The 72089-nt window shown below is 42.5% G+C and overlaps 1 protein-coding gene across 2 annotated transcripts; it reads left to right on the top strand.

Moving 5' to 3' along the window:
- Positions 1–28982: 28982 nt before the first annotated feature.
- Positions 28983–58463, top strand: NUF2 (NUF2 component of NDC80 kinetochore complex). Of its 2 annotated transcripts, XM_049634596.1 has the most exons (14): positions 28984–29102; positions 32386–32534; positions 33838–33912; positions 34871–34947; positions 35444–35505; positions 40194–40291; positions 41437–41510; positions 42808–42904; positions 44188–44250; positions 47476–47613; positions 49607–49747; positions 50903–51078; positions 52173–52308; positions 58115–58463. In XM_049634596.1, the coding sequence occupies exons 2-14, from the start codon at positions 32412–32414 to the stop codon at positions 58247–58249; spliced, it is 1395 nt and encodes a 464-aa protein (XP_049490553.1). In that variant the 5' UTR covers positions 28984–29102; positions 32386–32411; the 3' UTR covers positions 58250–58463. The 2 variants fall into 2 exon arrangements, with proteins under 2 accessions (XP_049490554.1, XP_049490553.1); XM_049634597.1 differs by lacking the exon at positions 58115–58463 and having other exon boundaries at positions 28983–29102; positions 50903–51070; positions 52173–52269.
- The last annotated feature ends 13626 nt before the right edge of the window (positions 58464–72089 follow it).

Here is a 72089-nt window from a genome sequence, read left to right as displayed (position 1 = left end):
ACCCACACAGGTCAAACCCGTGTTGTTCGAGGGCTAACAGTATTTTCAACGTTAGGAATGCACAAAGTTAGCATGTATATACTTGGGGTCACTCTCCATAATTGCTCAGAGATATTTGAATTTTTGACAGAGTTTTTTTTTTTCTTTGCTTTGCTTAAAGACTTTGCAAGGAATAGCCTGCTATCCTGAGTGTTTGTGTTCCCCCCAAATTTATATGTTGGAGCTCTAATTCCCAATGTGATCGTATCTGGAGATGGGGTCTTTGGGAGGTAGATCATGAAGGAGCCCCCATGAATGATATTAGTGCCCTTCTAAGAAGAGACGCCAGAGAGATAATCTCTGTCTGCCATATGAGGATATAAGAAGGTGGCCATCTGCAAACCAGGAAGAAGGCTCTTACCGGGAACTGATAGGCCGGTACCTTGATCCTGGACTTCTCAGTTTCCAGAACAGTGAGAGGTAGATGTTCATTGTTTAAGTCACCCAGTCTAGAAGGTGTGTGAAAGCAGCCTGAACTGGTTAAGACATGGCTCTGTAGTTAGTTTCATCTGCGGGGGCTTCAGAAAGGGAATTTACTGGTCTAGAAAGGAGATTATTAGGCAAATAAACAGAGCTACTGGCAATCTTTCTTGAAAAACAATTTAAAAAATTCTACCGTTTTCATCATTAATGAAATTCATGCATCTGTTATTTGGATGTTTCTCCTCTGAGGACAACAGAAAAAGTCAAACGTCCTCTAGGGAATTAAGCATTTAAATTTCCCATAAACTTTTACTACTGAAAGCAGAGTTAATCAAGTCAGACGATGAGAAAGAAAAATAATCATTGTGTAACTCAGTTTTTGTCTAAATATACAAAGCCAGACTTGGCCAGAGACCTTGGTCTTTGCCCTTCCTCTTGATTTTTTAAGACTTTTTTTTAAATATAGCTTTTTTGAGTTTTATTCTAAATTTTTTGTCATATTCAAAGCATTTCCTCGAAGGGAGACCTCTGGCCTGTCATTGTAACTTGAAGTCCCAAACCTACTTTTAATCCTTTCTGACCATCCTGCTAATTGAGCATCTTTTAAGCCATAAAGCCAGAAACTAAATTAAGTGTTTCCTTTAGAAACTGGATACATTTAAAAGCACACAGTTTCCAGAAACCCATCTCTGACCCTAACTAATCCTTATCACTTTCTTTTCTAGTAACAGACACATCAGAACCTATAAATTTGGATCCAATAAAAGGCTGACTGAACCAATGGCTCTGAAGTTCTACTCCCTAGTCCTCTACTGTATTTAAACAACGCATGAATAATAGTAATCTGCCCATGGCTTTTGAGTACTTGAGAGAGAGTGGAGGTGAGAGAGGACATTAAGTTTTGTAATGGTATTACATAGTAGGAAGAGCCCTGGAATGGGAGTCATTTCAGCCATTTGTTGTTCCATTGTGCAACATGATTCCCAACACCATGGTTGTCAAAGATTTACCAAACATGACCCAACTCTAGTAATGCTTCTCAAGCCTTATCTTTCTAGACCTCACTGCTGCATTTGACATTGTTGACCATTCACTTCTTGAGATTCATCCCTCTCCTCTGGCATCTATAACAACAACTCTATCAACTGTCCCCTTTTCTTCTCTGATCATTTCTTTTTTTTTTTTTTAATTTTTTTGACGTTTATTTATTTTTGAGACAGAGAGAGACAGAGCATGAACGGGGGAGGGTCAGAGAGAGATAGGGAAACACAGAATCCGAAACAGGCTCCAGGCTCTGAGCTGTCAGCACAGAGCCTGACGCGGGGCTCCAACTCACAGACCACGAGATCATGACCTGAGCTGAAGTCGGACGCCCAACCAACTGAGCCACCCAGGTGCCCCGTCTGATCATTTCTTGATAGTTATGTTTGCATGTGGTTTACAGGTTTTCAGTCAATAGTCTTGGTTATTTCTGTAATCTCTTCAGTTATCTCATCCATGTTCATCATTTTGACTAAGACTCATAGAGTGATGACTCTCAGATACTACCCCAGTCTGACTCCTCCTGAACCAGAGACTCATAACCTTTTGGACATGTCAGCTTGGTTGTCCCACAGGCACCGCCAACTCACTGTGTTCAAATCTGAATTCATTTTTAATCCCAAACACAACATCTCCCGTGCCAGTACTTGGGCACCATCATCTGTGCAGAAACCTGAAAGCAAGCATCGTCTTCTCATCCCTGGAAATTCTACCTTTTCGTGTTTCTTTTTTATTTTAATGGGTTTCTTCCTAATTGCAGCTTTGTTGGAAGATAGCTAACTTTCCACAAAGTTCACCATGTTGAATGGCACAGCATGGTAGTTTTTAGTCTGCTGACAAAGTTACATATCGATCACCACAATCTAATCCCAGCACATTTACATCACACCGACAAAACCCTCCTTGCCCACTGGCAGTCACTTCCTACTTCCCCTTCCCCTCAGTCTCTTTCAATGATTAAGTCTACTTTTGATTTGGATTAGGGTCGAGTTGCACTGAGCCAGAAGGTTGATACCTGTCACTTTCCAATTCCGAATCCAATTGATTGGATTTTCCTATTCTGGACATTCGATATAAGTATAATCATATAATATGTGGCCTTTTGTACCTTACTTCTTCCTTGGCATAGGATTTTCAAGATCCATCCATACTGTAGAACATAACAGACTTTTATAGAAACAGAGAGTAGAACGGTGGGTGCCAGGGATTTGGGGGGGGAGGTGGGAAAATGCGGAGATGTAGGTCAAAGGGGACAAACTTCCTGTTGTAAGATGAATACGTTTCAAAATCTAATGTGCACCACGGTGACTGTAGTGAATAATACCGTATTGTATACTCGGTATTTCCAGAGAGTAGATCTTAAGCTTTCTCACCATGACAGCAAAAAACTATGTGGGGTGATGGGTGTGTGAATTACCTTGATTCTGGTAATCATTTCATAACGTACGTGTGGTCGGATCATCATGTTGTACACTTTAAAGATAGACAATTTTGTCATTTTTTTTCCTCAATCAGGCTGGAAAAAAATTAAATAATTAAAAAGGAATGAAGTTCTGCCTCCTCATATGTTTTAAACCTGCTCCTTTTTGGCATTTTTTGTTTATTGTTGTTGCATATTCCAGTTTGATCACTGTTCTAGGTTGTGGCTCCATCACGTCTTGCCTGGGCTGCTCTGATCCCTTCCTAACTGGTCACCTTTTCTCCATGATGCAAATAGAAGTTCAAGTAAATTCAAATGCATAATATTTCCAGGCTTAAAACCCTTTGCATGCCCCATATTTCTATTTTAAAGGATAAAGTCCAAGTGTCTGTCAATGATTCCCTGCAAGACCTGTTCCTGCCTCAGAAAACTATCACCACCTTCGGCCTCCACATTTTTCTTGTTGTTAGTTCCTGTATGCACAATACCCCTCTGCCTTTGCTACTTCTTTGCATTTCCCTAGGATACCTTTCCTCATGTTCTTGGCTTGGCTAACTCATGTATCATCTTTCCCAGAAAGGTTTTTCAGAAACTCAAGTCAGGCAATTCGTACACCTCTCTCATAGTACTTATGTTACCATACTCAAATTTTAAATCTAGGAAATGCATGGCTCTCCAATCAGATAGTGGGGTAATCAGATAAATGGGAAGATTTTTTTTTTAATCTTTTAAGAAATCTTTGTTCTCTGAGCATCTAAATACCAATGCATAGTAAGTACCTAATATAATTATGTTGCATTAAACTTAATCGTGATAGTGACTGTGACCTTGGAAAAGTCCACCTTTCTAAACATTATTTTTTATACTTTAAAGTGCTAGGGTTGGATTAGTTGGTTAGTTGGTCTCTTCCCGACCTAAAATTCTAATTATATAATTCTATTACCTTTTGGTTCAGTGAAGCTATGCCCCAATTCATATTTGATCTCACAAACAATATTTGACTATTCTCTCCTCCTATATAATTCTTGCCAGAGCTATTGTGCAAAATTTCTTCATCATTTACTAAGCCATCCGAATATATTTGTCTCTTTAGGATAATCTAATTATGTCTTTGTTGCTAACAGAAGTTTATGGATTCTCTTGTAATAAATAGCATATTTAATATTACCATATTCAATATTATATTCATCTCTCTCATGGCAAAAAATCCACATTCAAGTATCTTGTTCAGAAGATACGGCAGCTCATACAGGAAAAAATACATGAAGCTTTTATAGATCAAGACTTTAGGGCCTCCATAGCTGGAAGAGAAAAAGGTAAGCCTTTAAATATCATAAAAAGTGTTTCCATTCAATTCTTCTTTCCATAACTTCACCAGATGAAGGCTATTCTGTGAGATCAACCCAATTTGAATTTTTTTACTTACAAAAAAATTAAATACAGTCCTAGTCATGGCTGTTAAAATAAGAAGTATCACTTGAATAGAATTCTTTGGGCTTAGTAGTAGAGAGAAAAAGGCCCAAATTATGTTTATAAGTGGCAACCACCAGAATTTAATGATTTCAAATAACAGAAGAGTTGAGTCACACTCTGTTGTTCACCCCCTGGACTATATTGACTTAACCAAACGAATCAAAACATTTCTTTTGGAACTACATGGATCCCAGTGCTGCAGACTGTATTTTGAGAAAGAGAAACCAGTCCATTTTAAAAAAGTAGGGTCCTCTGTTGAATCAAAAGACTCAGCTACCTCATGTCAAATCTCTAGGTACAGCTTCATTGTTTTATTTAATGTGTTGTGAATTCCCAAGATAAAAGGCATAGATATGCCAACACAATTACTTTAAAAAATTTTTTTTGTTTAATGTTTATTTATTTTTGAGACAGAGAGAGACAGAGCATGAACGGGGGAGGGTCAGAGAGAGGGAGACACAGAATCTGAAACAGGCTCCAGGCTCTGAGCTGTCAGCACAGAGCCTGACGCGGGGCTCGAACCCACGAACCGCGAGATCATGACCTGAGCCGAAGTCGGACACTTAACTGACTGAGCCACCCAGGAGCTCCAATACAATTACTTTTTAAAACCCAAATGGAAATGGTTTTAATGTTGGACAACATTTAGGGTTAGACAAAATCTTTTCTATTTCCTCCGTCCTTATTTTTCTAGAAATCTGGAATTGTCAATAGGCCTAATAGCCATCTTATTTGTGGGACTGATACATCGATTCTTTGTGGTGCAGACTAGATGGTATTAAGGAAAGTATTGTGTGTTCAGGTTCCATCAGGCACATTATTCTGATAAAGAACCTTAAAAGTATTGGTATCATATATTTTTGCCGTTTAATCCTAGGTTGGCGGTAAAATCACTGGCCGTTGGAATCTGGGAGAATACGTTCCAAGGGAAATCAGGCACTTCTTTTTGGTTTGGTTTCTCGATTTATAATTTAGCCTGGATAATTTTCCTTTGTCTCAAATAACATTTTGGAGAGAACACGAACATTTTAAATAATGTCATTATTTGTCAAAGTAATTTGAGCATATTAAGGTCATTCAGAAAATATGCAAGAATAAAAAGAAGTACACGAAACTGGCCCATCAGCTGATCTCTGGAGGCACCTATAATAAATAATTAGGGCTAACCTGTGCCCATAGAGTTTTGTCCTGCCTTAAAAAAAAAAAAAGGATATTGTGAGCACTTCCTTTCTTAGCACTTTGAATAAAAAGGGAAGCACAAGATTTTCTGTAAAAAAATATATGACTGAAAACTAAAAATAGGAAAATAACCTGTTGCCTTAGTGGACTTAGCTCAAGAAACAAACAAATCATGTAAATTTGAAAAAAAGCAGGGAGCTTGAGCTATTTCCTCAGAAAGAGTTATAGAATCAGCAGAAACAGTGATGGTATTATGTTAGCCGGAAAACCAAAGGCATTACTGTGCTATGTAGGGAATTTGGAAACCAAATGAAATGGATCATCATTTAGGACCGTAATAACCAGAATTTTTGTCAGCTGATTCAACATACATATGTAGTCCAGAAAAGGGGCCAAAATGCTTGCACACTTTCCTCATCAGAATCCCCCACTGATTCAACAGAGACAAACTTAAATATTTTATAAAAATATTTATTTATTTTTGAGAGAGAGAGAGAGAGAGAGAGCACATGGGGGAGGGCAGAGAGAGAGAGAGAGAGAGACAGAGAGACAGAGACAGAGACAGAGAATCCCAAGCAGGCTCCTAGCTATTAGCACAGAGCCAGATGCAGGGCTCGAACTCATGAACTGTGAGATCATGGCCTGAGCCAAAATCAAGAGTCAGATGCTTAACCGACTGAGCCACCCAGGTATCCCCAAATTTAGATATTAATGGCTAACATTTATAAAATGCTTACTTGTCAGCCACTGTTCTAAGTAATTGACATGGACTAACTCATTTAATTCTTAAAATAACTCTTGGAAGTCAGGACTATTATCTTCCTCATTTAACAAGGTAGCAGATTCAACTTTAGCCATTTGATTCCAGAGAATCTCAACGCTAATCACCAGATTATCCTGCCTCCCAGATCGAGACATACAAGATCCTTACTCTCTCCCTCTGGTCTTCCTCCCCTTTTTTTCTTCTTTTTCTGCCCATCCCCACATACTTGAATCCATTTTGGAAACCCTCTAGGCATCAAGGTTTAAAGCAAATATCCGGGCTCCATCCTTGATGGATGACATCACATAGATACTGTGCATCTTCAGAGCAGGCATTTTGTTTCTTAAATTCCTCAGAGTATGGTATTTAGAAGACAGAACAAGAGTTCTTTCTCTTGACAATTGACTGCCCCTTGTTATTACCCTCACCAAGTCTCAATCTTTTTTTTTTTTTAAATCAGTTCTCCATTTCACGGAAATGGCCAGAGTAGAGAAAAAGGAATGAGGAAGAAAGAGAATTCTCTCTTACCACACATGTAATTGAGAACAGGGAGCAAAATGAAATAGATCCACAATTGTTTTGTAAAAAGACAATTTAATCATAATTGAGTTTAAGATGAACAAATTATTCTGATAGCATCTGTAACAGCACACATAATGTTTTGTTTTACCTTATTTTATTTTTTGAGCTGGGAACCATTGATCGCCAAGTCATTAAGGAACATATCAAAGGTCGGTTTTGCTTGGGAAAGGGAAAGAAAAACACTGCCATAACTGTTTATCATTATCCATTTGTAGATGGGACTTTTAATTTCTTTCATTTCATTTCTGATTGATTTGACAAATATTTACTGAGCACTAATAATATCCTAATGCAAGGAATGGAAGGGGACCCAGGGCAGAGCAATAGGAAGTGTAGAATGTACCTGTACATCATCTCGTTTGGGGTGATAGGTCAAGTACATACCTGTGTGTATATCACAACTAGTTAAATTCCAAATTACTGTTATGATTGCTACTATGCAGGTAAAGTAGATCATTACTTACCTTGTGGCTTCTGGCAGGAAGAAACAAATTCATACTTCCCTGTAAAAGGACACTCACGTTTCTGTGATGGAAGCATAAAACTGACAAGATGGCCTGTTGTGTGTTAACCTTGTCCCTACTCGGAAAGTCAAACACGTGTTTCCCAAGATGGTGAAGCCAGTAGTATGTTCTCTGTTTTCTCGGGGTAGGCACTGAAGGGATGGAAAAGGAGCCGTGTAGTGCAGCCCCTGGAAACCAGATGATCAAAGTGGACAGGGTGGTTGTACAAGAACGCATGTTCCTTTTCGATCCTTTTCTATCTTTGGGCAAGCGCTCGGTGTTTACAATGCCAGTCTTCTTTCCTTTACAGATTTTGCATCTGGTAGGAAAGACCTGTGGGGAAGCCAGTTGCAGAACAGCCTCTGTTCCTTTTGGTATCTTTCCCAATCTTGCAGGGCTTTGCCACACCATAGGAGAGTGACAGCAAAGAACTCAGAGGTCTTTGACCCTGGGCGGAGGTGCACCATGGCAGAGACTTTCCAGTTTGTCTCTGCTCTGCCTCCACAGTTTAGGTACGCCACACAGGTCCCTTCGCTTCTCCCTCTCTGCTTCATTTGTAGAATGAGGGTAGTAACATCAGCACGGGGTTATTATTGTAATACACAATAAAGGAGCACGTACGGAAATACCTTGAAAAATACGTACAAGGTACTGGTCTTTGCTGATGGAGACTCTGCAAGGAAAACCGAGATGTCTTCTCATGTAGGGAAACCATCTGTGGCACCGGGATGAACGTTTTTGAGAAATAATGGTTTGGATTCTGGTTCCCAGAGGCCTGTGCTATCTTCTGAGAAAATGTCACTCGTCTATGATTTTGATCTGGGTGTTATTCTTTCCTACCTGAAAGGCAAGCCAAGAGTTTTCTCCTACCAATGGTGTCTCCAGTGTTTCAGGTTACAACTTTCGTCGGTCATTGCTTGGGGAATATTTGGGAGAAGGGGCAGAAATTAACCTTGTAAGATGACTCATCCGTGTTTTCTTAAAAAAAAAAAAAAAGAAAAGAAAAGAAAAGCACACACTTACGAGGAGCACAGATTACTTCAGAATATCAAGTCCCACTTTTTTTTTTTAACGTTTTTATTATTTATTTTTGAGACAGAGAGAGACAGAGCATGAGCAGGGGAGGGGCAGAGAGAGAGGGAGACACAGAATGAAACCACGAGATCATGACCTGAATGGAAACCAAGAGTGAGACGCTTAACAACTGAGCCACCCAGGCGCCCCTATCGCGTTTAACTTGTACTTTTTTCAAGGTAAACAGTAAACTTGTCCCTCTTCTAGAGAGGCAGAAAGACAAGGAGGAAGAAGGGGGTCACGCTGATATCTGATTCCCAGAGGGTGACTGACACTAATGACTCCTGTGGGGAGTAAGGCTTGTCAAGCAGATGGGATGGAGGCCGATGGTCTCATCATCGTCACCTCAGCGTCACCTGGAACAGAGAGTGATGGCTTGTACGTGGGGGCCACCCAGACAAACGAGAGCTGCGTTCTAAAGCAGCCTATTCTCAGTGTCCCCAGACATCGAGCCTAAGATGCTTCCATCCTGAATGTGACTGATCCTAATTCCATGCTCTGTGACGGAGCGGCCTTCGCTGTCTCCACCTTGACTTCAAAATGTCCATCAGCGCTCAAGCACTAACCAGGTTTTCAAGCGCCACCTCCAAATCATTTGATAAAATTGTCGTGGGCGTCGCCTGACCATTCCGTTCTTCCTTCGTGTTGCGGTCTTATTTTTACGTCAGCTGTTTTAAGGCTGAAGGTGCTCTCACAGTTAGCTCCTGGGGGCTCTGACAGACCTCAGCAGGATTCATGAGTCTCACGGGAGACGCAGCTTGGAGAAGGGGAAGGTCACCTTTATCTAATTGGAAATAAATCTGAGAGTCTCACAAACACGAACCCAGAACATTATTAAAAACAAAGAAGGAAGCAGGGCCAAGAATGTTACCCAAGCAAATCACTCAAGGGCAGGTCTTCTGGGACTGGTAAAATCACGTACGTTTGCTTAAAGCCTGTAGGAGTCCTCCTGTGTCACAGCTGTGCGCTTACCGAGTTTATTGACCCCAAATACCAAGTATGAGAATAAAGCTAAGACACAACTCACGCTGTGCTGTGCATAGGAATGAGCTCAAAGCAAGCTGCAGGCCTGGCACGAAAGGCAAAGGACTGGGTAGTTTTTCTTCCACTGCAAATCTATTTTAGATGCTCGGTAATGGGGACAGGAATGAGGTTGAGGAGAAAAGATATGAATAAAGGTAGCTACTGGCAATAATTCATTTGTAAAAGAAAAACGCCCAAATGGGGAGGCATTATCTGTAAACACAATTTCAGCAGTCCTGGCTATATCAGACTTTGACAGGATGCTTTGGGTGACTGTTCCTCTTGGTGCTTTTCTCACAGATCTTAGAAATATATCATCAATCTTTGTGGCCCATTCTATGTCAACAACTGAGACAGAATTCTAGCGGACAAAACCAGAAACAAGAAGAATTAGCCAGAATGAGTCTCTACAATGAGTAAACTATTCTATTCCTGCTCCAGTCCCCCTTCTCTCGGGCTTTCACAGGCCATGAACACCAGACTCTGTTACCCCATCAAGCACAGAACATCCCTGAGATTCCCTGGTTCACCAGCTGAGCTAAAACTTTCACACCATCTGGACAGACCAGAGATAATTAAGTAGAAATGCCTACTTTCATTTAATAATTACCCAAAGACACTCAAGCTCTTCCCAGGATACCCATTCAAACTAGATGATGTTTCGGGGGCGGGGGGTGCCTGGGTGGCTCAGTCTTTTGAGCATCCAACTCTTGATTTCAGCTCAGGTCATGATCTCATGGTTCTTTGAATTGAGCCCCGTGTTGGGCTCTGTGCTGAAGTGTGGAGCCTGCTTGGGATTCAATCTCTCTCTCTCTCTCTCTCTCTCTCTCTCTCTGCCCCTCCCCTGCTCATTCTCTCTCTCTCTCTCTCTTTCAATAAATAAATATTTAAAAAAATGATATGATATTTCAGGACAGAAATCTAGTTTTCCTTTGGTATTGAGAAAATCATTTGAGAGCAAATGTTTCACCCAAACGTTCCAAATATTAGCTTCTTGGCTTTTCTTTTTCTTTCTTTCTTTCTTTCTTTCTTTCTTTCTTTCTTTCTTTCTTTTTTTCAGCTCAAGTGGGTAGGTTGTTCCTTATTTTAAAAGATTTATTTCTTCATAAAGAGAAAAAAATGAATATTTTGAAAGGAAGTTTTCTATCTCCTAACAGCATCTTCACCTGTTACCACAAAATAAGACACTTGAGGCTAGAGGGGAATAAGTAGTAAGTAAAATAATAATTCACTTAGCAGTTAGTATTTAGTGAGCTCCTCCTGTGTTCCAGATATATGTTGGACTTACTCATAACATCCAAGCATAACTAGAGCGTTGTCGGTCCCAATTATAGATAAGGAAACTGTGCTTCAGAAACCAGAAATAAGATCATACAGAGGGGAAATGTGGATTTGAACTCACAGCAAAGCTTGTGATCTTCTCATTTTATCCCATTTCCCCTCTACTTACTATATTTGTTTTTTTTTTTTTTTAATTTTTAAATTTTACTTATTTTGAGAGGGGGTGCGTAGGGGCAGAGAGAGGGGGGAAGAGAGATAGAATCCCAAGCAGGCTCTGTGCTGTCAGCAGAGGGCCCAGCTTGGGGCTTGAACTTACTAACCATGAAATCATGACCTGAGCTGAAACCGAGAGTCAGACACTTAACCAACGGAGCCACCCAGGGGCTCCTTTACTACATTTGTTAAGATGGGCGTTTTCTTTTGTGAACAGAGATGACGTTAACGGACCATTTTCTCTTGGAGATGATTGGTTGGGGACGATTCCTTCACACTCTCCCTTCTCTTGGTGTGAGGTGTCACCTCAGATCAAAAACCTTCAAGCACCCAGTACAACACCTGAGCCTCTTCAGATTTCCAGCCTCCATCCATCCTGTCTCTGGCCAGGCTCCTGTGGTGTGGCCCAACTCTACCTCTCCAATCCCTTCTGCCATGATTTACCTTCTCACAGGCAGACCACAGGCCCATGAAGTGACTAGTGCCTTCTCTTATTCTGTACTTTCCTACCTCCAAGACTTTTCTTTCTTTTTTTTTTTTTAATATGAAATTTATTGTCAAATTGGTTTCCATACAACACCCAGTGCTCCTCCCAAAAGGTGCCCTCCTCAATACCCATCCCCCACCCTCCCCTCCCTCCCTCCCTCCCTCCCCCCATCTACCCTCAGTTAGTTCTTAGTTTTTAAGAGTCTCTTATGCTTTGGCTCTCTCCCTCTCTAACCTCTTTTTTTTTTTTTCTTCCCCTCCCCCATGGACTTCTGTTAAGTTTCTCAGGATCCACATAAGAGGAAACCATATGGTATCTGTCTTTCTCTGTGTGGCTTATTTCACTTAGCATAACACTCTCCACTTCCATCCACGTTGCTACAAAGGGCCAGATTTCATTCTTTCTCATTGCCACGTAGTACTCCATTGTGTATATAAACCACAATGTCTTTATGCATTTGTCAGCTGATGGACATTTAGGCTCTTTCCATAATTTGGCTATTGTTGGAAGTGCTGCTATAAACACAAGGGTACACATGCCCCTATGCATCAGCATTCCTGTATCCCTTGGGTAAATTCTTAGCAGTGCTATTGCTGGGTCATAGGGTAGGTCTATTTTTAATTTTCTGAGGAACCTCCACACTGTTTTCCAGAGTGGCTGCACCAGTTTGCATTCCCGCCAACAGTGCAAGAGGGTTCCCGTTTCTCCACATCCTCTCCAGCATCTATAGTCTCCTGATTTGTTCATTTTAGCCACTCTGACTGGCGTGAGGTGATATCTGAGTGTGGTTTTGATTTGTATTTCCCTGATGAGGAGCGGCGTTGAGCATCTTTTCATGTGCCTGTTGGCCATCCGGATGTCTTCTTTAGAGAAGTGTCTATTCATGTTTTCTGCCCATTTCTTCACTGGATTATTTGTTTTTCGGGTGTGGAGTTTGGTGAGCTCTTTATAGATTTTGGATACTAGCCCTTTGTCTGGTATGTCATTTGCAAATATCTTTTCCCATTCCCTTGGTTGCCCTTTGCACAGCAACGGAAACAATCACCAAAACTAAAAGGCAACCTCCAAGACTTTTCTAGGGCCACCAACTCAGCCAGGAAGGCCCTTCTCCCTGCCCCTTCTGCCTTCATGAGACTCACTCCTGCCACTTTCCCAGCCCTCCTCCAAGGCTTCCCTTACTTCTCGTGGCTGGAAGCAATTTCTCCTCGTGCACTTTTAGAGCATTCTCTGTATATTTTGTGTAAACTTATTCCTTTTCACACTGTAATATGGTATTTATATTTGAGTCTTATTTCACACTTTAGAGCCAAGGGAGGGTCTGTACCCAATTCACTGTTTTCCACAGAGCCTAGCTTATAATTTTAAGGATGCTAGATTTAGAAAAAAACTATATATTTAAAAAGGACATCTACTTAAAATTGAATTTCAAATAAAGTGTAATTTTTAAGTATAATTGAATATATGGGGTGCCTGGGTAGCTCAGTTGGTTAAGCACTGGACTCTTGGGTTTTGGCTCAGGTCATGATCTCGTGGTTTGTGGGTTGGAGCCCCACATTGGGCTCTGTGCTGGCAGTGTGGATTCTGCTTGGGATCCTCTCTCTCTCCCTCTCTGCCCCTTCCTTGCTCACGCTTTCTCTGTCTCTCAAAATAAATAAATAGATAAACATTAAAAATATTTGAATATGTAAACTATTACATAGAACATACTTATATTTTTTAAAAAGTACCTATTCCTTATCTGAAATTCAAATGTAAGTAGGTATCCTGTATTTTACCTGGAAACTTTAAAAGTAGATATTCAAATTATTTAAAAAACTTTTTATTTATTATTTTTGAGAGCGTGAACAGGGAAGGAGCAGAGGGAGAGGGGGACAGAGGACCCAAAGTGGGCTCTGTGTTGACAGCAGAGAGCCCGATGTGGGGCTTGAACTCATGAACTGTAATATCATGGCCTGGGCTGAAGCCGGATGCTTAACCGACTGAGCCACCCAGGTCTCCCCTCACCACGTGGTTTTTGAATGAATGAATTTCATGCAAGTCTCCAAATCTGACTGCTGTATCATTATAAGCTCAAACAGTCATAAATTACAGATAGCTTTGGAAAGGGTCATAATGGCAATTAAGCCCAACCTTCTAGTTTTAGGATTATTTTTCAAAGCGGGCTCTCTCTGAGACTTGCTGCAAATCACACGACTAGCTGGTATTGTTTTAAAAATATAACATAGATCCCTGAAGCTTTAGAGAGCTCTAAGGTTGGAGAGAACTTGAACCTTCTGGACGTACTCAGTGGCTCCTTCTGGGGTTTCCATGTATGACTGTTTCAGCCTCTGTTTTGCTGCCCTTATGTCTCTTTACACATCTGCACATTGTTTCAAACTATGAAGTCTTAAGAATCGGGGGCGCCTGGGTGGCGCAGTCGGTTAAGCGTCCGACTTCAGCCAGGTCACGATCTCGCGGTCCGTGAGTTCGAGCCCCGCGTCAGGCTCTGGGCTGATGGCTCGGAGCCTGGAGCCTGTTTCCGATTCTGTGTCTCCCTCTCTCTCTGCCCCTCCCCCGTTCATGCTCTGTCTCTCTCTGTCCCAAAAATAAATAAAAAACGTTGAAAAAAAAAATTAAAAAAAAAAAGAATCAGGGACTGTCCTGTCTGTTGGGTCACTGGTCAATCCTGCACGCTAAATAGAATACAATTACAAAAAGACCCCTGCTATATGTCAATAGAACCAGGACGGACCTCAGGAAAGTGATGGAGGCCCCACCTCTCTGTCTCCTTGCCCTTTGGAAACTCAGCCCAGCCCACCAAGCTTCTGTCCTTACAGGGCCCTGGGTCTCTGGCCCTCCTTCCTCCCTTCGGAGGCTTCCTCCTGTCATCCGACTGCCAAGTGGAAAAACAACCTGACAAACTAAGCTGAACGTTAAATGCCGACATGGATTTAGTGGGTTTTGTGTGCACCTCCTCCAAGAACCAGCTCAAACGCTATACTTTGTGTGAGGACTCTATTGATTTCCCCCGGAGATTAACTGCTTCCTCTTGGGGGTCTATCACCACACTTCAATCAACTCCGTGGTATCATTCTTCACGGGCTGAAGTACAATTAGCTGTTTATAAACACGCACACACACACAGACACACACACACACACACACACACACAATGACCTCTTCAAGAACAGGGACAATACCTTCTTTATATGTGTGCTGCTAACATCTAATATAATGTCCATCTAATAATAGGCAATCAATATATATTTCTCCTATTTTGATAAGTTTATTGAATTGGGATTCCTAGGTGTATAACAGCCAATACAGTGACTCTCAAATGAGTAGAGGGTCAAGCACCGAAAATAGCCAGGAAAGAAGCTTTCTTCTTGTCTCATGTTCTAACGAGCCGTCTTCAGTTATGTCTAGCAGTCAGGCCTGGAGATTCCTTCTAAGAATAGGATTATGACTGGTTCAGGAGTGTTTACAATGCTAAGCATTATAAATCTTAAACTGTTTTTTTTCTTCTAAGTGTTGCCTCCAACGAAGCTGTTTTGAATCTCTCTCTTCTGTTTCTTTAATAGCATCGTGGGCAGATTCCATAACTTTCTGGCCACTTTTATTAAAACACAGACTTGTCAGTTCAAAACAGGAGGGGAGAGGGTGAGGTTCTTACCCTACTCTTATTCCTTCCTTCTGGGCCCATTTTCTTTGAAGTTGAGGGCAGGGAGGAGGGACAGGAGAATTAAAGGTCAGCTTATAAAACCATCCCTATCCTGGACCAAGGTATAAGGCATTTCTGGAATTCTCCTGGTTTGGAATGGCTCTGTCCTTCACTGGTGGCTTCTGTTGAACAAGTGCTGGTCTCTCCGTAAGGAAAGTGTCCTTCGTTTCTTGGAGAGGTGTTCACTTGTCCCAAGGCTAGTCTAAGTCCAGCCCTGCTGCCATATTTTTTTGGGGGGTAAGGGCTCCGTCCCTTGGTCCTATGGCTGCCTGAGCTGCTCTAGAGACCCTGCCCCCACCGAACCCCTGTATCCTGTCATTTGGAATGACAGATATGATGGGTTCTCTTCCTAAATACTTACGTTGGTGCCTTTGAGCCCTGCAGGTATAGGCTACACCAGCATACTTTCTGTATTCGTTAATATAAGAATAAGAATACAAATATAAGAATAAGAAATAGGCACTTTTGCCATGTTTACAAACATGCTCTTCCTCTGAATCCCTTGTCAGGTTTCCCTAAGGACTCCCTCCCCACGCTCCACCGTTTTCCAGTGGGAGCTCTACAGTGAGCTGCAGGCTGTACAGGTCAGCAAGGGACAAGGAGACAGACTCTCCCTTCTGTTGGCATCTCCAACTCTACCCAGGATTCTCTTGCAGCATATGCCCCTTGACCATCCTCTTAGGCAGCTTTTCTTAAGTAGGGTCAGCGGTCCTCCCCTGGTCAGCCGTGAGCGATGCTCTAAAACTACATCACCAGAGTTGCGCCTCCCCATGCTGGTCTAGAACTCCTTGCAGAACCCACTGTTAGCAAACCAGCCTGTTAGCAGCAGTCTGGGGCTTGGGCACATTTTAAAAGTTGTTTCTACGCTGACACTTTGTTATTCTTCTTTTTAAAATTTTTTTAAATATTTATTTAAATTTGAGAGAGAGAGAGAGAGAGAGAGAGACAGAGAGAGAGAGAGAACAAGCAGGGGAGGGGCAGAGAGAGACGGAGACACAGAATCCGAAGCAGGTTCCAGGCTCCGAGTTGTCAGCACAGAGCCCAACGCGGGGCTCGAACTCACGGACCATAAGATCATGACCTGAGCCAAAGTCGGATGCTCCCCTGACTGACCCACCCAGGTCCCCCAGTTATGCTTCTTTCAATTTTAATCTTCACGTAGTCACTAAGTGCCTAGTTTAGAATTCACAGACGCTGTCATTCCTGCGAAAATTAAGACAATCCTCTCTGCTCTGTTGGATACAACAGAGCATTTTTTTCTCTATGAAAGAGATCCAAAGTGTCACCAATTCTATCAACTTTCTGTTTGTTCCTTCTGAAGTTATCCAAGCAGTGCTTTCTAAGAGGATGGTTTCTAAGAAAAATAAAATGAATCACATATATTCAGCATGTTGCTCTCAAAGGGCATTAGTAATGCAAACATAATAAGTGATTAGTACTCAATTTTAAAAGTACAAATCCAGTAATTGTATTCTGCTCAGAGGGGAGCTGGCGCATTTGTCCTGGCTCAAGCCCTCAGGCTATTTATGGACCCTGTGCAGGAAGGCTTTTGGTTCATGATGTTGTGAACCTTGTTTTTTGGGGTTAAATGGTGTTCTCCAAGAGAGGTATATTGAAGTCCACATCTACAAAACCTCAGAATGTGACCTTATTTGGAAACAGGGTCTTTATGGGCATAATCAAGTTGAATGAGGTCATTAAAGTGGCCCTGATTCCAATATTACCCGTATCCTTAAAAGAATGGGAAATTTGGACACAGACGCACACAGACAAAGAATGTCATGTGAAGAGAAAAGCAGAGACCGGGGTGATACTTCTACAAGCCAAAGAAAACCAGAGACAGCCAGCAAACTACCAGAAGCCGGGGGGAAGCAGGGAACGGGTTCTTCCTCACAGCCTCCAAAGGAATCGATCCTGCTGACGCCTTGATCTTGGACTTCTGGTCTCCAGACTGTGAGACCATGAATTTCTGTTGTTAAAGGCAGCCTGTTTGTGGCACTTGTTATGGCAGCCCTAATCCATAAGGCCTTTCTCTTAATCTCTTAACTTCTAAACTCATGTACCAAGGGCACTCACCTCCCATTTGGGAGAAGCACCTATAGGAAACGAGGCTAAAACAGAGGGCAGAGCTCCTGGGATTCTGTGGCCGTGCTGCCCGAAGTGTGGTTTTCCTGCCCTTCCCCCTCCAGCCTCTTTACCTCACCCCCTTTCTGAGCCAAGAGACGTCATCACCCAGGAAAAATGAACTCTAGTGCATTCTTTGTTCTTTTCCCTGAAATGAAATTGTTTTCTCCAACATAAATGTAGAATTCTACATCGGCAAAGTGGCAAATAGTTGGGGAACGTAACATATTTGTGAAACAGAAATGAGAACTTTTTGGCTTTTTTTGGTGGAGGGGAAGCACCCATCTAGAAAAAGCCTCTGCTTTACTGAGAAGGAAACTGAAATAATAGAAAAAATATACGATGTCTGTCCTCCTCTGCATATTCTCTCCACCCCCACTCCCATTCCTGGCACAGAGCTTCTGAAACCGTCCTAATATCCTCAGTGAAAAGGACACTAGGAAGATGTTTTGTTCTAATATTTGGTTTTTGAGCCTAGTTCCTGACACAGGGCTCCTAAATCCTTTGGAATTTCTCGGGTGATAGAAGAATCTTTTGTTCTAATGAGATGACTCGTGGTGGGCTTCGTGGTGGGCTTCTGGATAGCTTCAGGATGGGGGCTGGTCACCAGGAAGACGAAGCCATGATTAGAAGCTTAGAATTTACAGCCCTTCCCCCATTCTCAGGGCAAGGAGAGGGATAAAGATTGAGTTAATGATCAATCATGCCTATGTGATGAAGTCTCCATAAACATTCCAATACTACGGGGTTCCGAGAGCTTCTGGTAGGTGAACACATCCACATATCAGAAGATAGTACCCCAATTCCATGGGGACAGAAGTTCCCAGACCTCGTTGTGTGTGTCTCTTCATCTGGCTGTTCACCTATATCTTTTATCATGTCCTTTGCTATATAATAAACCAGTAAATGTTTTTCCTGGAGTTCTTTGAGCCATTTTAGCAAATTATTGAACCTGAGGAAAGGGTCATGGAACCTCCAATTTATAGCTGGTTGGTCAGAAGCATGGGTGACAGCCTGGGGCTTGAGACTGGTATCTGAAGTAGGGCAGTCTTTGGGTTGAGTTTTTAAAGTTCTTTTTGTTTGCTTTTTAATTTTTTAATGTTTATTTATTTTTGAGAGAGAGAGAGAGAGAGAGAGAGAGAGAGACAGAGTGTGAGAGGGGGAAGGGCAGAGCGAGAGGGAGACGCAGAATCCGAAGCAGGCTCCAGGCTCCGAGCCGTCAGCACAGAGCCCGAAGCGGGGCTGGAACCCACAAACCGTGAAATCATGACCTGAGCCGAAGTCAGACGCTCAACTGACTGAGTCACCCAGGCGCCCCTTAGGGGCTGACACTAACCCCCCGGGGCAGATGGTGTCAGAACTGAATTGAATTGTAGGACACCCAGCTGGCACTGGAGAATTAGGTGGTGTGGAAAAAACCGCACACACTTGGTGACCAGCAGTGAAATGGAACGTTGACGGGAGTAACGGTCTTCCCTTGCCACTCACCTAGAGAAGAATAAAAAGTTAAGACATTATTTTGCACTGGCCAGTAATCTGCCCCAATTTGGGGTTCTGAAAATACAGTGCCTGACACATAGAAGTGTTCAATGAATTCCTGTTGACAGACAGTGATTATCACTATATTTATAATCTATACCAAATCTTTGCAGTCCTTGCCAAGTGTGATTTATCCTGGGGTTAGAGTCTTAGTTCTAACCATGCGGGTGGTTTGGCACCGTGCTTTCTGTCTCCAAGCCGAAAATGAAAACACAAGAGGGGTGAAATAAAATGTCCTCATTCCCTCACACAACTACACCCTTGCCGCAGTTGGTTAGGGGAGAAATAAAGTGATCTTGAGATAACTAATTCGTTGTCACTCCGGGTAGGAGTGATCTCTGAGCATAATATAGCTGTTTTATTTCTAAGAAATAAGGTCAAAATTATGTAAATACTATGACCATGAAGTTTTCATGTAGAGAAAATAGTGGTTTTCTTAAGGAAATTAATGCTTAGGGTGGGGATAAATTACTAAATGTGTTTTGTTTTAGTTCATATTAACTGCAGGAAAAAAAAAAAAAAAAAAAAAAACCCACCCTCGGAGGACAGCAGGTCAATGAACGGAACCAGAAGCAAGAGGCAATCAACAAACAGCTAAAGCAGTGAGATTTCCTTTTAAGACAAAGGGAGAGACTGGGAGGTCTTGGGACTTTCCTCCCTTTGGAGAGACGGTAGGTCCTGGAGAAACGGGGGCTGGGAGAGACCTGGAAGCTGTCAAATTGTGGAAGAACAGGGTTGGGTATGAGACGATATCTACACAGGACACCTCTGAAGGCCTAGAATACCCTTGTGAGACTGCCAGCCCACCCAAAAGCCTCCAGAGGGTCATAAGGCCTCGAACAATCAAACAACACAAGGAGGCAAATTAGTTAGGTCAAAGGTTCCATGGGCTAAACCCTTCCCGAAGGAACTGCTTAACGCCCCCCGGGGAACTCTCTCATTGGATGCGTGTGTGTGTATGGGGGGGGGGGGGGGCGGGTTGCAGTAGCTACGGACAGATCTTTTATTATGAGGTTACTCGGGGCCCAGTTTTGGTTCCCTGCTTTCTCAGATACATGACTAGGAGTAAACTGTTAACGTTTTCTTACGTGATTTACACTGTTGGCTTTTCATCGGAAAATGGGCCTAGAAACGACTTCAGGCAGCTGTGAGCATTCATGGGGTAGTGCACGGAGAGGGACTAGAACCTGGGAGAGCTTCTATGAATCTGAGTAATTACTAGTATTAGAACACCACAAGTAAAAGATGTATGAAAGGGAAATGTCTTAATGGGCTATCCTGGGAACACTATTCGGTATTAATTTTGAATTTATATGGCCAAACTCTATTGACCAGGTCGAATCTGCTTGATAACAGTATTTTTAGAATACTGTTACTTAGTACTTACGTAGAAGTTGTTGATAAAACGTGGAGTCTCTTTCTTGAGAGAAAACAGAATTAGGGTCTATGAAAAGATGTTTGCAATTGAGAAGTGATTTCCCTGTAAGGGTTCACTAACTACAATGTGTATTAGACTTACCCTGAAGGTTTACTTGTTTGTTTGTTTGTTTGTTTGTTTGTTTGTTTAGAGGGTGGGCAGAGAGAGAGAGAGAGAAAGAGAGACCAAGTAGGCTCCACATTCAGCACGGAGCCTGATACGGGGCTCAATTCCATGACCATGAGATCATGACCTGAGCCAACATCAAGACTGAGCCACCCGGGCACCCTTAGACTTACTCTAGGTAAGAGAAGTCACTAGCATAAAGGAACTAGCATAGGAATGACAACACGACACAAGAACTATTGTTCTTGACAAGCTCTTGACAAGAGCTATTTTTCCCCCCAAGTTTTCTGATTTGTGACACTGTTATTATTGGTCTCACTGTAACTTTCTTTTCCAAAATTTGTTATGAATGATACATTTTAACATTATTATTTATTAATAGTTTTTCAAGTTTTTTTTTTTTTTAATTCCAGTTAGCTAACATACAGTGTAATATTAATTTCAGGTGTAGAATTTAGCGATTCATCACTGACATACGACACCCAGTGCTCATCACAAGTGCCTTCCTTGGTACCCATCACCCATTTAACATATCCCACAACCCGCCTCCCCTCCAGTAACCCTCCATTTGCTCTACAGTTGAGAGTCTGTTTTCTGGTGTTCCTCTCTTCTTTGTCCCCCTACGTTCACCTGTTTTGTTTTTTAAATTCATTAATACTAATGTTTTTTCTTGCGACTCTCATAAACACCCTTGAAAAAACTGGAATTACCACAGGATGTTAAAATATCAACATTGGAAATACCAGAGTATAAAATTTGTATTTGGAAAAAAATGTCACATTGGACAAAGATTTTTATCAGTATCCAATTAGTTTGGGCTATTAATCCCTAAGGTATTCTACATTACCTAAGTTAAAACAAGATGTTGGTGTGAAAGTTGGGGAGAGGACACGAGAGGGGTTAGAACGTAACACACTATGTGTTTGCTCCCTTGGATCTGGTTTAGAGCTCATCGAAAATGAGCCAAGGACATGTATTTTATGGTTCTGACCTAAACATTCCATTTGAGTCCATAACAAAAATAAGGTTTAAACTGTTGCAAATGCACAGCTCAGTTCCCAAATCCACCAACAAAAGTGAACACAGCCAAGGAATGAAGGAGATCAATAGGTCTGGAACGATTAAAAGGCAGTAAAAGCAGCAGCTACTTTGACTTCAATCCTCTGTGTCTTCTTTAGCCTGAACTCTAAACTTGTAGTTTAAAACCAATAAATTTAGAATCTAATTATCCCCCCCAGAACATTGTGTGCGATGCTTATCACTCTAATTCTGTTGACTTATGTAAAAGAAAATGAAATAAAACTTTCAAAGGGCATAAGGTTAACGTTAATGCAACCACGCCACCCAGTGAATATGCCGTGCATACAAAAATGTTCCTAGAATTTAGCATTTTCTTTAAAATTAGTGCATTTTCAGTAGACCTACAGCCCCAACTTTTCCTATAAAATCATGCACTAAAATAGTAGTTCAAAACAATATAAGAGCATTATACATTTCTACCTACTCATGCAGAATTACAGTTAAAATGTTCAAAGCCTAGTCCAACCCTTGTAAATAAAGGGTTTTGCATATTCGATGTAACCTCTAATGTTGGCAAGCAATAGAGGTTAGATGACAGGTGAAGGAGGCCCATTGTTTTCTGTCTTATGAAATGTTAGGCAGGCACAAAACAATGACATGCCTTTGCAGTAGGAAATGTTGTCTACACCTCACAATAAGAAGTTTCAGAGATTTTGTCTGATGCCATTCAAGCAACATGAGCTCATAATTTCACTTCAGCTTGCTATTTGTGGTTAGTCATCATTTTTAAGAAATGAATGAATATTATTAATAATTCATAGAAGTGGGTTGAATAATGGCATCAGTGATACAGCGAAATAATTTGTGAATTAAGTGATGTGATGTGGTCAAAAATGCTGTCATGATTTCAGGTAGGATTACTATCCTACCTTCTACCAATCAGGCCATAGATACTGTTTTCAGTTTAAAGTTCACAAAAATTGAATAGACAACTTTTTTGGTCATCCTTTTATTTTGCTTAGAAATATAAGCCCTCTTAAGAGGGGGACGTATGAAGAACCAAACGAAGTACAATAAAAACCTTTCACTCTGACCCCCAGTTTCCCTGCTCAGAGGCTACTACTGTTATTACTACTTTCTTTTGTTAGAGGAATCATGTTTATTTATTTATTTTTTAAATGTTTATTTGCTTATTGAGAGAGAGAGAGAGAAAAACAGTACAAGCGGGGAAGGGGCAGAGGGAGAGGGAGACACAGGCTCCAGACTCTAATCTGTCAGCACAGAGCCCAACGTAGGGCTCGAACCCACAAAACATGAGATCATGACCTGAGCTAAAGTTGGAGGCTTAACTGGCTGAGCCACCCAGGCGCCCCAGATGAACCATGTTTAAAAAGGAATAGTTAATTTCAACAACAGACGTTAACGGGGTGTTCAGTTTGTGCCAGACGTAGCGTTAGGTGCTAGGGAATCAAGTCATTAAGAACCAGCCCCGTGAAGTGGTTGAGACAGACACAAAACAGATCATTTCCATGTAACATAAACTTTTATTTTTTTTTAAGTATGCAAAGAATCCACCGATCTCTTCCAATTGTCATGTATCTGGACATTTTCATGTGGATCTCCCACAGGCATCTTGAGCTTGACAGGTCCAAAACTCAACCACCACTCACCACCCAAAATGAGCTTCCCTCTGCAAATCAGAGAATGACACCCCATTTATCCAGGTGCTTGAGCCAGAAAACTCTCGCTAAACAGACATTTATCAAGCATCTACAACAACTACGGACTTGTGCTAGGCTATGAATATATGACGGTAAATAGGGTAGTTCTTGTCTTCAGCAAAACCTGTTTATGAGACTCTGTCCTTGCTTTCTCATACTTCTGCCCTCCTTGTCCAATCAGTCATCAAGTTCTGCCTCTTCTACTTCTTAAATTCCTCTGAGACCTATTTCCATTACACTGGCAATACCCTAGGACAGGCTGCCCTCTTCTTTTCTCTGGATTACTACACTGATGTCCCAGTTGGTTTCTCTCCCTCTTGGACTGGTTTCCTTGCCAATCCTGAATTCCATTTTTCTCACAAATTTCAGAGTCATCATCTAAAATACAGACCTAATCATGTTTATATTAAACCTAAACCTACAAACTTTCCATCACCTTTAGGAAGAAGTCCAAACTCCTTAACTAGTCCTAACTCCTTATGACTAGAATACTCTTCATGATCTGGTCCCTATTTACCTTCTCAGTCCTGAGTCTACAATCTGTGTTCACAGACTGTGCTCTCCTGTCATGCGTGGGCCTTCATACGAGTTGCTACCTATATCTTCAATGCTTGCCTCCCCTCCACCCCTACCTTTAACCTGGCCAATTTCTAGATATTCTCAAGCATGAAGCCAGTGAGACTGAACTGCATTAAAAAAATTTTTTTTTATTACTTGCCTCCTTTCCCTATGAGAATATAAGATTGGTCAGGTCAACTATTAGATTGGTTTTTACCACATTTGTTTGTTCACTATTCTATTTCTAGTATCTAGCTCAGTATCTGGCATAAAATTAGGGGCTTAATATTTTTGTATGAATAAATGATTGCTGGGGGCAAGTCAACTAATTCAGACTGTGGAATAGGTAAAAACTTCTTGAAAGACATCTGAAAAATAAGTAAGGATAAGTAAGAGTCAGGCAAAGAAATCAGGATAGTTCAGAGAGTCAACAAACATAAGTCTCAAAGTATAAAACAGCCTCATGAACGGGAAGTAGGTGTGATGGGGAGGTGAGGTTGGAAACATAGATAGTGACAAGATCATGGAGGTCCCAGCAAGCCAGGCTATGGAGTTAAGACTTGATGTTGGAGGTGAGAAGAAGGATTGGCAGAAGAAATCTAAGCAGACAAGTGAAATGGTCAGGTTTACATTTGAAACTGATCATTCTGGCTGCTACTTATAAGATGAAGTTGGGGATGTGGGCAGGGGTGGTAAGGCTAGAGACAGCACTGAGATAGTTGAAATGAAAGGGTCAAGTTAAATTTGGAATGGCTCATGCGCCCTCCCAATGTAACTATTTAGAAGGCAAAGAAATTATTGAAGGAGTCACCAGGAGGACATGACCGCTGGTTGACCTACGAGTTGGACGCTGGCAACTGGAGGCTCCCCCCTGACCACCCTGCCCGTCCTTGGAACGTGCATCCAGCTTGCCTTCCCCCCTCCCAGAGGAGGTTCCAAGGACGCAGCCTTGTGACAGTGATGTGGTGTGGAGAGCCATCTGGATTGTATATGTGACTGAAGGATTCTATATAAACTGTTAAGATTTGGCAGGCAAGTGTGGAGGTCCACTCCTCTTGTGGGCACCCAAGACAAGCCTTGTGTGTAAATTCCCTTGCCGATTCAATGTGCTATGTACCAACCTGGAGTGGCCCATCTCCCCCAGCCCTCCAAGTATGGGTCTGGTTACACCCAGGTTACACCCGGCCAAGGAGTTTGTGAACCAACAGAAATAAAAGCCTGAATCTCAAGGGAGAAGTCAGGAATAGCAATAGATTTAGGCTCCATGAGCAAACGGATTAAAAAAGTGAGAGTGGATGATAATCCCAAGGAGAAAATATAGACAAAACAACAACAACAACAACAACAACAACAGGTTGGAACTTACACTGGTTAAGACAGAGAAAGAGCCAGCTAAGAAGTGGGAGGCAGGTAGAAGAAACAGGGAGGGAAGCAAAGGGAATTAAGTTTCAAGGAGGGTCTGTCTGCTCTATGGTAACAAATGTAGCCCAGAGGTCTAGAAAGAGAAGCACCGATGCATAGCATTGGTGGAGGTGGTATATTTCATTTTCTGAAATAAGCAAGGAGGTACATGTGGCAGGGAGGGAAAGGGAGAGGCAGGAATGTGTTGCCTGATGGCTTGAGTTTTCTCACTTCCCTGGAAACAAGACTACAGGGAATGTGTGTGGCCCCTAGACAATCTCTGTTCACATGAATGGGTGCCTGATGGCAAGTAGGGAGTAGGATCCAGTCTTAGGATTTCCCCTATTTTCTACCACCCTAGACCAAGTGAAGCGACTTTTCATCCTTACTTATCTCCTCCAAACAAAGCAGAGCAACAATTTGGAACCCAGCACTTAAAAAAGGGATTTACTTTAACCCAAAGTACTAGCTTTGTGTTACAGGATGCCATCGTCTAGCTGAGCATCCCCATCACGTGACTCAAAGGTCTGTTCAGTCCTTACAGGTCTGTCACACAATCTCTCTGCACTCTAGGGAGGGAACATGAAATGGAAATGAGAAAAGGTACAGGCATAAAAACTGCAGGTGAACGTGCATGTGTGTGAAGTGCTTGAAAAATACCTTTGGCCACACTGGCCCCCTCCTCCTAGAGAGAAGGAGGGGCTGGGAAGGGGTTGAGGGAAGTGGTAGTTTGTTACAAAGTTTCCTGAAAGCTGTTAAGATGGGAAACTGAGGAATGATTAATTAAAGGCGTGTCAAGAATCAAGAGGTGAGCTGAAGCTGGAGACCAAGACTCTGTCATCTGTCCCCATGTATTATTTCCTCGAGGGTGCCAGGGTAGGGATTTGTGGGATCCATTCAGGGGTAGTTTTGACAGCACCCGGGTCAGAGGCACCGGACGCAGGGAGTTTGGATGCTGATAAACCCTGCAGTTTAGGCTGGGAAGGGAGGCAATGGCCTGAGGGCTAACAAGGATAATGAAATAAAAGTATAGATATTAGAGCATGTGAGGGTACACAGGTACCGAAAAACAAGATGCCACAGTTGTAAAGAATGCTATAGGTTTAATTGTCTGCTGTAGTTAGTGTCTTTCTGGATGATGATGAAAACTCTAGAGATTTCTACCCTTCCAGTCTCTACCTCACTACCTCACACTGCTCAGTGGCAGGCAACTGAATTTCTTTTCTTTTTAAGAAATGTTTACTTATTATTGAGAAACAGAGACAGAACATGAGCAGGGGAGGGGCTGAGAGAGAGGGAGCCACAGGATCAGAAGCAGGCTCCAGGCTCTGAGCTGTCAACACAGAACCTGATGCGGGGCTCAAACTCACAAACTGCAAGATCATGACCTGAGCCAAAGTCGGACGCTTAACCGACTGAGCCACCCAGGCACCCCTGGGCAACTGAATTTCTAAAAAATCACTTACCCTTGTAACTGAGTTGATTTTAATAAATACCCATTTGCTTTTTCACACTTTTCATTCTAATAGAACTATCAAATCGCCACAGCTCTGGTAAAATTATCCCCCAACTGAACAGTTATGTTGTAGAGTTCTCTTGCTCGTCCTTCACCTCAGTTTTTCCTCCCCCATTGGGTCCATTCTATTCTTGGCCTACACAGAGGTCACTCTTTTCTCCTTTGGACTCTCAACAGTTTACACATTTTGTTAAGCTCTTACCATTTACAAGATATTTTACCAGGGACCAAGTATAAATACTATCAGTCAAAAGAACAGCTAACACTTTTTGATTGCCCACAATTCTTTCTTTTTTTTATTTTAATGTTTATTCATTTTTGAGAGAGGAGGGGGGAGGGCACAAAGAGAGAGGGAGACACAGAATCTGAAGCAGGACCCAGGCTCCAAGCTGTCAGCACAGAGCCTGATGCAGGGCTTGAACCCACGAACCATGAGATCATGACCTGAGCAGAAGCTGGATGCTTAACCCACTATGCTACCCAGGTGCCCCAAGGGCCCACAGTTCTGCCAGGTACTTTATAAGAACTAATTCATTTAATCTTCATGACACCCTGTACGTTGAATAGGAAGGTTATCTCCATTTTTGAACAGGTGGAGACCAGCTTAGGTTAAACAACTAGCCTGAGTCCACATAGGTAGTAGTAGGTAGTGTGATTGGGGATTGAAACCCAGCTACTTCTTTTTTTTTTTTTTTTTTTTTTAAAGAAGTGACCGTCTGCCGAGGGTGAGCACTACGCTTTATGCCACTCTTTATTTTTATTTTTTTATTTTTGGCACAGAGAGAGACAGAGCATGAACGGGGGAGGGGCAGAGAGAGAGGGAGACACAGAATCGGAAACAGGCTCCAGGCTCTGAGCCATCAGCCCAGAGCCCGACGCGGGGCTCGAACTCACGGACCGCGAGATCGTGACCTGGCTGAAGTCGGACGCTTAGCCGACTGCGCCACCCAGGCGCCCCGAAACCCAGCTACTTCTGATTCCAGACCTGTGCTCTCTGTCCTTCAGTGTCCCCACTTCCCCTGCCTCTGAGGAGATGTGCTCCCGTAGAGGAAGTGTATGCACAAGTAATGAATTTGATTTGGCAAGTGCCAATGAAAGGTCGTTTTTCTCTCCTTTCCTCACTGACTCTCTGAGATCTCTAATATTCTATTTTCCTAACCTACTTTTGAGTTTGACTAAAAGTCTGACTTTGAGATTTACCTAAGTACATGGGCTTGGATAGGGGAAAATTAGCCCTCAACTACTTAATATGGAACGTATTTGTTCGAAACGGTATAGACTTCTCTGTGAATACGCACAACAAAGCACCAGAACGTCTACTTCCAACACAAGATTTTCAGCGTTTTCACTTTATCCAGTCCAGACTCCCCATCCAACATACGACCCTCACCAGCTAATACTCTACCTTGCCTGCAGTCAGACGCAGGTCCTATTATGGCCTCTCCGTGTCCCAAACCGCCATAAAACTTAAGGACTTCTCCAATGACATCTAGTCCAGTCTGCAACACTCTTGGCTTGTGATCATGTATGAAGGGCCCTTCACTGGGGGACCGGCACGTTTGGGGAACAGTTGGTGCTGGGCAGCACCTGCAGCGCCTGGCTTCTATGGAGAGATGCACGGAGGGAGGGAGGAGCTAAAATCGGGAGACCTGGGTTCTGCTACAGACAGTGCCGCTTACTCTCTTGGTACAAATCACTGCTAACCCCCGTTCGCCTGTCGGCAAAGGTGAACGGCTTTGACCAGACGTACTCGTGGGTTCCATCCACCTCTCGAAGTCGTGCTCACCAACGCCGGATCAGGGGGCCTGTGTCAGGATACCGGCCGTGCTACTCACAGACTACCGTGCGCGTCCTTGGGCCAGCTCCATAACGTCTCTGATTCAGATCCCTCATCTGATGACAGTATCTATTCGCCCCTCCTTCCTTCCCCCTTTTAATGTGGCCTAACAGAACGCGTGCGCTGACGGTCAATATCAGATCATCGGTATTATCATCACCCTGGGACTCACCCTGCCCCACGGGGAGCCCTACATCCTCTCCCTTCTCACTCTGAGCTTGGCTCAAGAATCTAGGACGTGTTCGCTGGCTTTTGCTCTTCACCTTGGGCCCCAGACGCTCTCAAACGTCCGGGGGAAGGCCGCAGCACCCCACCCCCTTAACGCCCGACCCTTCCGGCGAACCGCGACGCCCCCACGTCCTGCGGACTCCAGGTCCGACTGGACGTCGACGCCGCGAAAAAGGGTTCCGCTTGGAGTCGGGCGCGCTCGCTTCGCAGCACAAGCCCCGCCCGCCTGGAGTCTGTTGAGCCTTACGGGCACCCGGCGCGGCCGCCGCGCAGGAAGTGGGCTGGGCGGAGGGGGCGGGACTTCCAGGAGGAGGCGGCAAGTTTGAAAAGCGTCGACGGTTGTTGTCGGCCGACTTCTGCCTTCGCCTGCAGCACCTCCCGGGGCTCGCTGCTCTCCCGCGGGCGGCTGGCTCGGTAAGTGAACGCGAACGGACACGGGAGGACGGGAGGACGGGAGGACTGGAGCCCGGACGCCGGGCCTGGCAGTGTTTTCGTTGCGCGCAGCGCTGGGGAGGAGGCCGGAGAAGCCAGCCCCCGGGAGGTGGGGGCTCTTTGGATTTGGCGTTGGTCCCAGAAACAACCTCGGCTCCGTTCCTACGAAACGAACGAGTATCGTCTGGTGCCGCGTAGACTGTGTGAGAAGACACTTGAGCTGAAGCTGGCCATGTGCAGCTTGTGTTTATATGTACTGTTAATCCGCTTATTTAGAAGGCGGTAGGGTTGAGATGCTCATCAACTTCCTGCAGACCTCCGTTGCTCACACATCGCTTACCCACAAAATCAAGAAAGGCAAACATACATACTTAACCCAAACGTCGAAGGAAAGAGCCGTACATGTATGGCACTGTGCCTGCGTGGGACGATCCTTTTCTCTGAACGACTTCGGGAAACTTTTTACAGTACTTAATTTATTGAGGTTGAGAGTCATTTCTGTTTGTTTTTGTTTATCGCCTTTGCCTCCCGGAATTTTGACTTCCATGAACTAGTTTGTGTTAGCAAGACGAAGTGTGTACAATTTAAGAGGTATTCTGCCAACGTCTACTCGGCCCAGCGTCTTTGGTGTTGCAAATACATAAGAAACCGGAGTGAGCATTAGCAGATAATCTCTGCTTCCTTGCTAAGCTCTCTGAGGGTCACTCTACGTATATTATTAGGTCATTTGTATGCTTTATCCCAGGAGAGAGCTCAGACGGTGTAGGTGGGAGGCCTTTCCCCCCACCGGCCAAAAATGAATCGGAACTGAAATTGAAATTGGAAATGGCAGATGATTCCAAAAAGAAGCACTGGGAGTTTGGGAAACATCTTGGAGGAGACCAACGTGAAACAGAAAAGTCATTGAGTTACTAAATATTGGAAGGTTTCAGAAACCAACGCTAAAATTTGAATTTATGTGGTGGGTAGGGTAATTGAAGTATTTTTGTAGCGATGTTACCTGAGGCATGTGATGTTTATAAGGGTTAATCTGATAACAGAGTGTGCAAGGCAGAGAGGAGAAGGATGTGCGACAATGATTACGAAGGTCTTTTACACCTGCTCTTTCTCTATCGTGACGATCCTTGATCCAGATGTAGCTTGTTGGTTTTTAAATCTGTGACTTAGATGAAAATGTGGAATGTGTATTTGTGCTGAAAAGGACACCTAATATGTGAGGTGTGTCAGGATTTGGAGTCAGAAAGATGCGGGCTATGGAATGAAAGCTTGAATTTATGAGGGTCAGTGATGGGAAGTGCAAATCCTCGCCTAAGGTTCAAATAGTTCTCTAAGAAAAACATGGAGGAGTCCTGGCTTCATAAAAGTGGGTCACACTGGAGAAGTTCTGGGAGTTTTTAGTTGATCGTGGGTGTGTGCGTGAGTGTGTGTGTGTGTGTGAGAGAGAGAGGGAGACAGACAGACAGACAGTAAGTGCTACAGCGGTAGACCAGAGCAGCAGTGGCCAGGGTCACTGTATTGATCTGCTGCCCTCGACAAACCATCTCTGGAGTCTCGTGTTCAGTTTAAGCATCAGATTTTAAGAAGACATTGACCACAAAATAGTTGGTTTTAGAGGAAAGTGAGTAGAACGGTAAAGTCTCCAAAGTAATGTGTGAGGAGCGACTATACTTACATCATGCTTAACCTTAGAGAAGAGGCGGCTGAACAGGGACGTGGTAGCTCTCTTCACACTTTTGAGAGTGGTGTCACGTAAACAGAGATGAACATGCTCTTTGTAGCTGCACAGACTGGAAAGAGGACCGGTGGGTGAAGGTTACAACGCACAGATTTCTGCACAGTCTGCCCAAGAGTTATCTGATCGTTAGAGCCATAGTGAAGCGGGAAGAAGTTGCCTTGAGAGTTAGCGAATTTTGTGATGTTTGCACGTGTTCAAGCAGAAGTGGGAAGTTACTTGCCAATGGTCTTTCAGATTGGCTTTCTACGTTTATCAGAGTTGAGGCAAGTTACCGAAGCTGCTTTTTAACTGTAGTGTTCTAAGAAACATTAGGAACCTAAAGAATTGGGTGTCCAGAATTGTGGGTCACTTCAGTTTGTTTGCAAAATGGAACGTAGCCACACGGGATCTCCTGAGTTACGCTACTGCCTTACAGAGTGGGGGGTCCGTATGTAATAAACCGGGTGTTGTTAACTGAGTGGCGGAGGCAGGAGCTGCTCTCCGGTGCTCCTCCTGCTGTGTTACCACTACTGCTGTTCTCCTGGGCACAGCTAGAAATACGAAGAAAGCGTTGGGTTACCGGGGCTCCAAGTGTAGTGTCCGTTCTGTAAACACAATCCCAATACGCTGTGGCAGGCGTTAGAACAGTTAAAGGCTCTAGGGCAGAGTTTCTTAACCTCAGCGGTATCCACAATCGGACGGAATAATTCTTTGCTGTGGGGGGCTGCCCTGTGCATTAGGTTGTTCAGCAGCGTGCTGGTCCTCTGCCCATAGGTCCCAGTAGTCATCCCAAAGATGTCTTCAGACATTGCCAGATGTCCCCCCACTGGGGCGGGGGTTGGGGGGGTGGGCGACATTGTGGGAACTACTGATCTACGGGCACAGGCCGGAGTACCTCTGAGGGCCCTGAGGGGAAAGTGGTTTTTGTTGTTGTTTTTAAAGTTCTCTTCTCCGGTGATTGGAATGCCTTCCAGTTACAGCATTCTATTCCTCCTGTATTGTTTCCCCTCTCTTCTTCCTATGTGCATCTTAAATCTTATTACCCGTCTCACTATGTGTACATTGCATAGAATGTAAGGTCAGAGTTCGGTTTTATTATGTGCCCTCTGTTGCTACTGTTTATATACAGCTTCTGCTGATAGGGTTGCCTCTGTATCTTGGTTTGAAGAATAATTCTCAGGACCAAACTTGTTAAACTCCATGCCCCCCAAATTTAAAAAAGAAAAAAAAACATGCTTTTTCAAGTATATTCATGCAAAGTCCTCTTTCCCATATGAAAGAGAACAGCGTTAGGAAACTTAGAGAACGATGGTGCCATTTCAGAATAAAAGATATTTTAGGATCCATATATCCACATTTATAATTCAGATGTATGATGTAGGATTTTTATATATATGTCATTTGTGTTCTCTTACTGGGATGTTTGATGATAGTTATCACTACTATGAATATTCAACCTCGGCTTGTTAATTTTACTCCTGTTTATCAGCTTCTGGATCAAGAGATCAGCTGCTCTTGCCAGGTTATTGATCTTTGTTTTTCTTCCTTCAGACTCAGGCTAGCAGGACATTCCCAGGATGGAAACTTTGTCTTTCCCCAGATACAATGTAGCGGAGATTGTGATTCATATTCGCAACAAAATCTTAACAGGAGCTGATGGTAAAAACCTCTCCAAGAATGATCTTTATCCAAATCCAAAGGTAATATGTGATTTGCATGTGGGTGATGGCATTTAAATACAAATGAAACTACTTAGGTCTGCAGTGTTTGTGGAGAAGGGCATGTATGCTACCTTTTGATGTAAGCCAGTCATTTTAATCCAGAAGCAATCTCTCACTTCTTGTAATTTTAAAATAATGTTAAGTCTGTATCTGGGGTGACTTCTACATTTCCATTAGGAATTCAATTCTTTAATATGGTAGTTTTCTTAAAAAAAAAAAAAAACAACAAACCTTCTAAATCATAAGCGTATTAAAGTATATTAAATTTTTTATTATTATTGGAGTGGTGGTCTGAGTGCATTATTTATTGGTAGGGCTTGAAGGAACCTATTCCAGGTGGTTTCCAACCACAAAAAAATTGTTTAGAAACAATTCTCTTTGGAAGCTTGCAGATTAATTTTCTTGCATTGTGCCCCAAGGGGGGATTGAGTTGTTTTGACAGGCATCGTTCTTATTTCTTTAGTTATTAAATGCAAAAATGAACTATTTATGTGTCACAGAAAATCCCAGAGTCTCCTTCCATTTTCCTGTGTTGGTCTTGAAGTGATAACATAATAAAACCTGGTTTAATGATGTAGAACTCAAACTTGGTGATCTCAGTGCCTTTTTAGTTCTTTAAAAGGGAATGAATAATCTCCCAATAAATGAACTTGTATATGGAATAGAACAGGTTCTACAGGCCAGCGTTTGGCAACTACTGTATTAGAAAACATTTAAAAAATCCCAGGCTACCCTGTTAAGTTTATATCCCCAAGGTCATGGTGTTCACTTAAACTATTAACATCTTGGGAAACCTTAACATCTAGAACATGAACTAAGTTTGCCCATGGTCTTTGTTTAAAAAACGAAAAGAATTGCCGCTTGGAAAAAAAAAAAAAAAAAAAACAAAAACAAAACGAAAAGAAAACAGAACACCCCACCCTCAGTGTGCTTTAATTTTTGCCACATGTCCGCAATCTGTTTTGAAAGACTAACCCTTCTTCCCTTCCCTAATGTGGATGGATTGCTTGGATTGGATTGGGTTGGATTGAATATACTTGCTCTCATTCTGTTCGGAAGCTGAGACAAATAATCTTATTCACCACCTACTACATCTGAACAGACTGGTAAGTGTAGAAGTGTGTTAAAATTTGGAAAAATTGAATATTTCAAGGGCAATAGAGCTATTTTGTTTCTCTTTTCTTCTCTGCATCCAGTGGTGACAATATTGGATGGTGACGATGATAGTGACACAGTGTTACAGTCACGCGTCCGAGTGTGAACAGTTGTTTTTCTCTTGTAGCCCGAAGTCTTGAACATGATCTACATGCGAGCCTTGCAAATAGTGTATGGGATTCGACTGGAGCATTTTTACATGGTGGGTTTAAGATGAGGCAAAATTACGTTCTTCTGCTGTATTTCCCTTGTTCGCATCGCATGCTGGTTTCAGGATAAGAAGTTCTTGACTTTGTTTTTAACAAAGTCAAAGGCTTATGTAAAATTAATGTCACCTACAGAAGAATCTTAGGCATAATAGTGGCTTATATTGATAGCCTTAGTAAGACAAGAACAGAAGTAAAAGACTTAAATGGCATGACTCCTCGACGCTGTGCAGGTATTCACAGACGTACAGACTGGTCTGCAGAGACAATAATGAACGACGGTGGAGTCTCCACAGATTCTGTTCTCTTCCGGGGCAGGACTCCCAAAATAGGGGAGAAGATATGCACTAAGATTGGGAAAAAATGAAATGAGGCAACTGAGCTTTTAGCAAATTAGATATTTCTAGTAGGAAAGGTCATTTTTCTTAATTTTGTCGTTGTTACATCTTCAGGGCATTATCTGAAGTTTTAACTAAAAATGTAGTATCTTTAGAATCTCACCAGTATGATTACATGTTGTTTAAAAATCAAAGGCTTTGCTGCTTATTTGCTATGAAATCTTGCCAAGGCTTAGTTTCTTTGTTTATAAAATAGGGTCTTGTAAAAATTAAAAAAGAATGTGTCCTAGCCTGTCCTAGGGTTCTTGTGAAAATTAAAAAAGAATATGTAGAAAATGCTTAGCCTGGTTCCTGATACCTAATATGCGCTAGCCTTACCCCTGCATTGTTTCATTCATTTGAAACATCTTTACTGAGCTCCTGCTGTGATTATAATATTAGCAACAACTCTAGTTTTGTGCTAGGATCTATATTGTTGGCTGAATTTAAAAATGTTTTTAATGATAATAGGATTATTTTAATCTTAACTTATGACTAAAGTTATCTTGAGGTTGAAGATTTTTCTCGTTTTGTCCAATGAGTGTGTAACTTAGATTTTGTGATGTGTCACCTCTAGATGCCCGTGAACTCAGAAGTCATGTATCCACATATCATGGAAGGCTTCTTGCCAGTTAGCAATCTGTTTATTCATCTGTGAGTAAAGTGCTTTTATTTTCTTGGACCACCTACATGCACATGCGCATTACATTAAGCTTTCTTAATGACAGGGTTTCTTGGAGAGAGAATTTCTGTCATCTCCCTCTCCACTCCATCAGTACGTTCAAAATTGCAGACTTCGCCCCGGATAGAACTAACTGCTTCCCTCTGTGGCACTGTGAACCCTGCTTGCGATGGAAGTTTTGAGATGTTGTGAATCTAAAATTGTTGGCAGTGTTTTGAGTTCTTAAAGAGTCCTAGTACCTCTAAGTGTGTGTTGTTTGTTAGAATTTATACCTTGGTATGGCATGAATACCCGTAGAGTGTGCAGAAAACATAGGTTTCTGTACTGCAGGATTATGCACGGTAGTAGGCTTCTGACTTGGTCTTTTGATGTTGAGAAACATCTCCAGAGAGCTCTCTGAAAATGAAATGTTTATGTCCTATGGTTTGTATATAATTTATGACATTCTTTCTCTCCTTCGTCTTCAAGGGACTCCTTTCTGCCCATCTGTCGGGTGAATGACTTTGAGATTGCTGATATCCTATATCCAAGTAAGTGGGAATTTGAAACAGTTTGTAATATCTGACTCCAATCTCCTATATTACCTTTCCATTAACAAATGTAAAAAAAAAAAAAAACTGTAGGAAATTGGCTTTAGAAAGTGTATCCCTTTCTTAAGGATGAATTTTTTCATATCCTATGACTGGAATTTTTTCTTTCGTAGATCTGCAGAAAAACTCTTTTCTTGATCTGTTTTTCTTAACTGCTTACATTTAAAAAACACTCTGTAAATTTGAAAATAAGCTTATGAGTAATATACAAGCTGTGATATTGCATAGCGGATTCTTCATACCAATTTTATCAAATGTAAGAATTACTTTTTACCATGAAGAGAATATCTTTTAGCACTGCTAGGAAGAGCCTTGATATTAGATTAAAATGTCAATTTCTCTTAACTATTTAAATGTCCTTAATTCGTTTGACTCTTTGATATATGTTTACTTACTTTTTAAAGTTTATTTATTTATTTTGAGAGAGAGAGAGAGAGAGAGAGAGAGAATGAGAATGAATCCCAAGCAGGTTCTGCAGTGTCAGTGCAAAGCCGGTGTGGGGCTTGAACCCAAGAACTGGGAGATCATGACCTGAGCTGTAGTCAGACGCTTAACCGACCAACCCACCCAGGCACCCCTGACTCTTTGATATTTCTATGTCAAGTTATTTTATGTTGCAAGAGATTCAGTGTGCCATTTAAAACTGTGTTTTTTTTCCTCTTTCTGATGTAATTTTTTGTTTTGTTTATCAATGTATAATTTACACAAAATAAAAATTCACCAATTTTAAATGTATAATTAAGTGAATCTTAACAGGCATATAGAGTTGTATAGCCACTGCCACAGTCACGTATAGAGATTTCGATGACCCTGCGAGAGTTCTCTCAGGTCCTTTGCAGTTGGTTACTTCTGACCGATGCCCCTTCCCTTGCGACTGCTGGGCTGCTTTCTGTCACTGTAGTTTCTTGACTTTCCTAACATTTGATATAAATGAAATAATCTGTAGCCTTTTGCATTTGGCTTCCTCAACTTAGAATGCTTTTGAGATTCATCCATGTTAATTGTATTTATTAGTACTTTGTTTCTTTTTATTTTGGAATAATATTCTCTTGAAAGTATAAACCACAACTTATTTACCCAATGATTTACTCAGGGACCCGTTGAGAGACATTCGAATTGTTTCCAATTTTTGGCCGTTATGAACAAAGCTGCTCGGAATGTTAGGTTACAAGTCTTTGTAAGAACACGTGTTTTCATTTCTCCGGGTAAATACCTTGCGGTAGAAATGCTGGTTCACGGGGCAAATGCATACTTACTGTTTTAGGAAACTGCCAAAGCGTTCGCCAAAGTGGCGGCATCGCACCATCGGCAACATCTGGTCATTTCAGTTGTTCCATATCCTCTCCTGACTTGCCTGGTATCAGAATGGTTTAATTTTGGCCATTTTAGCGGCTACGTAGTTTTATCTCATGGTTTTAATTTTCATTTCCCTGATGACTAATAGCAACATGTTTTCATATACTTATTTACTATCCACGTATCTTCTCTGGTGTAGTGTCTTTTTGAATCATTTGCTTGAGTTTGTTTGTTTAATTAATTAACTAATAATTATGTTTTGAATTGTCTTACTGAATTGTATGGCTTCTTCAGATATGAAAATACATAACTTACCAGATATGTATTATGCAAATATTTTCTGCCCATTACTTGCCTTTTTAATTTTATAATAGTGTCTTTTGAAGAGCAAAATATATTTCCATTTTGAAGATTCTAATTGATCAGTTTTTTCATTTATGATTCATAAAACCAGTTTTTTGTATGTACTATTAAAAAAATCTTGGTTGCTAAGAGTTACTCAGATACTTTGCTTTAAGCATACTATAATATGCTTTTACTATTTAATGCTTGAATTTTTATATATTATGTAAGGTCAAGGTTCATATTGTTTCCTTTTTGCATATACTCATCAAATTATTCCAGCACCACAGTATTATTCTTTTTTTTTTTTTTCTAAAGTTTCTGTATTTACTTAGAGAAGGGGCAGAGAGAATAAGAAAAAAAGAGAGACTCCAAGCAGGCTCTGCACTGCCAGCGTGGAGCCCGATGCGGGGCTCAAACCCGCGAACTGTGAGATCATGACCTGAGTCGAAATGCTGAGTTGGACGCTTAACCGACTGAGTCACCCAGGCGCCCCTGAAAAGATTATTCTTTTCCCATGGAATTAACCTTAACACTTTTTGTAAAAAATCAGTTGACCAAACACTGCACACCTATTAGAAGAGGAAAAATCTGGAACACTGATAATATCAAATGCTGGTGGTTTATTGCCAAACTCCTGAGTGCGCTTTGGTGTTTCCCCTTTTTAGGGAACTTATACACTTCATTTAAATTGGCAATTTATTAACATAAAGTTGTTCGTAATTTTCCTGTATCATTTTTTAACAGTCTTTGGGCTCAGTAGTGAAGTCCCCTGTCTCATTCTAATATTTATCATTTCTTTTTCACTCTTGTTTTTCCCGGACCCGTCTGGCTAGAGGCTTATCAATTTTATCTTTTTGTAGAACCAGCCTTTGATTTCATTGATTTTTCTGTATTTTATTTCTTTTCTCTATCTTATTGGTTTCTGGGCTTATTGTTATTCCTTCTCTTCTCATGCTTTCTTTGGATTTGCTCTTTATTTTCCCACTGTTTTTTTTTTTTTTTTTTTTTTTTTTTTTTTTTAAGTAGAAGCTGAGGACATGAATGCGACAGCTTTCTTCTTTCCTAATACAGGTGTTTAGTGCTATAAATTTCCTTTTCGTCCTGCTTTAGCTGCATCCCACACACTGATGACAGGTTGTTTCTTCTGTGTGTTGTGCGCGTGTGTGTGTGTGCACTCACGTCCACATGCACGTGTGCCTTTGGAGTGTAATAAATTTAAGCTTGTTCAACAGTCTGTCTTTAACAGAGTAGTCCTGCGGTCTTCTGCTTCTGGGGTTGAGGCCACATCCCTCCTGAGATACTTTTTTGCCTTTGGCAGTTGTTCCGGGGTTATCATTGGACAAAGATCACTTTTTAATTCCTAATTTTGGTAGTTCTCAGACCACATATGTAGTTGCATTAAAACCGGAAATCACTATGGTAGTCGGCTCCGGGTTTACAATTCTCAGTGTTTGTCTTCTTGCCAGAGATAAGGCTAAGAGACAGTGTTACCTGACATTTTCCTCACTGGCGTGAGAGATTTTCTTTCCCTAGTCTACCTTTCCACTAGACACGTCGCCTTCTAGCATCCCACGTCTTCTGGGGCCTCTCCGCTCCAATTCCCAAGGCATTTGCAATTCTTCCTACATGAAAGTTCATAATCCAAACCACTTGCTTATTTAGTCTGGACTTAGCTCTTTTGGTTCTCCTCCGTCTGGTTGCTTGTAAGACTTTCTCCTTATCGTAAGTTTTTAGCAGTTCGATTATGATGTGCTTTTTGGGGCATTTCTCTTTGTCGTGTTCCCCCTGACCCAACTTAGATTTGCTCACTTCCTTGCCTATGTCTATAGTGTCTATCAAATTTGGAAAATATTCAGATATCTGTTATAAGTTTTTTCTGCCAGTTCTTTTGGTGGGGCTCCGATGACACGTTTGTTATGCTACTTGATGTCTCTCGGCTCATAGATACTCTATTCATTTTTTCTCTCTGGCCTTGTAGATAGGTTTGATTGTCCTGTCTTCATTTTCACTAATATATCCATCTCTCAGGCCGTTCTGCTGTTCATCCTATCTGGTGTATTTTTCATTTCAGATATTTTTTAAGTATAAAAGTTTGATTCGGGCCTTAAAAAAGAAATTCTTCCCCGGGGCACCTGGGTGGCTCAGTCTCAGTTAAGCCTCACACTTCTGCTCAGGTCATGATCTCACAGTTCATGAGTTTGAGCCCCACGTCAGGCTCTGTGCTGACAGCTTGGAGCCTGGAGCCTGCTTCCGATTCTGTCTCTCTCTCTCTCTCTCTTTCTCTCTCTGTCTCTCTGCAACCTTCCACCCCCCACCAACCCTGCTCACATTCTGTCTTCTCTCTCAAAAATAAATAAACGTTAAAAAAAATTAAAAATCATCCCTTTATAATGCTGATATGTTTCTCTGTGTTCCTGAACAAACGATATCTGTATAGAATAAAGGCTGTCAGGAAGATATTAGTTTGGAGAGGCCAAGGCCTCTAGAACTCGTAAATTCTAGTTGCCTTGGGCTCCCCAAACTCCACACTCTATCTCTGTGACTCAGCAGGACCTGTGAGTTCTGATGGTGTCCTTCCCTCCCAGCCTGAAAAGTCCCAAGTAGCAGGCTGGTGCATGAACAGGGTTCACTCATGCGTTTGTCTTGGGGACTGCTGTCCTGTGGTGCCTGTTGTCCGGTGTCTAAAATCTGTTGCTTCATACATTTTGTCTGGTTTCCTAGTTGTTTAAGATGGGAGAGTAAATCTGCTCCCTATCATTCTCTCTCAGCCAGAAATGATTTGCCATTTTTTTTTCTTTTTTAGTTATTAATGCAAAGATCATTCTGATCTTTATATTAGAGCACATTTTTTTTTTGCACTTTGGCTAATTATAGCACATTCTCAGTTTTATTCTATAAACTGAGCCACGTATATAGTGGGAGAGGATGAATTTTTATTTTCACATTGTCTCCAGGATTTATTTAAGGAGTCTTGCTTTCTGTTTTAGAGGCAAAACGAACAAGTCGGTTTTTAAGTGGCATTATCAACTTTATTCACTTCAGAGAAGCGTGCCGTGAGACATACATGGAATTTCTTTGGCAATACGTAAGATTTAAATATATTTTGGGGTCACATAGCAGATCAGTAACATCATTTATGAGATACTAACCTGTTTTGAAATAGTTGTCGTGGGTATCTAATTGTCGTATGGCTGTTAGAGCCCAATTTATTTTAATATTTATGTGAAGTTGAAGATTTTAATGACTGGAAAGCATCTCTCAAAAGGAGTTTTTCTTTGCTATTTGATCATGTTAGGGAACTTTTGTTCCCTTTTGTTTTCTTCTTGTAGCTGAGGCTCCTTTTCCTATATTAGGAATTGTAAGGGAAGAGAAATAGTAACGAATCTGTCTGTTTTTATTTAATTAGATATTTGAGGTTTGTATTTGCTTTCTAAAAAATAGCCTAAAAGGATGTTCTGTTTATCAAGCTTGCCCAACATTGTGTTACAAGATTCAAGCCAAGTAAATCACTCTAACAGATGGAAACTCGTTTCGTCAACAATTTAGAGAATTTGGAAAGGTTATGGGTCATCTGTGTGATTTGTTTCCATCTGTCCTCAGTGTGGGGTTATCATATTCTTAGAAGAGTGCCAGAGGACCACCAGACAATTAGAACTTAAGCTCCAGCTACACTGAGTGTATATGTAAGTGCTTCCTTGCACAAATCCCGTTAAGCTTATGCTTCCTCAACATCACACACTCTCCAGAGCTTACACATGTATTTGCTACACACACAGAAACATACAGTTTTGCTTGGCTGATTTCTCATTTTTTAAGCCACAGCTCAAACATCTGTTGGTTTCACGAAGCCCCGGGGACACTCCTCCCCAGCCGCTACCCACGTCGGGTTTGGGTGTCATTGTATCTAGTCCTGTAGCAGGTTGCTCTGCGGTCTTCCGGGCGTGTGTCTGACTCTTCTAGGAGCGACTTAAGTCCGAAGTGTAACTTCGCCTTCTTGGGTATTGTTCCTGGCACTTAGCGCAGTGCCTGCCTATGGTAGGAACTGGGCATTTGTGTGTGAACAAGAAAGTTTCTAGTTCACTCATCACGAATGCCTGTTCTCTCTTAAATTTCTTATTTCTGATGGTGAAAGATGAGGGGTAAGCATTCTGTGGTGTGAACCGGTAGATGTTTTTTGAAACACATCACTGTTTATATTGAAAAGCACTAATACAAAATTTGCTTTAACAGAAATCTTCTGTGGACAAAATGCACCAGTTGACTACTGCACACCAGGAGGCACTGATGAAACTGGAGAGACTTGAGTAAGTCGGAGATTTACGAATAAGTACGGTTTCGGGGTGCAGAGTGAATCGCGGGTAGGACTTTGCAGTCCTGCGGTCCCCTTCAGGTCTCCCCCACTGCCCTCACTAAATAGCAGACGGTCTAAGTTTACCTGTTCTAAAAAGAAAAACTAGCTTTCCTTCTTTCTAACTCTTCGTACATAATATATTCTTTAACTTTATCCTTGTGGTTAGTGAAATTAGCCTGAGATGTGTAAAGCCGTGAACTTCCCTCCTAAGTTGTGTCTGGAGTTACTAGTGTAGGGGCCTAACTGGCCTCTGTTCCTTAAGGTCTGTTAATTCTGGGCAAGTTTTACTCCTTCAACAGAGCTTTGTTTTGCTTCGTTGGTCAGTGGGGAGAGTCATTCAGGACTTGTGATTTCTTGGCCAGGTACATAGACTTTGAGCAGAGGGATTTTTTTTTTATCCCTTCTGATTTCTTGACGGTTTTGAGTTGACCTGCTTCGGGGAGAACATTCCTCACCTGTCCGTGTGTAGATTTAGAGACAGCCGGGAGCTGTGAAGTCTAGGGGTAGGAGGCAGGTAGTAAAATGTAACAGGTAAATTTGGCGTGAGCCAAGGGGAAAGATGAGTAACAAACCAGGAGCAGGTGTTTCCAGCATGTGCAGCAGAACGGCCCTGTCCCTAACGAAGCCTGATACACACATGTACAAACCAGGAGCCAAAGGATGAGAGAAAAATGGGCAAAGGTTGAAAATGGGATTTACGGAGGAATACGTGCAAATAGCCAGTTGAAAGCATGTCAAGATTATTCGGCGTGCTAGCAGCCAGGGAAGTGATAGCGAAAACCACAGTTCTAGACCGCGTCTCAAAACCGAAGTTGAGAGCCACGCGCAGGGCAGAGACCTTTACGTGGGCAAGTGCTGGTAGGAAGGACGGGCAGAGTAAAGGAATGCGGGACCCAGGAGAGAGAGGGGAGGAGAGCAGCCAGGCAGGAACCGGCACGAACAGAAAGGGATGTCCCGCCCCTCGTATCAGGAGCCGAGTTAGAAGGGGCAGGTATGAGTGCAGAGGAGTCCATCCATAGATTGGGAGGTGGGAGGCCGAAGGAGCCCATCTGATTTTTATTTTCTGTGTCGTAGAGGTCAGGTCATCTATTTTAAACCCCTGTCACATGAAAGGATGAGAATTCAGACACATGAAAACAGTTTTTTGTTTCTTGTTTTTTCATCTGAGTTATTTGAGGACAGGGACGGTTTTGGCCTTGCACAGTTAAGAACTTGATATGTGTCATTTTAATCTATTTTGCTATGTTTAGTTCTGTTCCAGTCGAAGAACAAGCAGAGTTCAAGCAGCTTTCAGATGATATTCAGGAGCTGCAGCAATCACTGAATCAAGAGTTTCGTCAGAAAACGGTATCAGCTGTGTTGACCGTAAAAATGAAACAGCCAGTTAATCTTATCAGCAAAAATGGGTTTATGTGGGAAGAGCAGAGAGTTGCAGCTTGGTACACGTCAGCTGAGCACGAGCCGAGGGCTAGTCGGACGAGGAGAGCGATGTTACTTTATGGAGAAGGAGGGGGTTGGGAGGGGCGACTTTGAAAGAAAGTCCACGGAAGAAAAGCAGAAGTTGAGGCTGCTGGTGGCTTCTCCTTGGCTGAGTGGCGCGGTGGTTGGGGGAGTTGATTCCCAGTGGAGATGCCACGAACCTCCTGCCAGCATTGGGCCTGCGGTTGCCGAGGCTTCCTGTAATTAATCATGGGGTGAGGGCTCCCCCTCCTGGCCTCCCGACTCCACGTGAGCGAGGTCTCGTTTTATTTTCACGGTTGTTAGCTTAAAATTTAAAAACACCGCTTTTTTTTTTTTTTTTTTTTTTTTTGGTGGGTGTGGAGGGGTAAGGGAATGTTACTTCCAGTTGCTAAAGATGCAGGGTACCTTGCTGTGCCCACTTGTGCCCCTTAGAATGGATGTATACTTCTGTTGACCATGAGTTATTTATTCGTGTTGTCAGAGTTACACGCTGTCTCCTTGACTAGAGTTTTTTAGGATTTCCCTTTTTCTGCTCCCACCGTTCCCAAACTGTCCCATGGCACCCTGGACACCACAGCGAACCCGCAGGGGTGCTTCAGGATATTTTAAAATTTCAAGGGAAACAATGATAAGCAGCATCTGCCATACCCTGCTTGAACCACCTGTTGAAGATAGTCCACAGTTCCAACAACTCACATTACCTTCCTTTCGTGTCTTTGTGAACCTGGGTTTTGACATTGGCCATGCTAAAAAACCAGTACTACGTGAAAAAATCTCAGAACAGGAAATGAGACTGTCTGAGTCCAATCTGATTCCAAGATGTGTGCATTTGTGCAGTGTGCGACAGGTACACACATCCAATTTGGGAGTAGTTGTGGTTATTTGAGAATAAAATAAACATCTTTTTCTTTCAATTTGTATATATTGCTTTTTCAAAGGGCTACTGAGTTGTTAGGACATAAGTACTTATGCACTTATTTGGACTTCACTGCTTAGTAGAGGAGCTGTTAGATACTTGTTTTGGAGCAGTGGTATCACAAATAGATAAGTTTGAGAATATATATTATGGTCTAATCCATTTAACTCCTCTTTTTTCTTACCTTTATGTTAGCGGCAAATTTAAATCTATTTTGAATCATTAGAGAAGAGTTGTTTGCTTTTTTCCTTAGATAGTGCTACAAGACGGAAATTCCCAAAAGAAGTCAGAGATTTCAGAGAAAACCAAGCGTTTGGTAAGCTCCTTTTCCTATAACTAGCCCTGAAGGTTTGACTGTGTTATGTGAGGAATGTTTGAACTGTGTGTGTTACGGTCACATGTTTCTCCCTTTCTCCTTAAAACGAGACTAATTGAACTTTTCTCAATTTAAATACAATAGCTGACTACTGTCAAAAAACGGAAACACAGAAATGTGTGAGGAGAGCGAAAATCACCTGAAAGCTCCCGCACAGTCTGAGATGTGTCCCAGATGACGCTTGTCTCTGCGGACAAGCACGTGTGATTGTACACGGGGAATGCTAGACCCTTCACGCCTCAGACCTGCCTGCTTTCACGTAACAAAAGAGTGTAGAGAGTTAGCACGTCACCGTCGATCCTCATCATCTAAATGGTTACCCATGGTTGTGCGTTGGGCTAACGTAGCTACTTCTAGTGTCCTGTTGATAGACGTCCGCTGGCTTCTAATTTTTCTGCAATTGGACAGCAGCGTGTACGGGCTACACACGTACGGGCGTCGATATTTGTGCACCTGCTGCCCTTCATCTTGGAATAAATTCCCACATGTAGGATTTCTGGGTTAAGGGGAACACACGTGTAAAATCGACCCACCGAGGGGCCCCTGGGTGGCTCAGTCGGTTGAGCCTCTGACTCTTGGTTTTGGCTCAGGTCGTGATCTCAAGGTTTGTGAGTTCGAGCTCCGCGTCGGGCTCTGTGCTGACCGTGCGTAGCTTGCTTGGGATTCTGTCTCTCCCTCTCTCCTTCCCCTTCCCCTGCTCACTCTCTTTGTCTGTCTCTCAAACATAAATAAATAAACTTGAAAAAGTATTTAAAATTGATCCACCTTGCTAAACTGACTTCTAAAAAGATATCAACTTGCATTTCTACTGATACAATATGAGTGTTCTTTTCCCTACACTCTTGCCAAAATTGGATGTTTTTAGTTTGCTCTCTTTGTCACTTTTGTAGGAAAAAAAACACCTCATTTTAATTTTGATTTTTTTTGATTCTTAGTGATTTCGACATCTTGATTCAATGGTTTACTGTTATTTCTTATTTTGTAAGCTATCTGCGTTCTTTTCATTTCATTTCATTTCATTTTTTTAATTTATTTTTTTAATGTTTACTTATTTTTGAGAGAGAGACAGAGCACAAGTGGGGGAGGGGCAGAGAGAGAGGGAGACCCAGAATCCGAAGCAGGCTCCAGGCTCCGAGCTGTCAGCACCGAGCCCGACGCGGGGCTCGAACTCACGAGCCGAGCTGTGAGATCATGACCTGAGCCAAAGTCAGACGCTCAACCAACTGAGCCACGTGGGCACCCTGCTTATTTCATTTTTTTTAAAGAAGATTTATGAGTTTGGGGTATTAACTATTTGTCTTTTAAATTCATCATTTTTTCCCCATTAGAAGGCTTATGTTTTCAATGTGGTAAAATGTATAGACATGGCCTTCATGGTTTGTGGCTTGAATTCTTTACGTAGAAAATACCGTCCCACTTCTCATTTGTTTAATCCCACATTGTCTCGTTGTACTTTTATGGCTTCCCTGTTAACGCTGACACTTTAGATCCACCTGAAATTTACTTTGGTGGAACATGTTCCTTGTTTTTCTGTCACTCTTTTTATTAGCAAAGGCTTTTATCTGAGTAGTATTGGCTGTGGTTCAGTTTTATTATTCATTTCTTTCTGTCCCATTTAAAGCTACATTAAAATAAAATCATTTTGTAATTATAATATCCAATCTAAGCTTTTTATAAAGGGAAAAACTGTGATGAAAGTCAGTATCAATTGGAAGGAAAGTGATCAGTAGTTTTGTGGAGCATGAGGGAGCAGACAGTGGGGCGGTCTACTAAAATAACAGACACACTGTTTCAAACATTTAACTTGCCTCCCTGAGTTAGTTGGAAAAAAGGTGAGATCAGTTGTGGTACTTTTTAGTTAAAAAAAATAACTTGTAGACAAGTTACACGAGCCACATAGCAGTACCTTCCTGTCGTGAAATACTCAAATGGCATAACGTGTGTATCGTTATATATGCAGGGAGAGACAAGGGACAGCGAGTGAGACACAAAGCCCCTCTTCTCTGGGCCCGCTTACCCTGCAGGCCACACCCTCCCGTCCTTTTCCCTGACATGGTGTGCACCTGTGTAGAGGCATATGGTTGTCTTGCTTTTTCATTATTCTGCTTTCGTAGAAACTATTCCGTTTTGTGTTGTATGTTGATCTGTAATTGGTTCTTGCACTTCATATTTCTTGGAAACCTTTCTATATCGATTCATTGAGTCATAGAGTGTTTCAAAACAATGTAATTTATCAGCTAATACTTTGGGAGGAAGTTCATGTGAATATTTTTCTTTTTATATAATTTTAGACTTGCAGAGATTTTTTTTTTTTTAATATTTATTTATTTTGAGAGAGAGAGAGAAACAGCATGAACAGGGGAAGGGCAGAAAGAGAGGGAGAGAGGGAGAATCCCAAGCAGGCTCCGCGCTTGAACCTACGAACCGTGAGATCACGACCTGAGCCGAAATCAAGAGTCAGAGGTTCAACTGACTGAGCCACTCAGGCGCCCTTACACTTACACAGAAGTTTTAATAGCGTTTTCTGATGCCCTTCACCTCAGTTCCCCGGGTGGTTTGAAATTCGGGAGACTAAGGAAATTTGTTTTAATTCAGCGAGCATGTGTCGATCACCCCCCCAGTGCTAGTGCTTGGTGTGTGCTCTGGGAACACAAAAGAACTTTACACAACTCCAGGTCACCCAGCCAAAGTCAGCAACACATATGAAGTACATACGGATAGCGTCCCCTGAACAGTGATGGTGTTGTTTATAGAAGGACGTAAAGGCAGTGGGGGCAGGATTTCCAAGGATTAATGGAGCTCACAGGCGGCACAGGGCTGACGGTTTTCAGAAGGACTGTGCTGATCAGAGAGACATTGCTGGCACCTTCCGAGCCTAGGCCTGACGTTAGCAGGTCGTAGGTAGAGCGGGGCCCTGGTGGAAGAGGACCCTGGCGAGGACGGGAGGGGTACACGGCAAAGGGCCTTTGAATGTCCTGCTCAGGGGCTTGGTCTTCGGCCCACAGACGAATGGGAACAAATACGCAGGCGAGTGACAGGGTCGTAGTTGTACAGCCGCCCCCACCACAGCGAGCAGAGACCCCGTTCCTTTGTCCTTTTCCGTTGTCGTAATGGTAAGTTACCAGTTTTATTACTGTATCTAATATAAATATGTTTTCTCAACAGAATGAGCTAAAATTGTCCGTAGTTTCTTTGAAAGAAGTGCAAGAGAGTTTGAAAACAAAAATTGTGGATTCTCCAGAGAAACTAAAGAATTATAAAGAAAAAATGAAAGATACCGTCCAGAAACTTAAAAATTCCAGGGTGAATTTCCTTTTTATTTAAAAAAATTTTAATGCTTTTCTCTATATGTATTTTTTCTTTTTAGCAACTCTTGCTTAGTGGTGTGTTAATTTTGTGGTATTCAGTTTATCTACATTTCTTTTTTTCTCAAGCTTCTTGCCCTTGTCTCTAAGATATAGCTCTTCTCTAAAGCAGGTGTAGGGAAAGGAAGTACAATTTTAAGACATTTGTTCAATTATACAACAAAGTTTTGAGATGTTGTCCTGGATGATCAAAATAGAAATTCTTTGTCCTTGTGAGACCTGCTTACTTTATATGATGGAGAAAGGTATTAAGTTTATAATCAATTACATAATTACGGATTATAATATGTATTATGAAAATGCGTAGGGTGTGCATGTGTTGGGGTAGGAAGTACATGGGAAATCCCTGTACCTGCTGCTCAGTTTTACTGTGAACCTAAAACTGTTCTAAAAATACTTTTTAAAAAGTGCCAAAAAGAGAAACGAACAAAATAACATGGGGTTCTTTGAAATAATGCAATGATGGTGGTCTAATTTAATATTTTGGAACTCTGGGAGTAGAGGGGGAAGGAAGTAGAAATTGATGCTGACATCTGAAGGATAAACAATGTTTATCCTACTAAATGCATGGAAGAGCATCTGAGGAGTGGGAACAGCATTTGCAAATTCTCTGAGGTAGAAGGGAGCAAGGTATATTCAAAGAATAACACCTTAAACGTAAGAAGGGGAATGGCATGAGGTGATGATAGAAAAACTGGCAGATTTTTCAGGGTGCTGGATTTTACTGTGAGAGCAGGACATACCACTGACTAGTTTAAAAGGGGGATGTTGGAACATGATATAATTTACGTTTAAAAAGATGATGGGTCACTGTGGGAGATGGATGGAGGTGGACAGGGATAGAAGTAGAAGTGGGTGGACAATTTAGCATCCTTTGTGAGGCAGGGTTTTTAAACTCCATTAAAGGAACATTTCTGGTTTATCTCTGAATTCGTTATTCCAGCCATTCCTGATCATTAAGATCCTATTACAGGAATAGACAGCAGAACGGAAATGAAAGCCAACAAATAGATCTGAGTATTTAAGAGAAAAGTGTAGTTTATTTAGTAAACAGTTCTGGCTCAGTTGGCCATTCATTTAGAAGAAAAGGGAGCTGGGTCTACACCTTGTGCCATTTACAAAAGTAAATTCTATGTGGATTAAAACTTAATTTTAGAAATTTTAGGAGAACATTTGTATAATCTTGAACTGGGCTAGATTTTTTTTTTTTTTTTTTTAAATTAAGATAGGAAATCCAAATCTGTAGAGAAAAGAAGACCTATGGAACATGTTTATAGTGCATGAGAGGTAAAGGGGTTATATCTATGACACTCAGAGATGCAAAAGTATTTACAAATTGGGAAGAAAAAGACAACAGAAAAGTGAGCAGTCATCTGATGAAGCGTTTCACTGAGGACAAAGTCCAGTTGGCCAATAAGGTGGGCGGGGACGGGGACGGGCCCCTGGGAGAAGGAAAGGAAGCCTGTTGTTCCAGGGGTTGTAGTAAACATGCTCATTTTCTAATTTCAGAAGACGAATTAATCTTTTAAAAAGAATCTGCTGTAGCAATGGTTATTAGAAAGATGAACAGGAAGATTATCATTGGTAATACGATTGCCCAGGAGTAATTAGGAGTAGTTTGAATATTAGCAGACACGAACTCTCTTAAACTCACCATGAATAACCTTTGGAAGGTACTTCAGTGAGTGATTTAGTAAAATTGTGGCAGTTCTCCACTGTGCAAGGATATCTGGCAATTAGGAAGCATAATTATATGTACTTAGACACGTGTCAGTAATAGTGCTTTCTCCCTGACCCAGAAACTTAATTGTTCTCTGCTCTTAAGCTTTCAGTATTAAGTGCAGAAATTATTTAAGAGCAAACACAGTACTGCAGTTTCATAAAGGAGACTATCACACTGGCTTTTATGTTTTTTGTTTTCTCTCTCAAAGCAAGAAGTGATGGAGAAATACGAAATCTACAGAGACTCAGTTGAGTGCTTGCCTTCATGTCAGCTGGAGGTACAGTTATATCAGAAGAAAATACAGGACCTTGCAGATAATAGGGAAAAGTTAACCAACATCTTAAAGGAGGTTTGTATTATGTAGCATTTTAATGCTTTTATTATGTAATGGTTTACTATAGTTGCTTGGATTTGCTTTTACTTTTTGTTACTATTTTCCTAAAGAAAAGCAAGGTCATTCTAGAGAATAATAGATGTGGCAGTGTATGCTGGGCAACGAAACATTCTTCTTTTTTTGTTTTTAAATACTTACCTTATTTTATATTTGAGAGAGAGAGAGAAAGAGAGAACGAGTCGGGGAGGGGCAGAGAGAGGGAGACAGAGAATCCCAAGCAGATTCTGAGCTGTCAGCACAGAGCCTAACATGGGGCTCGATCTCCCGCACCGTGAGATCATGATCTGAGCCGAGATTGAGTTGGATGCTTACCCGACGGAGCCACCCAGGCGCCCCAAAACAGTTTTCTTGTTGCACACAGTAGTGGGAAGGCCTATGTTAAACTTTCAGATGAGATGAATAATAAATTCAGTAACATGGCATATTGCCATGTGTATTTTGGGGGAAAAGTAATGGAATTTTAAACCTGTACTAACAGTTGCAAATGCGCTGTCCCTGGGGTCTATAAGGAGATTTAGGTTTACAATGTAGGCCCTGCTCTGGGGGTCCACAGGTATACTAATGTTACTTAAGTTTCTCAGGCTGGAAGCTTGAAAATCCTTTGTCACGTCTTCACTCTATCATAGTAATCCAGACTATCCCCAGGATCACTGACTTTGCATTTGATAAAGGACTTCTTTGAGGGAAGAGAGGGGTAGAAGGTGAGGTTGCCTGGGGTAATCTTTCCCAAGCGCGTACTCCCTTATCTGCCGTCTAGAGTCAGCAAGAAGATTGAGGTGCACCTGCTGTAACAGTTCCTTGCACTTCCCCTTTCTCCTTGTTCCTCCTACCTTAGTTCAGGCCCAGCGCCCTCGGCACAGCCTCTCGGCCGGTCCTCCTAGCACACGGCTCTGTCCTCATCCTCACTGATGAGCGACCCCGTACGGACCCCTCGCCGGGTGTCCCGTCCTTTCCCAGGGTCCCCGGCGCCTTCCCGTGCCCTCCGGACGGTCCGGGTTTTTCTCATCTTCCAACTGTATCTTCGTAGAGCTCATCCAAGAAATAGACATTCCTCTTGTTTATAAATCCTAATGGGTTGTATTGACTTTACGTCCTTGTGGTAAAACGCAGAGCCTGAACTTGGAGGACCAAATTGAGAGTGATGAGTCAGAACTGAAGAAACTGAAGACTGAAGAAAATTCCTTCAAAAGACTGATGATTGGGAAGAAGGAAAAACTTGCCACAGCACAATTCAAAATAAATAAGAAGCACGAGGATGTCAAGCAGTACAAACGCACGGTGATTGAGTATGGAGTCATTGTCACTTCAATGTGTTAGAGAAAATAAGCGGGGAAAGCTAGCATGTTGTCACCTCCCTAAGATTCCAAAGCTCCTGTAATCTCAAAAAGGTGTCCCGCCTTTGGGTGACCAGAGATGAATTCATTATGAATCTCCTAATGCTGTGTGTGGATGGAGAGATGTTGTAGGTCCTCGGTTTTTCCTTTTCCGTACATTACACTAGTGTTTCCTTTGCCTGGTTCTCCAGAAGGGCCTCTGGTATCTCTGCTCATATCCGTGCCCTCTCGGAAGATGAACCGCCTGGCCCGTCTTACAGTCCAGCTGGGCTATGGCATTATAGCATCCATGTTTTGTTTTGAGAAAAGGTTGCCCCCGTTTTTTAATCTAGTAAGAATTAATACTTCAGTAAGCATGTTATTGTTGTTAGCCAGTGTGCTTCCTGTCCGTTCCCTTTTGTTTGTTTGTTTGTTTATTTATTTAATATTTATTTATTTTTGAGAGCAAGAGAGACAGAGTGTGAGCCAGGGAGGGGCAGAGAGAGATGGAGACACAGAATCCGAAGCAGGTTCCAGGCTCCGAGCTGTCAGCATAGAGCCCGACGCGGGGCCCCAACCCATGAACCACGAGATCATGACCTGAGCCCAAGTCAGACACTTAACTGACTCAGCCACCCAGGTGCCCCAGAGATTGTATTTTTAGAGTACGCACCGCATGTATGCCCATAAGACCCATGTTTCAGCCTGTATATGGTGAAGATTTCCTTTGTTCTGCCTCATGCGGATGAAGAAAAAGGGCAGAAGCGGTGGATTTTGTATTTGTGGCCAATCCGCCTTGCAGAAAAGTTGTACTGATTCACATCCCCACCCGTAGTACAGGAGTGAAGACACCTGGGGGAGTGTAACTTCAAGTCTCCGCTTTAAATAATAGCCCTCGGGGGCTGCACCACACGGAGTTTGCATCCATTTGCTTTTATGTCTTGAGAAGGGGTTTAGGTTTGTCAAACAAATCGATGCGATCACTTCGGAGTCGGTATTAGAGTTAATGTTTTCCTTTTCAGATGCTTGAGTGGAATTAAAATTTAGCTGTCTCTGTTTTCCTTTAGAGATTGCAATAAAGTTCAAGAAAAAAGAGGAGCTGTCTATGAGCGAGTAACCACAATTAATCAAGAAATCCAAAAGATTAAATTGGGAATTCAGCAACTGAAAGATGCCACTGAAAGGGAGAGACTGAAGTCCCAAGTGAGTGTGTGTTCACAAGTGAATTTCACATCGTCTACCAGCTCACAGTGGCGGTTCCGTCACCCTCATCTTCGGGGTTTGTCCATTCTCTGAAGCAGAACTTGACCTCCTACGTCCTTGGGTTCTGTCTCCATTCACCTGTGTTTGTTTGTCTCCTTCGTAACTTTTCTTCACTGGTCTTTCCCCCTGGCCTGACTACAGTTAAGAGCAGGTGCTCCCGAAAGGCTCTGACCATTTTTTGATAAGTAAACTTGCATAATGATCGTAAGTAATGTCCTCTAAAAAGTTTCTCTCCAAATGATTTATCATCAGTGTTCAGTGTGTTTGAGTTGTTACGTGAAACGAAATAGCTTAGGTTAGTCCCTGTGTGAGGAGACTTTTAATGGTATCTGTATCACAATTCCTGAAAGTTACTTACTGGTTTTATTCTTTGCTTGTTTCAGCGTATTTATTTTATTTCGTACATAGTTCCAAGTTTAATGAGGACACACATCTTGACTTCCACGTTTGTGTCTTCCAAAATGTCAGTGTAGTGCCAAACATAAAGTGTTTACCTTCTGTCCTTTTCTTAACTGCTGATGTCTCAAAGAAGTAATCTATTCCTGATGTGTTGATTAGAGCTCATTTTCTCTTAATCTTTTTTTTTTTTAATGTTTTTTTTATTTTTGAGAGAGAAAGAGCACAAGCAGGGGAGGGGCAGAGAGAGAAGGAGACACAGAATCCGAGGCAGGCTCCAGGCTCCGAGCTGTCAGCAGAGACCCCGACGTGGGGCTTCAACTCGTGAACCGCGAGATCATGACCTGAGCTGAAGTCGGACGCTCAACCGACTGAGCCACCCAGGAGCCCCTCATTTTCTCTTCACTTTTGAAGTTTGACCTATATCCTCAAGACTGGCCCAAACTGCTACCAGAAATCACTGAAAACAGCCCTTTATCACGTGAAATCCCATGGCCTCTTTTTTTTTTTTTTCTTATTCTTCACCTTACCTATATTGCCATATTGGATCAAGGTTTCCTAAAACCTGAAAGCTGAAAAATGTTTAAATACTTGCCGTCACTACCTTCCACCATCCACATCCAGTTTGCCAGGAGTCAGAATGCTAAAAGCCACTGCAGACACGCCCCTCACCTGTTCTCGGGACTGTCATCTCCTTGAAAGAGGTTGTTGCACGGCCACTTGTAGGTGTGCATGTGCATACACTGAAGGCTGTCTTGAGGCCACTGTGGAGGGAAGGCAGCAAGAAAGGAAAGGAAAAGGGCTGTGTTTCCCTGTGCCTGTCTGCCCAGTGTGCTGCCCTGACTTTTTCTGCCCTTCCCTTTTCTTTCTACATTTCAACGGCTTCTCTTTTTTCTGCCTCTTACCTGGATATGCACCAAGACTCCGCCTTTGTCCCTCTGTTTATCTCTAAAATGTGGCTTACAAAGATCTTAGAGGAGATACTTAATCCTCCTTCTTAACCAAATCACTCAATCAATTAATATTTATTTGTTATCACAGGGTCAAGCACAGTTAGTGAAGCAGTTACTGTGGGAGGACTTCCTGCCCCTCAGCCCTGCTTGCCTTATGTTACTGTGTGCAACGCAGAGATGTCTGGCCAGTAACATTTCAAGTTTCTCGACAGCAGCAATTACGTGTTTTTTATCATTGTACGTGAAACCGTGCCTAGGCGGGTGCCTTCTATGTAGTGTGCTTTTCATGAATATTTGTAAACTTGGATGGTCCTCTAGCATGAAATTGCTAAAACTGGCTCTGTATTAGAATTCAAACAGGAATTGCAAAATAAACACAACCCCCCACCCGGATGTCCTGAATTAGAATCCTCAGCAGCGGGGTCCACGGACTGGAATTTTTTATTGTGGCTTTTGAGAACCACTGATAGGTTCCGCTTCATTGTTTTCAGTATCACAGAGCCCATAACCACCCAAGCTGTTTTACCAGGACAGCTTTGGTTGTTAAAATGTTACTTGTCGTTTTTAGTTTAGAATATAATTTCTGTAGTCTAGTGAACCAGGATCTCTCTGGAACAAATCTGTATCCTCCTCTGCTTAATATCACTGCAGACATTTGAGGATAATGATCATGGGTTCCTTCAGCCTTCTCATCTGGGTTAATGAGCCCCAGTTTTCCAGCCACTCTTTATATAGCTTAATTTTCAGATTCATTACTATCCTGTTTACTGTCTCTCCCCCCCACTCCGCCCCGTTTCCTGCTTGTCATTATTCTGTTTAAAATGTAGGACCTGGTTCTAAACATAGCCTTCCAAATAATGGTGTGGCCAGCCCCCGAGCACGGCGCTCCTGTTAATGAAGTATGATCCTGGCTTGGATTTTTAGAGCAACAGCTTGCCCTTGGCTCATATTGAGCTGGTGATCAATTAAATGACCCCTATCGTTTCCACATGTAGTTCTGCCTAGTTAAAATGTCTCACCGTACTTTAATGCAGCCATTTCTTGGAACTTTTAATTTAGAATTTTATTACTATTTTTTCAAGGCTTCATTTATTTCCTTCAGTGTGGATTTCAAAGGATCAAGGTCGTTTGAAATCTTTGTATCACTCACATTAACTGTTTTTCGTGGCTTAGCTGTCACCCGCACACTTGACCAACATGCCTTTTTCTCCAGAATAAGAATGTTGACTAGAATTGGGCCCTTTGCTGTGTTAAGTTTTTCTTCCTTCAGACTGGCAGAGAACCTCTGATCAAGACTTGGGAGATAGTTGTTGAAGGTGCCTGGTGGTTCTAACCTTTACCCAGTCTGCACTGTGATATCCGTTGGTTCTGAACAGGATGGGGGCGTCTGAATCCTTGGCGAATCACGATGCATTTTGCCAAAGAGCTCCTTTTAGCTTCTTTCATAAGCCCCCTCCCTGGAAAGGAAAAGATGCACTGCGGTTGCCCAGTTATGCTGTGTGCGATTCTCTGGGACCCTAATGATCCTCACATTCCTTTCTTCCTTAAATATCCTTTTTCCCAGAGATACCTGCCTCTTCTGCTTCCAGTTACCACCTTTATTTGGACGGGTTTTCTCATAGTCTCTTCCTGTTCTGTCCAGTGGCCTCAACTGTGCTCTTTTTCGTAACTGCCTGCTGGATATTTTCCGTGGGCTTGCCCACCTCGACAAAAATAACGTTTTCAGAGTGACATCCAGATGACATCCAGCATCTTCCAGCAGCCTTCCTCCTCCTCACTTTTTCTTTCCCCTCTGCCCTTTCTCTCTTTCCCTTTTACTCCATTTCTTCCCAATGTCTTCATATGATGGCATCATCACTTTCTATCACAAAGAGTTGAAATTTTGGACTTTGTTTCGATAATCCTGGTGTCTGGTCACCAAGTTAATGTTAGGATTTTTTAAAAGTCAGTGACACTGTTCACAACCACCCTTTTCTGGTCTACTTCTGTCGCGAAATTCTGTGATGCTCGTGGATTGTACCAAAAACTTGCTAAGTTTCTTCCTTGACTTAGGATTCTCTACATCAGATCTGCCCTAAGTGCTGCCAGATTCATCCTGCTGAATATCACTGTTGTTACACTTCCCTGGTGAAAACAGGAGCTCCCTGTTTTTTCTGTACTTTATTCATCCAGGCACTCGTTCTCCAAATGGCCTGTGCACCTTCTGGGTGCCAGGTGCTACACCTGTCTTGGAATAAGTTGTGACTAAGGAAGGCATGATCCCTGCCTTCTAGGACTTTTATTTTAAATGTCTATTTATTTTTGAGAGAGAGAGAGAGAGAGCGTGCGTGCGTGCACGAGCAGAGGAGAGGCAGAGAGACGGAGACGGGGGATCCAGAGTGGGCCCTGCGCTGACAGCACAGAGCCTGACGCGGGGCCCCAGCTCGCAAACCGCGAAGTTGTGACCTGAGCCGAAGTTGGATACTTGCCCGACTGAGCCACCCAGGTGCCCCTGGATACAGAATTTAATTGGAAACTAAAACTGCATTTGTTTGGGCTGTGGTTTCTTGTCATTAACGTCCTGTGAGGGCCATGAGGGTCGGCTTGCTTCTGTTGCTGTGCCCTGGAATGGGCTTTGATGCGTCACTCATTTAGCTGGCTCCATCTGTGGGCTTTGGTTCCTCCGTGAGAGTCTGTTCTCAGAAGGAGGGGGTTTGGGGGTGTTGAAGCGGCGGGTTCAGATATTTAGATTGTGTATCTTTATTTAAACACTTAGTTTTAATAGTTTCTCACGAGTACTGCCTTACTACCAAATTTATTCAGCTTCCTTTTTAGTAAGAATAAATGTACATTCCTATGGAACTGGGAAGGTAAATTGATCTATGGCTGCTGAATGTGCTGAGTTTTTTAAAATGGTGTTTACACAAGCTAGCAACTAATTCACCTTGTTTTTCCTTTAAGACTTAAGAAATAAAGCTTTCAAAAATGTTTGATTTATTTTCTTAATGATTCACATCCCATAGTTGTAGTAATTTGATGCCCAATTAGATCTTAGAAATCTAAATAAGACTCTTCTATTTTTGTATTAGGATTTAATAACTATCTGTGTTTGGATTTGGGGAAGTGTTTAGCCTTAAGCATCTATTTATATTCACAGAATCTTGAGCAGGAGTGCTCACACTTGCGTAGATGTCAGAGTCTGGAAATAGTTTTGTTCTTTTTGGAAACACTGTGAACTGCAATATATTAAATTATAATCTATATAGTTTGTTCAAAAAGAGGTAGTGTCTACACTAAAACTTAAGCTTAGATAAGTAGTGGGGCACCTGGGTGGCTCAGTTGGCTAAGCATCTGACTCTCCATAGCGGCTCAGGTGGTGATCTCAGGGTCCTGGGATTGAGCCCTGCGTCGAGCTCCACGGTCCACGGTCCTTGCTTAGTGCAGAGCCTGCTTGGGATTCTCTCTCTCCCTCTGTCTCTGCTCCTCCATCGCTCGCACGTGCACTCTCTCTGTTTCTCTTAAAACAAATAAACGTTTTAAAACAAACAAAAAACCCCTAAGGTCAGTAGTAGACAAAGTATAGATTTAAGAAAAAGTTAATGGGAGGGACGATTAAAATTAAGAACATTATCCCCGTCACACCCATTTACTGCTTTTTCTTCCCATTGGAAAAGGACTGCTGTCTGCTATTTTATTTCAGTGATGAAACTATAAACTTTCAGAATGCCACTTTTTCTTGTACCGAGGTTTGAGAATTGTTTTGTTCAAGAAAAAGGAATAATATGAAGGTCAAAATCATACTATGTAAAGTACGAGAGAGAAGAGAATGCATGGAGGCCAACTGGCTTCTTTTATTTTATTCCATCTATAAAAATTGTTCTCTCGTGGTTTTCTAAATTCTTAGCCCATCCCCATGTTTCTATGAAAACTCATTATTGCTTATTAGAATTACCTGATGGCTTTATTAAAGCGGCTCTACCATGTATTTTCCAGTCCTCCCGATTACTTCTTAGACCTGCATACACAGCTTTTTAGTGGTGATCGGGGCCAGATGCATAGGGTGTAGTGGTATATACAGTCAGTAACCCAGGTACTTGCCTGGTACAGATGAAAAGCTCCAAAGTAGGAACTCTTCCTTGACAATTAGAAATATGTTCTTGACATCGTGGAATCCAAAGCATTGTTGTGCACATCTCTGCTTTCTTCTGAGTAGCAGACTTTTTCGTTGTGTCTGCCCAGCTTGCAGAAGGAATTTTTAAAACAAGCCGGTACACGTGTGCGTGCGTGTGCACATACGATCGTTGGGGCTTTAAAATATGACTAATGCATATTAACGAGATGGTTCGAGTTCTTGCCACTCATTATCAGGTTAGCTTGATGCATGGGATAATCCTTACTCCAGTTCATTTCCCACCTAGGAAATCTTTCTGAGTTTGAAAGCTGCTTTGGAGAAGTACCATGAAGGCATTGAAAAGGCGGCAGAGGACTGTGGTGCTAAAATCGAGGAGAAAACGGCTGAACTGAAGAAGAACATGTTCAGAACGTCGGCTTGATTAACGCAGGCACTTGTCTTTCCGCAAGCAGCTAGCCGCCTTCCTTTTACATTGGGAAAGAGGACAGTCGGTTGAAGTTCTTGGAAGTATCGGAAGCAGCACGTAATGTTGGCTCAGCCGTTTTCACGGGCTCTTATAGGTTGTTATTTTGTAAGAGAACACGTGTGATGTAGACTTTTATTAACTTACAATTAAAATAACCTGTGCAGCTGTTCATGTGTCTCCTCTGCCCCTGGTTGTCAGTAGTTGGAATAAGATAAAAATGGGTGCACTGGAATGCAAAATCTTCCTGTTGCCTTCTGCTGCCTTTGCTTGCTTTGTGGACATCAGGAGGTGTGGTATCACTGAGCAGCGTGGTCCGGGTCTTGTTCGCTGCCCACTTGGGCAACGCGCGTACATATTTCTGTTACTGCTCTGTGGGTCCTGAGAGACGGAACGGGTGAGCCAAGATTTGAACCGGGCTCTGTTTGGTACTGGAGTGCGGAACGTGTGTGCTGTACCACTTTCTAGCGTGATTACTTGCGAGAGAAGGTGTGAGTGTGGTGGTCCAGTTCTTCACTGATGCTTCACTTAAAAATAAACTGTCAGTTTTTCCACCAGCAAAAATGGGATTATTCAGTAATAGAGAATTGCAGTTCAGGACGTGCGGGCAACGGCGGGACCACAGGCGGGTCCGGCAAACGAGAGGAACACTGTCTCCGGAAAAGATGGATGTCGGGAGGGGTCGTTGGATCCCAGGTCCGTTGGAGAGAAGTGAGAGTTGAAGGCGATGATGGTTTCTCGTCGGCTGAGTTGCCAGCGTGGTCTCTTCCTGGTAGGAGATGCAGAGCTCATCGCTCCCTGGTGGATGACGATTCCTTACTGTGGACGATTCTTTTGTTGGGATCTGCAGCTGTCGTTCTTCCAGTGATCGATGTTGAGAGGTAGGGCTCCCCCTTCTAGCCTCCAGACCCCACTGTGGTGAGGTTTCCTTTTGTTCATGTTCACGGTGCCACGACACCTTTATGAGGAAAATGAGGTAAAATGCGCCAAGTGCCTAGAAGAGTGCCATGGTAGATATCAATACGTATTCCATATTAGCATCTGGAGTCATGGGAAATCCGGGTATTTCTGTCTCTGTCAGAGATAATAAAATATTAGTGCAGGTAGAGACCAGCCTTTCAGTGAGAGGAAAAGCCCTGGAATGGAGGCACTGGAGAAATCTGGGTGTCCAGGGAGGGATAGTTGGGCTAAGGCTGAACTATTGCGCTGTTCCTTTCTTGCTTCTTTTTAAATAGTTAGAATTTTAAGCCTTTAAAAGGTCTGTTTATGAGGCTAGGTAACAGGTGTAAACGTGACCATGTCTCTTTTTATTTTATTTTATTAAAAAAAAATTTTTTTTTTAACATTTATTTATTTTTGAGAGAGAGAGAGACAGCGTGGGAGCAGGGGAGGTGCAGAGAGGGAGACACAGAATCCGAAGCAGGCTCCAGGCTCTGAGTTGTCAGCCCAGAGCCCGACATGGGGTTTGAACTCAGGAACTGTGAGATCATGGCCTGAGCTGAAGTCGGACGCTTAACCGACTGGGCCACCCAGGCACCCCTAAACAATTTTTTTAAATGTTTATTTATTATTGAGAGAGAGCACAAGTGGGGGAAGAGCAGAGAGAGAGGGAGACACAGAATCCGAAGCAGGCTCCAGGCTCTGAGCTGTCAGCACAGAGCCCGATGTGGGACTAGAACCCATGAGCTGTGAGATCATGACCTGAGCTGAAGTCGGACACTCAACCCACTGAGCTACCCAGGCGACCCTCTCTTTCTTTTTATATTTAAAAGTTTAACCCCCTGGACCTATCTCCACCTTTAAGCTGTTGTCTCCCACCCCTACCCCCAACCAAGATGCCACCTTACACTTGTCAGAATGGCTAAAATAAAAAAGAGAGGGAGGAAGCGTTGGCAAGGGTGTTGAGAAAAAGGAACCCTCATGCACTGTTGGCGGGAATGTAGATTGGTGCAGCCACTGTGGAAAACGGTATGGAGGTTCCTCTCAAAATTAAAAATAAAATAGAATATGTCGCAGTAATTCCACTACTGCGTATTGGAAACACGAATTCAGGGAGCCACATGGGCCCCTATGTCTATGGCAGCATCATTTAGAAAGGCCAAGATAGGGAAGCAACCCAAGTGTCCATCGATGGATGAATGGACACAAGGTGTGTGTGTGTGTGTGTGTGTGTGTGTGTGTGTGTGTGTGTGTGTTTCAGAATATTACTCAGCCATAAAAAAGAATGAGATCTTGCCATTTGCAACAACATGGATGGACCTAGAGAGTATAATGCTAAGTGAAATTAGACATATTATATGATTTCACTCAGGCGGAATTTGAGAAACAAAAAAAAGGGAAAAATGAAAAACAGACCCTGGAATCCAGAGAGCAAACTGCTTCTCACCAACGGGGAGAGGGTGAGGGGAGGGGGATCAAGGGCACACTTCGCATGATGAACACTGAGTCATGGACAGAATTGCCAAATCGCGATATGGTATGCCCGAAACTAGTAATAGTTACCGTGACTGGTTAATTAACCTTCAAAAAGAACCGGATTTCTAGAAACCATAATCCTATCCACGTGAATCTGCGTCCTTCTCTGCCCTTCATGACATTGTTCCTTCTATCCATGCTAATTTATTGGACTTTCTAAGATCACCAAAACATTGCTGATATCCAAGTTCCCTGGATACTTGTTCAAATCTCTATGTTTCTTACATTCCACCTGCCCGATACTTTTTTCTCTTTGTCTCCGTAGCACCACTTTCTTGGTTCTCTTCGCTCCCTGTCCCTTTAAATGTTTTTCCCCCGGGGGCCACTTTCAACGTTCACCTCTGAAGTGTTTGTGTTCCAGGCTTCTGCCCTTGATCTCCTACCTCTTACTTTTCCTTGAAAACTTTTATCTACACCCATAGCTTCCACCACAAGCTAGAAACATCTATGCAACTCTTACTTGCACTATGTACGGTTAATTACATTTTTCCTGTTTCCCCTGAATTTCGCACTTGTATATCCAATAGTCAGTAGATGGTTTTAACCTTTTGGCATTCTGGTGGAGCTTAATGAGCCCTCTCAAAATGATGTTTTCCGCGCATGAAATAAAATGCAGGATTGCCAGGGCAACCAATTAGATTCAAGCACGATTATCAAAATACTCAACACACGTTCTGCTAAACAGTATCACTAACTACACTCTGCCCGTGTTGGAAAAGTAACTCCTCTGCTTTCCCTCTTGTGACACTCGCCTCACTCCTTCATATCATTTAGTTGCAAGAGCTGTGGCTCGATGGACCCCACTCTGCCTCTTGTCACGTCTTCACCTGTGGTGCAATTCGCATCCTCATTTCCTACCCGATGTTTGCCATGATCTTACCAGGATCCTGGTCTCACCACCCTCACAAAGGCATCAGGGCATTTTAAACATGCAAGTTAGATTATGTCAGCGATTTGTGCAAAGTCTTTCTGGATTTTCCAACTGTGCCAGGGTGACGTGGTGACCCCACGGGGGAACCACAGGATAGTTGCGATTTGCAAAGGAAAACAGCGATAGTTGCTCCCTATTGGACACCATGGAAACTACTAGCCCAAGGTAGTCCAAGGTTTCAAAGTTCGATCACCCTGCATTCCTTTCCATGATACATCTTTATGAAGTGGGTTTCTGGCATTTGCTGTGATAATAAGTATCACATGGAAATCATTATGGAATAAGAAATGAGGGTAGTGAGGTCTAATCTGATTGCAAGCTTCCAGAGCAAGTTTCAAGAATGTGTACAGTGCCCAACAGGCATGCGTATCCACTTAGTAACTGGTTATTTAAGAGCACAATAAAAATAGTCTTTCTGTTTTTGTGTTATTTTTCCTAAGCACACATTGTTAGGACATAAATGCCCCTTAAGTTGTTCTAATCTAACTACTTCTTAATGGACCTGTTTTTTTGTTTGTTTGTTTGTTTGTTTTGTTTTGGTTTGTTTTGTTTGGCCAAGGGGCACAGTGAAAGAATCTCTGAAAGACGGGCTTCATGAATGAGAAAGTCATGGGACCCCTCACTTACAGGATAAAGTAAATGTGATGAGTTCTATTAAGACCCTTCTTAATCCAGACTCTGGCCTTGTCTCTCGCCATTTCTCATCAGAACTTTATCCTGGAAGCGGTAGCAAACTGGTTGAGTGTCCTTTTGGCCCATCTCACTTCCGTGAACTTTCTGTTTGCACGTGTTTTCTCCCTCAGCTTATGTTTCTCCTTTGTATGTTCATGTGGAAAGTAGTCCGTTTTCAAGTCTCAGTCCAAACTACAGCTGATACACCCTTTTAAACTTTATATCAGGTTTTCCTTTATATCTGTTATTATTTTCATTAATTTATATCATTGTGAGTTTTTACACATCTTCACTTGCTACACTTAATGTTTCTTGAGGCCGTGTCTCCCCCAGTTCTCTCTAGTACTTTCTAGGGCAGCATCGTGCTAAGCACCTGGTAGTCACTTATGTTTAGTTAAGGCACTGCCATTTTTTCCTCCCGTGACCAAATAATGTATCCATCGAGGTCAGATTTATCTGAATCCAGCAAGAAACTTATTTCTCTCATCCTTTATTTGATTTATTTTTTATTTTTTTTGTTAATTTTGAGAGAGAGAGAGAGAGAGAGAGAGAGAGAGAGAAGGCAGGAACAGGGGAGAGGCAGAGAGAGAGGGAGACACAGAATCTGAAGCAGGTTCCAGGCTCTGAACTGTCAGCACAGAGCCTGACACGGGGCCCGAACCCATGAACCACGAGATCATGACCTGAGCCGAAGTTGGACACGACTCACTGAGCCACCCAGACGCCCCCATATCTTTGGTCTTTTTTCACACCAAACACCAACATATGCTCCGCTAGTTTGAGAGCTTTACTCTCCCCCCCAAACAGGTAAGAAAACAAACACATTCAAGAAGCCTTCAGTGTAATCCAAATGCTAACCTGTATTTGGCTGTTAACATTGAAGAATACAGTACAAAATTTGAAGTTTTTGTCCCAAAGCCTTCTTGAACATATATGACTTATGTGAGCGGCGTAACGTTTTCAAGTTTATTCGCGGGGAAACTAGTGCTCTGAAGGAAATAAATGGCATTGTGTGTGACACTCACTGCGGCCTGATCTTGAAGGACGTTCTGCACGTATTTAGACTCTAGCCCCTCTTGTAGGAATCCAGCCACTCAGCTGTATGTAGAGCAAATATTTAATTTCCAATTCAACTGACATATTTCAAGGAGCTAATCCATTTTATGACAAAGCAAGGGAAATTGAAATATGCACCTTGCAGGCTAAACTTAATACATCTGATTTTAGCTTCGCGGGATGTTTCCTATTTTTAGTAAGACCAGAAAAGTTTTATATGAAATTCCATTTCAAATTCAGGGCCCGCCACCTACTTCAATTAAGTTGGCTCTGTCCCTTTGATTGAAAACAGGACTCTGTTCTGCCTACCCATATTGCCACCAGGGGGCATAACGCAACTTGCATAACCAATGCTAGAATAACTTGGTTTTCAGATTTGAAAGCTGACAAATTTAAAGTGATAGCAACGACTGAAAAAAACAAAAAAAACAAAAAAAACAAAAACCAGTGTCAGAACTGAGAGACAATCTATTCAGAGTCAAAATAGATTCTAAACAGTAACTTAAAATTATTTAAAATTTTGCTACCTGGATAATTCATCCCAAAGCTCCAATTTCTGACTCGGTTTTATTATCTTTTTAAGATTATTTTATATTTTTTTTATTAGAGTGAGTGTGTGAGCTGGGGAGAGGGACAGAGGAAGAGAGAGAGAATCTCAGGCAGGCTCCACGTTCAGGGTAGAGCCTGACTCGGGGCTCGATCCCACAGCCCCTGGGATCACAGACTGAGCCAAAATCAAGAGTCAGACACTCCACTGACTGAGCCACCCAGGGGCCCCTTAAGATTATTTTATCTGAGTTATCCTCCTACTGCTTGGTTCTGGAATTCTAGCTCAGATTCCATGCAACTCTTAAAACCGACTTTTCCTGAGACAAGAATTTGAGATACCCATACGACGATGAGCGAGTCATTTAGGAAACAAACCCAGATCGCCACTGGCATTGATAACTCAGGGACATTATTTTTTTCCGAGAAGATTACTGGTCACATCAGTCCCTCACATCATCACCATCCTCTAATCCATTCACACTGCCTCCCCATAGATCTTCCTGAAATACAAACTTGGTCATCGCTTCCCCCACTGCTTAGGAATCTTTGCCGCTCGCCATTTCAGGATAACTCCAGGGCCCTTTGAAGGTCAATGCCGCAACGGAGGCAGTATGGTGTAGCACAGTAGTTCCCAGACTGTCACGTTTGTGAAACATGCCTTGATTTGGTGCGTCTCTGGGAATCTACTCTTGATACAAGTGACTAAGCGACTCTAATAACAGGGAGCCTTGGGGATCACTTTATGAAGCTTTGCTCTGTGATTTCTTTTGTTTCCTTCTTAATTTTTTTTATTACGTTAAAATTATTTATTTTATGGATTATTTTATTTATGGATTTTATTTTATGGATTATTTTTATTTTTTACTTTTTTTCTAAATAGAACTTATTGTCGGGTTGGCTAACATACAGTGTATCCAGTGTGCTCTTGGTTTCGGGAGTAGATTTCCTGCGATTCATTGTTTACATACAACACCCAGTGCTCATCCCCACAAGTGCCCTCCTCACTGCCCATCACCCATTTTCCCCTCTCCCCCTCACCCCCCATCAACCTTCAGTTTGTTCTCTGTATTTAAAAGCCTCTTAAGGTTTGCCTCCCTCTTCTGTTTGAAACTATTTTTTCCCCTTCCCTTCCCCCACGGCCTTCTGTTGCTATGTGATTAAGAGCATCGGCGTTAGAATTAGCCCTCACATTACTTTCTTTATCATAAAATGGGAGTAATAACTACATCTCTAGCACATAAGGACCGAGGGAGTTTGGGAAAGCAATTAGCACGGTGCCTGCCACATAGCAGATATTCAAATGGCAGCAGGTGCCGCTATAGACATAACTGTTGGTAGATCGCTCCGGGGACCAATCTGATATGCTTTCTATCTTCTGCCCCACCTCTACTGCAATCCTTTACACCTACTTGGTGCCGAATGAGTAAATGTTTGCCGAATTAAAGAATCTGGTCTGCTTGACCACAATGGGCGCAAGACCCTAAAGCAAATAGTTCATAGGGAAAGAAATCAGCCTTGTATTTTCAGTGCAGGGAACAAAGGTCATGACAGTCTTATCTTACCAGGGAGAAGGAGCAGGTGCACGCGTAGAAAAGGTGCAGACTTCCCTTGGCTCCACAGGGTGTCGCTGCTGACTCTCCTTTCCAGGTTAAGCGTAGGTGTAAGAATGACATCAGGAGGGTTCTCAGACCTCGGGTTGATCAGAATCACCTGGAGGGCTCAACCAGCTTATTGCCCCAGCGTTTCTGATTCTGTATGGCCGGGTGGGGCTCTAGAACGTGCACTTCAATCAAGTTCCCAGGTGAAGCTGGTGCTGCTGGCTCGGGGTCCCAGTTGCAGAATCACTACTTTAAGGGGCATCCACCCACAGCGGGGTGAGGTTTTTTTACAGGTCTCCTTATGCGTGCAAGTCAGCTAGAGCTCTTCTCTTGTTAAAATAGTCATTTAGTAGGTCTGGGTGGGACCTGATACCTTGCATTTCTAAAAAGGAGGTGATCCTGGAGCGCCTGGGCAACTCAGTCGGTTAAGCATCCAACTTCAGCTCAGGTCATGATCTCCGGGTTTGTGGGTTCAAGCCCCGCGTCAGGCTCTGTGCTGACAGCTCAGAGCCTGGAGCCTGCTTCGGATTCTGTGTCTCCTTCTCTCTCTGCCCCTTCCCTGCTCACGCTTTGTCTCACTCTGTCTCTCAAAAATAAACAAATGAAAAAAAAAATTTTTTTTTTAAATGTCTGTTTTTGAACGACCTTCAAACCCCGTGTTTACAGCTGACCAGCCGTGTGAACTGGGACACCCAGCCTAAGGTTCCTCGTTTGCGAATCAGGGACCATAGTGTCTTTACCTCGCAAGGTTGCCGTGAGGGTTAGAATCAGATGATAAATGCGAACTACTTAGCACTCTTTGTAAACAGCTGTCATCACTAGTAAAGTCCAAGAAGTAGAGGCGACGGAAATGGCTGTGGCACGTGTGAGGTGAGATTTTACAGTTCGAAAGAAATAGAATCTAACCAGAAAAACAAGTCCTACTGTACTCGTGATTCCAGCCACCCACTACCAGTGTTGACGTATTGCTTCAGCTCTATCACCAGGCAAAGGAGAGAGGGTTCAGAGAAGACCGAGATGCTTAAAACCTTCCTTTCGACCAGATTCGAAGAAAAAAAATGTCATGGGAACGTTAATCCCTCTTAAAAAGTTCTCCGAACTCAATTGCATTTTTCCGGGAGGGTGAAGTTGTCCAACGTCACCAAAGCAACTTTATATATCAGTTCTTTGGAAGCCAGAGACTGTGTTTTTTAATCTTTAGAACTTAGCACATAATGGAAGCGAAGTCATATTTGATGAACAACTGAGTGAAGAAACTTCACCATATTCAAAGGTATAATAGGGTTGCCCCTCATTGGTTTCTTCCATGAATTCTCCTCCTTGCAATGGCTCCCCATTGTCGTAGTTTTAGAGCCACACATCCCACATTCCGGAAACCACTCCGTTCTGGGCAAACCAGGATGGGTGGCCTCCCTAGACATGTCTTATACATGAAGCCCTGTTCGCCCCTCGCTCCTACCCCTGGCTGGGCTTTTCTTCACTTTTACAAAGCCTAGGCCCCCTCCCCCTCTTCTTTTTTTTTTTTTTTTAATTTTTTTTAACGTTTTATTTATTTTTGAGACAGAGAGAGACAGAGCATGAACGGGGGAGGGGCAGAGAGAGAGGGAGACAGAATCGGAAGCAGGCTCCAGGCTCTGAGCCATCAGCCCAGAGCCCGACGCGGGGCTCGAGCTCACGGACCGCGAGATGGTGACCTGAGCCGAAGTCGGACGCTTAACCGACTGAGCCACCCAGGCGCCCCCCTCCCCCTCTTCTTCACTCGATAACTCAAACCACATCTACTAAGAGTCCACGTTATACTGGGTCTGATACAAGTGCCTTAAAAGAAGTGAATGCGTGATTCCTGCTCTCTAGAAGGATCCCTGGATGTTTGTCAACTCTTAGACTTTCTCTCCGTCCACGTGTTGTTAGTTGTCCCGTTTGCTCCAATCGGGGCGTTTGTACTCCGTGGCTGTGTCACCAGTTAGGTCACCGGGGCCGACTCTTGTGGCACAGCTAGTCCGGCCTCTGCCAACAAAGAGAAGGATGACTTTTTTGCTTCACTTTTTTATGTCCAGGGTGAAGGGAAACTACCAAGGTTCCTGTGAGTGAAGATTCTTTTTCCAACTGCCCAGAAAGGTGGGCAGGGGTGCAAGGCCAGAGCGCATGCTCTCATACCCTACAGAGCATCTGCCCAGGGGTACACCTCGCCCCTCACACCTGTCCCTCTGTGGGATCTAGGCATTCGAGGAAAAAAACCCCTCTCATCTACGCACTCAGCCATAGAGCCCCTCAGCCCCTGTACCACATCCCAGGGCCCCCCTTTTGTAAGTGCAGTACCTGGAAAGGGAAAAAATACAAACCTTGGACTTTGGCTGGAGCTACTCCTCCTGGCTGTGACTTTTAACTATGTAATGACACAGCAAAAAGGTTGGTGGTATTCTAGAACTCTGTGTAACTTCTCTATATCTGCAATTTGAAATATAAAAATATGAGCGCTTGGGTGGCTTAGGCAGTTAAGCGTCTGACTTTGGCTCAGGTCATGATCTCGAGGTTTGTGAGTTCGAGCCCCATGTGGGGCTCTGTGCTGATGGCTCAGAGCCTGGAGCCTGCCTCGGATTCTGTGTCTCCCTCTCTCTCTCAAAAATAAATAAATATTAAAAAATTTTTAAAAAGGGGCGCCTGGGTGGTTCAGTTGGTTAAGCAACTGACTTCAGCTCAGGTCATGATCTCCCAGTTTGTGAGTTCGAGCCCCGCGTCAGGCACTGTGCTGACGGCTCAGAGCCCAGAGCCTGCTTTGAATTCTGTGTCTCTCTCTCTTTGCCCCTTCCCTGCTCGGGCTCTGTCTGTCTCTCTCTCAAAAATAAATAAACACCAAAAAATTAATTAATTAAAAAATAAAATATAAAAATATTCGAGATTTTAGTTATTTGGCAAAAAAAATCCTCCAAATAGGATCTGACTTTTTTGGTCACTTTTAACAAAAGCGGTCAGATATTTATTAGCCATGTTTCCAGAATTTTGGAGCCCAAAGCATGAACTCTACAAGCCAGGGGCAATGCCAGCGACTTAGATCTGTAGATTCTGGCGAGCACGGTTTCTGGGTTCCCTTATAGGAAATACAAATACGGTTCTTTTCCCACCGTTGTTTCTTCTGTGGCTCTCTGGGATTTACCACCAGCCTTTTGCCCCATATATGTCTTGGTCCACTGACACATATTTTTTTTCTTTGAAACTCAAGACCCGCCTATCCTACCCCAGTCCCCGCGATTTGGCAGTTATATAGCATGCCCCGAATAGCTGACTTTCCTTAGCAGGCCCACTAAGTCTTTTCTGCCTCCATCAACCCCACGAGAAATGTCCCCTCGAAGTCTTTTAAATAGATCATTGGCATGTGTGGTGAGGCAGCCCTGTTCTAATTGGAAGGGGGTTAGGAATCCAGGTCAGACTTAGAGTACCCACTGAGAAGTTTTCCCTAACTCTTACGGATACAAATATTTCTCATTTTCTATTTTCCTGAAGGCGACGATTTTTTTTTTTTCTGGTTATAAGAGAATTTTTCCTAAGGAATTATAAACATCTGACATGGGGTCCCAGCCCAGAAACCCTGAAACAATAGGCTATGTTTTAATTGATACAAATCACAGTAGTGAGCATTAGTTTCAATATAATGAAAACTCTATAATGTGCTTCATTTCTCAAGAGCTAGTTGAATCTACTCTGCGTATTCAGAATATCAGGCAGACTCTTTAGTTTGTTAAATATTTGGTTGTAACACTTAAATAACCAAAATCTTTACATAGGGATTGAAGGTGAAGACATTTCTGTTGTTCCAAAAGAAAGGTATTATATTTCAGAAATCTGCAAGGCTACTACATTGTGAAATATAATAACAGCATCCCTATACTGTCACCTAATTTAAAAGAGAACACATAGGGATACCTGGGTGGCTCGGTTGAGTGTCCAACTTCGGCTCAGGTCACGATCTCACGGTTCGTGAGTTCGAGCACCGCATCGGGCTCTGTGCTGACAGCTCAGAGCCTGGAGCCTGCTTTGGATACCCTCTCTCTCTCTCTCTCTCTCTCTGTCCCTCACCTGCTTGCACTCTGTCTCTCTCTCTCAAAAATAAACATTAAAAAAGATTTTTTTTTTTTTAAAGTGGTTATCAAGCTGGAGCAGGAGGGGAAATGCTAAACAAGGAAAGAAAAAGGACCAACACAACGATCTAGCTCTGTGAACAGACAGTATACGGGGACCTATGGTGGGGAGACTTGTCAGGAAATGTATTTTGGATTTTAATAAGGTCTTCATGAACTGAGGCAGTGTTTATGAACTAAAGTAGCCAAGGGATCTCTATTGGTAAACAGTAAGCAGAAAAGTCGCGGAACTAACACTTAAAAACCCAGGGTCAGGGAGGGGCCCCTGGATGGCTCAGTCGGTTAAATGTCTGACTTTGGCCCCAGTCTGTTGTTCTTTGGGATGATGAAACGATCGTCTGCCATCTTCTGCTTTGATGGCTTTCCCAATAAAGTTGCTTTCTTTATGCCAACATCTTGCCGTTCATCCTACTCGCCTGTCATGTGGCCGGCAGGACAAGCTTGGACTCCGTTATCTTTACAGAGGAAGGTTGTAAGCCCTGGTCCAGTAGGTAAAGGGGAATGCACTGGAAGGCATGCCACTGTCACATATGGCTTCAAAAGAAAAAGTGCACCTAATCTCTTCTGTCATTTTCTTAACATCACCAGCCTATATATGTTGCAACGCCTTACCTCTTCCTATTTTAAAAGAGCCAATAACAAAATATACAGAATATTTAAAAGTAGTCTGATTTAGGGGCGCCTGGGTCAGTTGGTTTTGTGGCCGATTTCGGCTCAGGTCATGATCTTGCGGTCTGTGAGCTCGAGCCCCGCGTCGCGCTCTGTGCTGGCAGCTCGGAGCCTGGAGCCTGCTTCGGAGTCTGTCTCCCTCTCTCTTTCTGCGCCTCCCCTGCTTGTGCTCTGCCTCTTTCTGTCTCTCAAAAATAAATGTTTAAAAACAAAAAAAAAAAGTAGTCTGGTTTAATGTAGGTCCCAAATAATGCCATCATTCTATCTTCAATCTACCCATACAGGAATAGATTTTATTTCACAAACATTTCTACCAAAAATTGCCTCCAGGGTCATCAAGTATTTAGGGACGGAGAAAGTGTCTGAATTCCTTTGTAACCCACGCTTGCCTGCCTATGACCCCCTGCACCATGATCAGTGCCGTTCACGGAGGCCACTCCATGAATGTGGACTTTCGGCAGGTGGTTTTTATCGCGTGCTATTTACCTGCTTGAACTTTGTAGGAAATAATTGGGGCCGACAGAGGGGCCCTAGGATGGGGGGGTGGGGGTCGGAGGGACAGGGGGAAGCTCTGAAGAAAGACGGTCCTAGAAGCATTTGCTAATTTACCACTTCTGGGGCTGCTGAAGCCACTTTCAAATTTTGCAGCCTTTGACATTTCTGCAATTTTTTCCGTGTCTTTGCTGCTGTTCCGGTACCACAGATAAGAAAACCCTCAAACCTTGCTCTGTTCTGTAATAATGAGATTGGAAAGAAAAGATCTTTTTCATCTTTTTAACATTAAAAAAAAATACTAGTCAAAGCCCAGCAGCTCCACAAATATTACTCATGTCGTTGGCAAGAAGAAAAGGGGACTTCTGAATTAAAAAAAAAAAAAAGGGAAAGACGAACACGGAGGCATTGTTTGCATATCAGGAAAATTAATCTACATAGGAAAGTGTAAGAGCCTGCAATTCAGAAAGCAAAGAATTAGGACAGCCCAGCTGAGAATAATTTCCTAGCCAGTTAATTTAATTGCATAAATCATTCCTTTGTTAGCAATAAAGAGATATAATTAAAATGAGATTACCTCTAGTTCCTATTCTCTAGAAACTAAAGGAATTGATTTTGGGCAAAGCATTCTTCCAAATACCGGATCGGCAAATTACATTTACCTTTTTAGAAAAGCTAAATTATTTTGCCCGTAATATCATGGTGGGTTTAATTAATTATAGATCTGCCATATGATCTTAAGGAAATAATTTATTTAATGTCCTTAGAACAGAAGTTTGCAATCATGTGTGTATCCCTTTGGTAGATGGTGTGCAGATTTTTACAAACAGGTCAGAAGTTGAACAGGCAGCTGTCGGGAGGAATTGGAGGCAATATAATGATTGTTTGGGGTTTTGGTTTGCTGTCCTTATTTAAAATAAAAAACGCCACTACTAAGTATTGCATAATTTAACTGAACTCATTCAGGTTGGCTTTATTCTAAAATTGCTACTGGTAATTATTTGCTGTCTCCAAACCTGTGGGATTTAAAGAGCCTATAATTGTCTATTAAATAGGGGGAAATCAGATCAAAGAGAAAGGCAAAAAGTCTCCTACTATAAAGCACAGGTCTGCTGATCAGTCAATTGAATGTCAGAGAGAATTTGCAAGCTGTGACAGAGAAGAGGCTCATTTTCATGGTAATGAACTTGAATTTTAAAAAAATGTACTAAACTGTACTT

Source organism: Panthera uncia, chromosome F1, assembly GCF_023721935.1.
Source record: "Panthera uncia isolate 11264 chromosome F1, Puncia_PCG_1.0, whole genome shotgun sequence".
Lineage (NCBI taxonomy): Eukaryota > Metazoa > Chordata > Mammalia > Carnivora > Felidae > Panthera > Panthera uncia.
Note: the sequence above shows the minus strand (reverse complement) of the source record. Positions and strands in the feature narration are given on the sequence as shown.

Excerpts from the sequence above, each read along its gene's own strand:
- NUF2 (XM_049634596.1), top strand. The coding sequence starts at position 32,412 with ATGGAAACTTTGTCTTTCCCCAGATACAATGTAGCGGAGATTGTGATT. Across the intron at positions 32,535-33,837 it reads ATCTTTATCCAAATCCAAAG|CCCGAAGTCTTGAACATGAT; the intron begins GTAATATGTGAT and ends TTTCTCTTGTAG. Across the intron at positions 49,748-50,902 it reads TAACCAACATCTTAAAGGAG|AGCCTGAACTTGGAGGACCA; the intron begins GTTTGTATTATG and ends GGTAAAACGCAG.